Genomic DNA, 72,089 nt, shown 5'->3' with positions numbered 1-72,089 from the left:
ACTTGTTAATGTACATGACTGGCCATCATAATACTTATATGGATATTTTCTTTTACGTTTCAGGGATGTTTTAGTACACACTTTAAAAAAAAACAACCCTACAAAGACTCATTTAACTAGCACAGAAAATTACTGAATCAAAGATAGTATTTTATAACCTATCTTACACTATGGTATCATGTGAAGCAGAAAAAATGCAGCACAAAGAGGGAGATAAAAGGAATGGTTTAGTGTTAGTACTGATGCATTTCAATTGCTGCTTTCTGAAAGTTAACCTTGAGATTTTCATTGGCCTTCTAGAATTCTGTTCCATTAATTTGTGAGTAAAAGCAGCAGACACTTGGAAACAACTGTTTGCCTCAGCCTCCTCTAAAAAATGGAGAAAGAAAAGAAAGGCAAATGATAGTTCACCATTTGGAAGTTACCTGTTCTCCAGTTGGTACTGGAAAAAAAGAAAATAGCAAAATATGTAAATAATTGTATATGGAACATGATATAGTATACATAGTGATGTATACATAGTGATTCTTTGTGTGCCTATTGGAATCAGAAGTCAAATACATATTCTGACCATCTTCTTTTATGAGTGGTTAGCAACGTGCTGGGAACTAAGTTACATAACAGTACATTAGAAAATAGCACAAAGTAAAAGCCCTTCTATTTCTTTACTTATAAGTCATTCTGTATTTAAAAAGCCTGATGGATTGTGACCATTAAAATTTTAGAGAGTAGGAATGATCTTTGTGTTCTGTACATGCAAGCTATGTAGAATAAATTGGGCTTAATCCTTGATTATAGCCTGTGCAGGCTACTGAAATTAAAATAAGTGTGTTGTACAAACATGTTTTTTCTGTCAGTATTTTCCTTCATTACTCCTGTTTTCAGTCTGCAGCAGAACATATTTAGTTCAAGTCCTCAGTCATTCCATTTTTAGAAAGTGGTTTAGATAGTTTCTGTACTAGCTTAATTTACCTCCACCACAGCTATGACAAAAGTATCACCAGAAGACTTAAAAAAATTAATTGTTAGTACTCAATCTGGAGATGTTACCTAAACAAAGATAGTTGGTGCTATCTAAGATCCATGAAATCATCATAAAACCCCCATACAACTGGAGCTGGAAGTTTCAACACAACTAACAGACTTCTTTAGGAGGTAACTAAATTCAAACTTTGAACCTTCAATGACCTCACTGGGCAGTGAATCCACAGTTACTTAGTTACTTATTTTTTATCCTTCCTTAAGGAAGGATTGTTAAGATTTTGGTCCATCACACCAGATTCTCACTGCCTCCTCCTGGTAAAACAGCCATGCCTCAGAATTAAAAGTACTGAACAAAAAGACATCACAAGGCTGAGTATGTTTAGACAACTGAAGTCCACTTGCATTGCCTCCCTAGTGTTTTCTACCTTCTACATAGGCTGCAAGGCTTCAGTCCCCCCTTTCAAGCGTGATGTAGATACTTCTGCATTCTTGAAATTCAGGTTCACTTTCTGGATAAGGTTAACTATACAGTGTGTCATGTTTCTTTCTGTATTCAAAGTTTACCAGGTACTTTGAACACTTCAGCATCTCAGCTCCTGCCTGCTGACGTTGCACCTGTCACATTGAAAGAAAGTTCGTATTTCAGTGGGTCAATACAAAATTCTTGTTCTGAATCTAAATTTGTAGTTAAACTAGAGCATAATTTTCAGATCTGTTTCTATAAATGTATATGCCCTGTGATAGTCCCTGGCAAATTACTTTGATGTTTAATTGTTAAAAATTTGGGCTCTGTGTTCATTAGCTGTTACAGTGCCTTATCTCCTAGTCTGCTGCTTCATTACTTTTGAAATTTACATTCTTGTGGCAGTAGAGAGACTAAATCACTCTTTGTTCTTTTGTTTAACAAGTTAAATTTAATTCATACCTCTAGAAGAGATGCCTCACATGGCTTTGATCATTCTTGTGAATCATTCCCAAATCTTCTCTGCTTATGTCTAGTGTGAACTCTAGGCATAAGGACTAGATACATTATGTTAACTGAAAACAGTTTTTTCCAGTGGCATTTTTTCCCAGGGAAAATATATCTTATAGGGATATATTTACAGGTATATTTGATCACTGGAGTGATAAATAACACTACAAGTGGTTATCTTGTCCTTGGATACATTTCATGCATGAGGACACTATATACTATAATTGTGTCACTCTTAAAGGCTGGTTGTAAAAAATTTCCTTTAACAGATTGCACAGCCTTCCTAAGCAACCTGTTCTTGTACTTCACTGTCCTCACTCTTCAAGATATTTTCATGATTTCTAATTTAAATTTCCTTTTCTGGAATTTCAGCTCATTGCTTTTTATTTTGTCTTCAGACTATACAAAGATGGATGAATTTTCTTCTTTAACATCTCCTCTTACATTCTCAAAAGATTATCATGTATGTTGTAGTGTTGTAGGTCAAGATATGTATACCAATTTTCATTTCTTTTTGCTTCTTTTGGACTGTCTCAAATTATTCCATATCCTTCCTAAGCTCTATTCCTTAAAAAAAAAAAAAAAAAAAAGCAGCAGATACTTTAAGAGTACTGAGATGACTAAAATACATATTCTGGATGTCTTTAATGCACCACTCTTGCATATAAATCCCAGAATTACATATTTTTTTCACAACAAAATGATATTTTTAACTTCTGTTCAGAGGCTGTGATCCAGTGTAATATTAAATCATTTTCTGCCATATTGATGGCTATCTAGTCTAGTCTTGCATTTTTCCTTACCAAACAGTAAAAGTTGCTTTTCTTTTTGTTGTCTGACATGAAACCATAATTACTGCCAGTTTGATGGTGATCAGACTGGAAAATATTTTGTTCACCAGCAGGCTAATAGTAGTCAGATTTTCTTTTAGGTCCTTATGTGTTTACTTTTAAGGTGAAAACTATAGGTTCAAAATATCTATTGTTTCTAGAGCACTCAACTTTAATCCTTTCATGTGAAAGGCAAAAATGAGGCATTTGTCACTCTTGTTCTGCATCAGGACTAGGCTTTACACAATTTCTGTATATAATGCTGAGGACTATGACATCCTTAGAAATTTATTTAATACTTTAGTAAGGAAGGAGAAATAATTCCCTTTCCTCATTTGCCATAAGCAGGGTTGTATTTATTGAATTTTACTTTTTATTGCTCCGAATTTAATAATCTTCATTCAGCCAGTAGTCCCACAGAGGCTTCTTGTTCTTGGAGGACTAGTATGTGGTATGTACAATCACATAGAGGAATATTCAAAAGTATCAGGAAAGAATTGGAAGAGAAATACAATAAATTAAATTTCCAGTCACTAAGAAGTTAGTAGAAAAGTCCAAAATTAGACTGTTCAAGTAATCTGTTTTCTATGCTGAGAAATACTGTCTCCCAAAGCAAGGAAATTCAACTCTCTTGGTCTTTTTCTATGTGTTTATTATGGTTTATTTTACCCAGCAGGACAATAAATCACTTTTGCTATATAGGAAATCTACTTCATACAACTTCCAAAAACCAGAGGAGATATATCATGTTGCTCTTTTCTGTCATGATAATAAATGAATGCACAATAAATTAATGTTTTGTTGTTCTTATTTTTAAAACAGCATGCCAATTAGGCCTACAACATACAACTAACTGGATGTTTCATACAACATCCTTAGCACTGTAGAATCTGCAAATCTTTTGCACAAATATTTAAGAAAGAGGAGTGGTTTGTATGTGCTTGTATTGCTTTTGTGTATCTCTTCCCATCCCTAATAGTCAACAAATAGTTTTTGTCTTATAAATTACAGATTTGTTTTAGATATACAGACCTTGAAGTAATATAGGCTAAAGCTTTAAGGTGGATCTGCCTATTTTTCCTGAGTATATTTACATAAAGAAGGAAGGGAGGGTTCCATAGCTGAATAATGTGTTGTTAAACTAGAGAAAGATAACCTGAAAAAAATGTGCTTCACTGTTAGACTTTAAAATGTGAGTTTACAAATAAATCTTTGCATGCCACATACTGCTTTGCAGGAAAGTACTTTTCTTTCAGGTTGAGACTGGTAAAGTGGCTTTTATCCATTTTGTGTGTTTCACCACACTCTTGACAGTCCACTTTCAAACTATTGGATAAACTTCTAATGTGACTTGGCAATGACTGCTTCCTACCAGCATTAATCGTGTCAATTTTTTTTTCACTTGACCTGTTCCAGGTTGTTTATGTTTTGAATATCTGCATTCTTGAATATTTTTGGATATCTCCATTCCTTTTCTTTGAATTCCAGATGGTGCTCACAAATGGTCATAATCACACTGAGCACAACAAACCTCTTTAACAGCAACTTTTAAAGTTAAGTAAAATATATACAGTACAATGAAAATTGCAAATAAATAAATAAACTACGCATCATTATTTGGGAAGCTCTCACATCTCTTTTATTTGTTGCCATCTAGGCAGAATTTTAGGAAGTATTCATTGTGCCTAGGTTTCTTTCATCTTCAGAACAGGAGATGAGGTTGGAGTCTGACAGGTGAGAGAAAACTTGGACAACTGTAAGGATGGGTGGATGTGGATGGCAATTTGCAAAGCCTTGACAGAAGCAGACTGGAGCAGAGAACTTGGAGGAGGGTAAAGAAGTGGGTTCTGTGAATTCTCAGCTGAGATACCACTGTTCTGAGGCAGAAGGATGCTGTTTATTGGGTAAATGAGCTCCAAGTCTGGTAAAGACTGCAGCTGTGTGATAATACTGCTTAGATGTGGCTACACAAAAGGGCTTCTTGAAAGCATGTGACACACAAGGCCAGCTAAAAAAAAATCAAACAAAACATGGAAATAATTTCTTTAGGAGGATCAGTGTTTGAGAAGCAGCATGAAAATAATGAAGACTAAAATTAATGGGAAACTTAGAAATATATTCAGGGATGAGAGTCTCTTAGTTAGGATTTCTGGTGCAAGATAACACAGAAAAAGGAAAAGAATATTATAGCAGGAAAAGAGGACAATGGGAACTGTACTTTTCTCTCCTCATTATCTTCAGTGAAACACATCTTTAATTAATAAATAGTTATAACAGTCTTCAAATACTTTTTGTATTTACTTTATTACAACTGGCTCTCCTAATGAATAGCAACCGAACCCATTATAAATTTCTCCAAATATATGTAAACCCATGATAGGGCAGAAAACTGGATAATAAAGGGACTAATGAAGTAATTATAGTAGTATAATAATAAAGGGAATAAATAGATCACATAAGTGAGGAATATGCATGTTTTCTCAGTGTAGTATTTAGATTTCTCTAACATGGTATTTTCTCCTTCAGCTTGAAAGGTGAAAAATACAGGATCATGTCTCTAATTTCATGCAAGATAAATCTGAATACCTCTGTTGAAATTGTAACTGTAGTTTGCTAAGAAAAGTATCATTCAAATCTACAATTACTGTTATTTTATACAGTATTTCATAAGACTTCAGTAAAATCAAATACTTTAAGAAAGCCATAGTCTCCTGAGGAGCTTCAATACCCAACAGCAAAAAATCTATTTTATAGCACAGTTTCATAATGATTTTCTAAGCCATTGACTTAAGAAAGACCTTGTAGTTTCCTTTAGTCTCACATAATGGGTTGTGATATAAAGTAGACCCAAGTAAGGTATTCTATAACTTGATTTTTTTTCCTTTTGAATCAAACAATGATTATGGTATAAAATAATAAGTTGATTCTACCTGCTGTAGAACCTGTTGTTCTACCTGTTTAGGATGCTATGCTGTTTATCACTATAACAACTATCCTCCAGTGTTTTGTTAAACTTGGGGACAGCATTTGTGCTACTTGATTCCCTTTTTTTTTCATACAGTGAAAAATTGTATGTCAGGTTTTGCCCTGTTATTGCTACAGTTTAGTGCACATGTTGTTTTGCACTAATTTAGTAGAAAATATCTTCAGAAGAAAGTGCTTGTATTGTTGCCAAGTTTTGCAATTATTTTAACTGCTGGGGAAAATTATATTTTGCGCATCTGAGTTGTGAACTTTGTGAATAACACATATGACCTCCATCTGGAGAAACAGCAAACTGTTGATATACATCTTCTCTCCAGAACTTCAGAAGAGTTTGAGGAGATGTCATCTCCTCAAGGATCCTGAAATAGTTTGATATTCTTCACTTGTTTTGGTGCTAGGGTGGACAAAAGTCTTTTGCAGCCCATATTGTATTTTTTCCAGTGACCAGTTAAGTGCACGAATTGATCAAACCTATCCTGAGTCCCCTAAAATATCCTGCTTGCTTTCCGCAGTCAGCTGTGTACCAGAGACTGTGCTCACAGCTTTTTCACAGTGGATTTGTCAATTTACCTTTTGAATTATTTTCTATCTTTCTTTTCTACCATTGGCTTATGCAAGTTTGTATGGCAATGTGGTTCTACACTTCAACTGCGTGTTGAACATGTTAGGTGAAATTCTTTAATTTTACATTAAAAAACGTCCAACTTGTTGCCTGGTAATTTACAGATTTTTTTTTTTTTTTTTTTTGATCATGCCCTGTGAGAAAATGGAAAGTAGGTATTCCAGTTTTATATGAATCATGATTTTATAATTTATCATATCTCACACCAGGAGTCTCCCCTCCAGCAGGGGAGTTGTTATCAATTCGATTCTTCTTGTAAAAAAGCTCTTTTGTTTCTGTGTTCCTCCCTGCCACTTATGTAATTTTAATGTTTTTACTATAACTTTACTGAGATGTGGAGATCAGGACCACACAGTATTTGTCACCGGTACTAATTCTGAGTTTACGTCATGGCATGATACTGATTTTGTGTTTTGTTCTTTTTTTCTTTCTAATGTGCTATTTGACTTGCTGATCTCTCTTAAGCAACAAGTTAGATTTTTTGTAAGACTATCTCTGTAGCCTCTTTCCTTAGCAATAAATAACTAGTTGATTTTGGTATTTTGCTTTTTTTTTCATTACTTTTTCAGTTTGTTTTGTTATGAATTTTTTGACATAGACTTTCATCTGATACATTAATTCCCAGTCAGCTATTATCATAGGCAATTCTTTTCATCAGCTTTTCTTTTAATAATCTATCCTCTTTTAATAATCTACCCATTTACTCTTTAATGACTTTATTCATATCTTGATACTAATTTACTACCAGCTTCCAAATGAGTGCATTTGAACAGTCTCTATACCAACCACATTTTTATTTTAACCGATTGTTTAAAATATTAAAAAAAAATTGTTATAATTCTTTTTCAAAAGTTAAAATATTACTGTAGTGCATTTCTTTAGCTTATAAATTTTCTAGATGATATGGAATTTGAGTCTTCAAGTGTCACATTCTGTGCCAAATCTTATGCCAAACTGAAGACAAATCTCTCTTCTGGTGTGTTCCCTCATTAATCACTTCAAGAAGTCATCAATAGGAGACATAAATGTCACCTCCAATGGATGTAACTGTTATGGAGTGTACATATGCCAGCCAAATCTTTCATTAATATTTTCTCTGACTTCTTGGCAAATTGTTCTTAATGTTACTATCCTGGGTGTTTAGGCAAAATGTTTTCCTTTAAATTGCTACGGGTTTCAGCGTGCTTAGTTTCTATGTTCCTTGTTGATAGGGATGATGTCTAGTTAACATGATTTAATGTATAGCTCCTTTCCTCTCCTGGTTTAACCTGTATTCTGCCTCTTTATAAATACCCTGTCATCCCATTTGTTATCACCTTCTAGTAAATTTTTGAGATGCATAATAAATATGAATTAAAAATAATGTTATATAATACCTTAAAATGTCTGCATGATAAAATGAATTCGTAACATATGTGGGCTTCTATCTGAATAAATTGACTTCTAAGCTCTTTGAAAACTGGATTTGATTGCTGCAGCCTGGACTTTTTCATTCATTGCACATTTTAACGGAGGAATGGTTTAGACTATGTAAAACTGAGAGACAAAAATAATTTCAGTGGCTGGTTAAAATAGCTAAATTTAACACATCTACTGACATTATCTTATAGAACTAAAGTTAGTCCCTCAAAGTGAAAATCACTCAGGCAACCATAGAAGCTGATGCTTGTTTTGAAATATTTCTTCGGGGGGTTATCTGTTAGAAGTATTTGTCCCTTGTGTCTTACAACGCTCTGTGGTACAGCTATCATCTATAACAGTAACATTTGCCATTTACAGAGCCTCTCACATCCTCAGAACATTACACAAATACTAATAATATTTAATAAGTCCATCTGAGGTACAGGTATGTATTATTAAAGAGTTTTTCATTACATGATTAGAAGATGTTCTGACAATGCAAAGCAGTACTGACAATTGTATAAACCTTTTTCTTGTGCACTTGGAGATTGTTTCAGATATTGTTTAATATTTTAACTATTAAATGACTAAGTGACTTCTTGGCTACTTTCAAAAGCAAACGGAAAAACATTCAACAGGCTTTCCCAAAAATTTAGGAATATGCTTTATAAAGAAAAAAATTGTTTTACTGAATCTATCCAAGAGAAAAGGACATCTTATCAGGTCAAATAGATTTTAATTTTTTTAAAAAAGGCTTCCTGAAATCTCTGTTATCACGGGTACTTGTTGATAAATCTATGTATTTAAGTAAGTGCTGAATCCTTCTGTCCTTCATGAAAAACTACAATTCTTCTGAAGACTGAGATAAGTCAGGAAATTCATACTATCTACAGCTGATGAAAGTAGTGCATATTAAAAAAAGTAAAAATCCAAATGGAATGATACAGAAGAGATTAGCATGGCTCCCAATCAAAGACTTCCTGCAAGTTCATGGACAGAAATTAGACTGTCTTCCTTGAGAACAAATGATGCTACTCACCTGAAAGAACCTTCTGAAAGGCAAGTTGGCCAAAGAGAAATGAGAGAAATGGGGATGTTGGAGAGAAGGGATGTTGAACAGGGAGTGAACACAGACAGGTCTCAGAGGCTTGGGAGGGAAATCTGAAGGTGGGGAAAGCAGATGGATAGATAGTGTTTAATACAAGATTAAAAGCCACTGAAAGTTCCTAGGATAAGGACTGACTCTGCAAACTTTCAAACAGGCCTGGAAAAATTTGTTTTCAAATATCTTGTTGATCTGTCTCAACTAGAAGAGTCATTCTTTGTCCCCTTAAAAGATAACTTACTCTAGTTTGTATTCTAATAATATGTGGGCATTAAGGATTCATAGGGCCTTTCAGAAGAAGTTGCAGGTAACTCAACCTATACATTTGATGTATACATAAAACAAAATCCTTTAGGGTGGAAGCTACAGCTTCTCTGTGCGATGATGTTTATTAATCTTCCCTTACAGTAAGAGTAAATTGAAACATTAGGCATTTCACTGTGTAAAACATCATTTCTGTCCCTGGCTCAGGTAATGGAGTTTCTTGATTGCCTTAACGTTCTTAAGTGCTGTACACTGTCACTAAGCAGATAAGTATCTAAAGTAACAACCTGGAATAAAACCAGCACTTTTATCATCCAGATGAATTTATTTAAATAATGAGACTTTGACTGTGAGAAAGAAGATTGAGTTGAGAAAACAGTAAGATGGATACTTTTGTTTCTTGTCCATTAAGTCAAAGCTTTTGTGTGCAAGGCCATTAGTCTTATTTCTATGTTTCACTCTGTTCTTACAGATTTAACATAAATTATATTCTTTCACTGTTTAAAGACTAGACTTGAATTATCAGTGTAGGTATCAACATCAGCAAACTCATTTTTTTCTATTTAGAACCTCTCATTATTTTTATTTCCCTACCCCCCGAAATCTTATTATATTTCTGTATATGCATAAATTATTTTATTATTGCCGTGATTAGTATTTAGAAATTGGTGCCTGCAAGATGACCAATATCATCAGAAGAACTAAGGCCTCTTACTACACTTTTTGTAGCAAAATACAGGTCTTTTGTGTTCCTTTTGTGTGTTTTTCAAGCACTAAAAATCATCACATGGGTTTTCGAACAAATTATAAATGAAATGATCCACACATCCTTGGAAAATGATTGCTGTCATGCTTTGCAGTAGACACGCACTTCAAATTATGCTTCATTAACAAATATGGAAGAGTACATGTTAAAAGCAATGGTATTCCTTAAAGCTTTTAAAGGGTGACATGTCAGTTGCTAATGCACTTGCTATAATTAAAATATTTAGAGAGGACAAAGCAGCAACCTTAATGCATATTACTATTTCAAGTGAGAACAATGAAATGTACACAGATGCATTGAAAGGGATTTGATTACAAAAAATAATTTAAAGATTTCATTTGGGTAGTTAAACTCTGTTGTTCATATGATTTCTGTGTTTAATTGAACTCATGATTCCAGTAAACATTAAACTGAATCATTCTACTCAACAATATATAAAAACAGATGTTTCACTATACTTGTTGAAAATTTGGAGAGATGTAAGTTTAGTGAAAAACTTCTAGAGATGATGATGTGCTATTGAATGCAATTGATACATGTTAAAGGATTAATTGGTTTCAGTTGATCCAAATTTGAAATACTGTGGTTTAACATTTTAAAGAAATATGGGAAAAAAACCCCTATGGTTTTTCTGTTTAGGATCATATGGTTGAAATGAAGTCTTCATGTTTGGATAGGTAAACCTTGCCTCCTAGATTTGCATTTTGCTGGTTGAGTGACACATATGATATTTGTTGGAGACTGATATTCTGTTCCTGCAAACCACAGTAAAAGTTGAAAGTGGTTTCTTTCCTACTAAATTCTGGTCACTTTTAGAAGAAAAGAAGGTTTTCTTAGAAGAAAACCAAGCTTTAAACAAATGGGTGTAAAGATTTTGGATTTCAATCTGGTGCAACAGAAGCTATATGTAAAAAGCTATTGCAGTTATTGCCCATAGGGGAATTCTGAGTCATGAGGCATTAAGGTCACAAGTATGAGTGCAGACTGGATTAGCAGTGAAGCTAGAAAGGGAATCAAAAGTCTTGTATTCCTTAATAAGTGTCCTGTTCATTGGACCACAGCCTTTTATCCTTGCTCTTTCCACATGGGAATATATTTAGATGCATTAGGGGTTTCCTGTATTTTGCTCTTCATGTTAGTCCTTGAGCCTTTGTGACAGGGGGAATTTGATGTCACTTTCCACTGTCCATCTATTTTGTGTGATGTCATTACAGTGAAAGCAGAAAAACATTGATTTATTTCTTCCCTTGACCAACAAAAGAGAAAGAAGTATGCTATATAATTTTAATGGAGCACTGACAGGAGTCATTGCCAACATCACAACCTCTTCACCTTTTTTACCTGCCAGAAAAGACAGAATTCAGGAAACCCCACTTGCATTAATGGGTTGTGTGCTTAAACAGTAACTAGAATGCTTGAGTGTTGATGTATATTCAGACTTTTTGAAGGTATTGTCCGGGAAAGGGTTCTTCTCCCACGAGCAGGGGTGAGTGGTAGGTGCCACTGCATCTGTGGTTTCATTTCATTGGAAAGGTGGGAAATAACAGCACTTATCCCCTAAAATCTTGTGCTTGCCTGCTCTCGGGAGAAGCAGAAATGAGAGCCAGGTCTGCAGCAGGGGTGGCAATATCAGCTGGTAAGGAATGTTGTTTCACCTCACCTTAGTCTGACCATAGCTAACAGAAGTTATCCTCCATTCTCCTGGTTTTAGGAAACAGCAGTACCCAGCTTCAATGTAGCTTTTTTTAAAACTTGTTTTTCAAAAATATTCAGCTCGTGTATCAGTTTGGCATGGTGGCCTGAGATGCAGGATTCCACAGAGTACTCAGACCTATCCAACAGTGTGCAAGTACAAACCCAGAGTCAAAACAACTTTGAATGTGTGATATAGGTGTGATATAATATGCTAGACATTTGTTTATCATTTAGATGTGATTGGCTGTCAATAAGACAGCTTAGATGCAGTAAAGGGAGAGGGCAGGGCAGTCTGGAGATTGAAACTTGATGGGGGAGAGCAGGAGAGTGGGAGAGGAAATAATTCAGATTTCCTTAGATGCATAAAATGACCCTACATTTCTTATTCAGAGTGGAGTATTCCTGCTTGTCCCAGCACTCAGTGCTTTACAATACAGAAATGTGAATCCGGGGGATGAAATAGACTGAGAAATTCTTGGTGATAGGATAGGGAGGAAAAACAAGTTCAGTGCTATGAATGTGATAACTATATTTTTTCCTGAAGTAATTTGTAATGTAAAGATCTTGGTTTTGAATTCTGTATTGTTTATGAATAAAGATTCATTCTAATGCTAGCAGAAAATGCTACTTTTAGGCAACAGGGTGTTTTTTCCACATTCTCTGAAATCTTAAGAAATAATTGTCACTACTGTTGAAATCATGTCTGCAATATTTTGAGTGAACACAGCATGAACATCTGACAGCATATATTTTCCTAAGAACTGAGGAAGGGATATACACATCCAAACTCTCAGTGGAATTTTTTTGGACTCTCTCTGCTTATTCTGCCTGCCTCTGTATCTCCTGCCTTAGCAGTCTCCAATCTGTGCACATATCCCAAAAAATCCCCAAACAGACCCTAAACCAAACCAAAAAATCCTGCCCTCCCCCAACACTCTCCCAAAAAAGAATTCAGCAAAAGCTCTGGAGAGAACAGTGTTTACAATGCTAAGGAAAAAAAACGCCAAAAAAGTCTGAAAGAACAGGAGTAATTTCTGAAATTAAATTTTTAAAAAGTACATGCACATTCTTTCAAAATAAAAGGAGGTGATTATAAGACAAGGAAAAGATTCTTATCTGCTGTTTAGGAAGGGGTAGGATTTAGCACCACTTATTTTTATCTCAAGAAAATTTCTTCAATGCTTTAAATTTTCTCATTAAAATTCACAAACTTTATTAAAAATACATCATGTCTTTCTCCATGGGAGCTTCTCAAAACCTGTAAGGGTCATACGAAATTTCTTTCTCTCCCTTCATTTTACAGTCACAGTGAATTCTCCAAAGAAATAGGAACGAAAGCTTTTTTATAAAGCTGGGCAGCAGATGAGGTTTATTTTAGAGACCTGTCTTCTTTTTTTGCTTTAACCATTGACATTTTAAATTTTATGATCTCTCCTTAATAAATACTCTGATTCTGTCCACATAATTTCAGATTTTATGAACTTCTATTTTTTTTATAAATATATGCACACCTGCATTCTGTGTACACCTTCATTTGCCTTCAAAGGTGCTTGAAATTTAATGGAATTCTTCATACTAGTGTGTTGAGCTTGGATGGGATACCCTTCCTTCTTGGACTAGGGTAAGAGAGCAGAGGAGGCTGCTGTTCTGCTAAGTTCTTTATTTCATAGTCTCATAGCTTTCTTGAAGGCAGAGTTCGAAGGGGATTACACGATAAAGCCAAGCAGCAACAGCAAACAGCAGGCAAAAACAGCTCCTTCTTCTAATTCTAGATGCTCAATATCTTTTCTTACAGAAGTGTGGATTATATTTGTTAACTGACCAATAAGGCTAACACACGATTCCAGTTTTCCTTTTCTTAACCTATCCTGGTCTAATTCTAACAGTTGTAGGTCTTACACAAGTGTTACATAGGTATTACACAGATTTGTGTATACAGTTTCTATCTGCTCTTACTGTTTATGTGAACACTCTATCTAAAAAATGTGAGCAGTATAATTCTATCTATATTTTGTCTAAAGTAAAGAATTCTGTGAAAAGGTAACACTGCTGCAGTAAGAACTGTGTTTAAGGTCTCTGCTGCAGCTTTTTAATGTTTAAGGCACTTAGCATATATTTCTACTAAAAGTTAAACATCTGTATTTCTATTTCACTTTGGTGTGACTTCATGTATCTCAGCTTGTCCAAAGGTTTTAATTCAACCCCTGTGCTTTGGCTTCCCTCTGGGCCTGAGTCCAGAGAAGCTTTCACTCCAACACTAGTGGGTAAAAATAATTGGATAGAATTAGCTAAAGTGCATTTTAATTTCCATCAAGATAGAAAATTACAGGGCTTCAGTTACAACTAGCAGGTAGTGACTGTGGAAGAACAGCTGCTTACTGTTTGCTTTAATTAAAAAAGTTGGAACAGCTAATGGATAATTTAAGAATAATTAGTTTTGAAAATGATTGAATCACTATTTTGATTATCAATAATTGAACACAGAGATCCCAAAAGGGAAACTGGAAATTATGTTTCCATTCAATACTTTTTATTTTCGTTCCTGAACTAGGAAAACTATTGAATTATGCACAAAATACTGCTTGTGATTATGTTCTATGGTATCCTTACTTTCTATACACCAAAGTTTAAACCACTGCACTTAAGAGCTTCTTTCCAATTCTTCTAATTTTTTTCTTTAAAAATATTATTCATTCAAACAAACCTGTAAAAAAGTAGCTGCATAATAATCAATCATTTTACAAATTAAAAAAAAAAATTAAAGGAAAATATAACTTGGTTATAACCAAACTATCCTGCAAAGGCACAGGTAGAGTATACATCAAAGGGTAAAAGTCAAAGCCAAATTCAAGACTAGGACATTTCATATTTCTTACATATTATCCATTTCACTGTAAGATAAATTTCTATAAATAAGATAATTGATCTGTAATAATTTTTTTTTGAGCATTTCTGTGCTGTGGGCTGCTTTCTCTTGTTATTTTCAGAACTACATGGGAGGGGAGACCCATAGGGGATTTGTGGGAGGAGCAAGGCCTTTCACGTCCCTCAAGACATCTCAGAGATGTCTTCAACATCTGTGAGTCTTCATGATGTCCATATGTTTTGGAGGCAAAATACTTTTCAGATGAGATAGGGCAAATCTAGTCTCAGACAGAATGGTTCTGGGGGCACTGCACATTGAAATTATTCAGCCAGGTGTATGATTTGCCTCAGAGGCCTGGCTGGGTCCCAAATTACACAAAACATAGCTTTAGTTCACCATGCTATCTTGTTTATGCAGTTAGCATCAAGGGTTTTAAAGAAATGCAAAACAGTATTCTCATCAACAGTATTTTAGATCCTTTTTCCCCCCTAAATATAATTGATGAAGGAAACAGTGAAGCATATGAATGACAGTATTATAATACATTAAGTTTTACTGTTTCATTCCTTTTTAGTAGGGAAAGTCAAGCCTGACTGGTCAGCCTCCGGTCTTCTGACTTTAACCAAATTCCATTAGAATCACTAAAGTTATTGGGTAATAGCCAGTTTATCATGGAGAACAATTAGCCTGACTTGCCTTTTTTTGGTTTCTAATGGTGGAAAATATCATTAGCTTTAAGCTATGTTTCCTGTTAAAAGAAAGACTTTCTAACCATGACCTGATTTTTTTTTTCTAATTATATGTATATAATCACACCACCTTTATAGATCGTTCAATTTTGTATTACCAGAAAGTAATTCAGTGATATAATACTTTGAAGCTGCTATTCCTGATATTCTATAAATGTGGTATCAGAACACATATATGGACCATATTTCTTGTCACTGAAACTGCCTGAAGGTCTTGGAAAATGAGAAGAGGAGAGATATGAGATTATTCTTGCAGATTTGAAAAAGCTTTTTTTTTTAGTACACGTTAAATGTGATTTAATTAGTGTTACTGCTATATGCATGCTTGTCTCTTCGAATATTATTTTTTTCTTTCTGCATTCTGCCTCTTGGAAATTATATGTGGCATACCAGGAGGTTGAGGTTTTTGTCATAATTCTCTCATGTTCATAATCAGTTTGTGTTCTTTGTAGATTAAATCATATAGTATAGAGTACAAGTTCTTTATTTCAAATTAGAACCTTTGTCCAAGGTTTAAATGTCTAGAGTGTTGCTCTACAAATATATGAAGACTAGTAACTAGAAATGGGAAAAATAGCACTTTATAAACTACGGTACGTATGTGGCAGCTGCCATAAATGTGAGTTACTGCTGTATCACAGACGTTTGGTTTGCTTTGGAAATAACTTGTGTGCTTTCTGTGCTGTGCAAGTTGAAGTATTGAATTTAGTTTTAAACTTAACTTCTCCTCTGGGAATAATGGGTATTCAGTGGTGCAGAAGATATTGTATTGGCTGACTTTAGTTGTGACACCTAAGACTGGTGATACTTCTCATAGAATCATTGAATCATTAAGGTTCAAAAAGACCTCCAAGATCATCAAGTCCAACACCACCATGTCAACTAAACCATAAGCACAGAGTACCACATCCAGTCATTTCTTGAACACTCCTAGGGAACACACAACCACTTCCCTGGGCAGCCCATTCCAATGGCTGACAACCATTTCAGTGAAGAAATTCTTCCTGATGTCCAACCTGAACCTCTCCTAGCAAAACCTGAGGCCATTTCCTCTTGCTCCCTGAGAGAAGGCCGATTCCCACCTGGCTACAACCTCCTTTCAGGTAGTTGTAGAAAGCAATACGGTCACCCTGAGCCTTCTCTTTGTAGACTGAACAACCCCAGGTCACCAAGCTGCTCCTCCTTCTTGGCCACTTGGGCACAGATGTCTCCTGTCCAGACTGCTGTCGACCAGCACCCCCAGGTCCTTTTCTACCAGGCCACTTTCCAGCCACTCTTCCCCCAGCCTGTGGCATTGTGTGGGATTGTTATGATCCAAGTGCAGGACATAACGCTTTGCCTTACTGAACTTCATACTGTTGGCTTCTGACCATTGATCCAAAATTGTTGAATACATGTGGAATAATATTTTAGTGGATGACAATAACAGTCTTTGTTAACCTGGCTGGAAGTCATGATGTTAGCTTCTTCCTATATTTGAACTTTGTAGGGAAGTTTTAAATATATTGAGTCAAAACAAACTCAAGGTTTCCTTGGTTGTGGAGTGTTTACTTACATTCAATAAGGAGGCAAGACTGTTGCAGCATTCATATCTAACTGTGAATTACTCAGCTGTTCTACTCTGCTCTTCTTTTCTTGATAGAAGAGCTGTCTTTTGTTATAATAAGAGCATATAATATAAGAGAATTATCCATAGGTTAAGCGAGTAGTCCATATTTGTTATCCCAGGATACTTGCTTTGTCATTCTTGTTTTCTCTCCTGTCTTTCTTGCTATATGCTTTTAGCACATTCTCTTTACATTCCCCAAATTTACATAATTTGACTCCCCCTATTGTCCCATAGAGTTCTATGGTTGCCCCAACTAAAGTCCCCAAAGCCTATTGTCAAGCAGTAAAGATAATCTTCCTGATCCCCCTGTTTCTCTATCCCACGTTTAGTTATCTTCACATTTAACACCTTAAACTCTAAAGTTTGCATATGTACTTCCACCTTCATAAATAGAGAACAATCATCAATTTGCCTAAAAAAACCCCCTGTAGGTATTTAGTTTTGTTCATTGTCGTCAATTTAGAGACCTTATCATTTAAGAAATTCTTCTTTTGTGAAAGAATATCTGATGCCTAAAATTCTATAATTTAACTTTTCTGTTTTCACAGTCCAGACACTCCTTGAAGTAAAACCCATCTTCTAAAATTATTAAACATATTCTTGGTTACCATTTTCATTCTTCCAGTGGTGTGTTTCTTCTGTCTGTATCTGCCCTTTTGCATCTTTAGCTAGTTTATTTATTTAAAAGGTCTAAAGCTAGAAGTAATTGACCTTTAAAAAAAATTGCCTTTCAAGAAATAAAAAAAAAAATAAATAGCCTCATATTTGCTGAGCTATCATTACCAACAAGGAAGCATATGGATGGGTGGGTTATAATGAATCATTAAACAGGAGTAAATTATAAAATATTATAAAATTAAATAAGAGAAAACAATCCTACTCTCCTGGGATGCAGTTTAAATGTTTGGTTAGCTGGAAAATTCTAGGTTTCTTTGCCACCTGTTAAAAAACCATATTTTGCACAATGCATAACTTGTGTAGGCTAGACCCCAGGCTGCCTAAACACATCAGTGCCTCCTGTCATGTTCTGCTGCCTTATTAAGATTTATATTATGTAAGGGCTATTGTGCCTGGTCTTGCTGCTAAAACTCAGGGTCAAGTTTCAGTAATAACACTATTATTCTTCAAGTATCAAAATTTATTTCTAGATCCCAAATGTTCTGTTGAAACTCCATGTAATTTTTTTTTTTTTAATCTAGTTAATCTGAGTATTCATGTCTCAGAACAGGAGTGTTGGTAACTAAATCAGTTTTTGGTTGCCGGCTTTAGAAAACAAAATATTTTCCAGAAGAAGATCTAGGACTGGAGTATTTAAATAATTCAGACTAAAGAAATTGTTCAATGAAATAAGACATAATGAATTCTGATAGATGTTCTGCATTTGTTACTGGATAATGTCACTGATTGGAAACGTGTTTGTGTTCCCCTGTGGCTGTTACTTATGCTGGGGTTAGCAAATTTATTAGCTTCAACCCTGTCATAAGGCAAAGGGGAAAGGTAACTTAGGCTTGTGATATGAAAGTAGAAGCTACTATCCAAGGACCCTAGGAAAACCTGGGAAGAGACATTTCCAGATAGATGTCACTTGATACCAGTTGTGTTAACTTTTGCCAGTGTCACAAAACAAGAACATGGAAGCAGTTATGAAAGAAGGCAGAATTAAGGAAAGTGAAAGAACCCACTTGTTCATAGACTTGGTGTCTTCTTTGTTTATCCATTACTCTAGAATCAATGGAGTACCTATAATAAATTTTAAATTAATGTCTAAAATTATGCCTCAAAATCACAGCTTTATCCATCTCTGTAGCTATCTGAAAAATATAAGCACCTAAATTCTGATTGAAGCTCTAGCTTAATTTGCACTTTTTGTTCCTGTCTGGAGTTCTCTAGTTCAAAATATTCTCACTGGTATCTTTTTAATCTCTTGCATGAATTCTACTAATAAAGTAAACCGTGAACCATAGAAATGACAGGTTAGGTTTATAAAGCAGTTTTTTACAGATTCAATTCCTTTTTAGCAGAGGTGGAGATGGTATCCAACCTGACTGATTTGCCCATAAACCAGCCTGTCAGAGTACAATCGGCCATTTTTTCCAGGGGTTGCCTAAGTACTAAAAGGATGTAATAATTTTGTAGTACTGTACATGTTTGGTCGAATCTATAGAACAATTTCTAGGACGAGATACATTCTTCACATTCTTACATGTCAGTGCCATACAGCTGTCATTTGTCTCTTCTTTTTCAGAAAGTATGTACACTTTTTTTTCCAATTCCATTAATGATTCTGCCAGCAAGACAGTAATGATTTCAGTAGGAAGGTATGATTCAGTATGGATGTTTATTTATGATGCATATTATTTTCTTTTCATTGGATGATGAAGGGAATGCTTAAACATTGGATTTGTTTAAATATAAAGACCCCTAAACTGCTCAGTAATACTCTGGATTTTGTGCTCTTGTGGAATTTCAGCTATGTGAATTTGATCAAAGTTATCTACCTTGGTGTTGTGTGCTCCTCCCACAGCAGCAGTCTTAGGGGAAAAAAAAAAAAAAAGACTGTCCATCACAATCCCCATCTTCCCCTGTGGACCAAGGACTTTTTTAAACTTCTCTGTGTCTTTCAAGATAATGAAAGAGCCCTACAGAGCTTAACATTCAAAGACTACTGCAAATTATATGTACTGTTGAGTTTCATAATGTTAAAAATGTTTAAAAGTCTCCCATAAATTCCTGTTACACTGTATAGACTTTTCTACTATAAGAGGTGATAAGCCAAGCTTTCAGGCTCTTGTAGCCCCATGCTCAGTTGAGTAGCTGTGTTAAAATGTCTTGATATATGCCATAGAATTCAAAATACCAAGCTGCAAGATTCAACATTTATATGTAATTTGAAACTGAGAATTACTCAGAATGATAGAATTCTCTCATTAGAAATTACATCAATAATTAAGGTAATAATCCATGTCCAAAAATGCTTACAGAAAGAATTAACTTGATTATATCACAAATTTTAATAACAAGTGTTAGACAATAACTTTAACTTCCTGCACTAAGAAACTGATACTTGCTTTTTTTGTTAGGGCACTAGGACATAAAGAGTTTGGGTGTTCTCAACTTCATGCAGGAGATGTGACTGTTTATAAATAATAAAAAATTACTCAGTTGAATAACTTGTCTCAACATAGAACAGAGGTAACAACCTGGGAGCACATCAAAATGACACATGGTAAGAAACAGCGTATTTTTTCTTTTAAGTGGCTGAAGTGAAACAGGGAACATTTTACTCTGTTTTACCCTGGCTTTACATTCCCTAACTTTCTTCTTAAGTGATTTTGGAGATCCTAAGTATCCCACATGTTCCAGGAGAAGATACACTGAGGAGGAGATGGCATTTTCACAGGATGAAATGGGAATAAACTTTATTCAATCAAATGGATAATCTAAACATAGAAGTTTTATTTCTGCCACAGCTCTTCAGCCTAGTGCTAAGCTGGGCTTGTCTTGGGAACTGTTATAAGGTGTGTAAAGACCTTTTGATCTTCATTATCAGAGCAAGTAAAGTCATGATCAAGCCTTTCCTTTTTGTTTTACTGTTATTGATAGGTGCTGTCTGCTGCTTGTAGGAACCATAATATAGACACATTCAAAAAAAGTATCCTAAAAGGGTAATTCAAGGGCTTAAGCACATGCATCAATAATTTGAAACTTTCGTCAGTGGAGAAGAAAAGTGTCTGCATTTACACTGCATCTAGAGTAGGCATCCTAAATTTCCCAGCAATGTGAACTTATGGTATTATAAAAATGAAAATGACATTTTAGAAATAGCTGTTGTAATTTTTGATATATTTTGCTCCATCTAACAATATTACATATCTGCAGCTTTCTTAGCTGTGAGATACTACATTGTAAAGATCCAAACCTCATTTTGCCTAATGTAGGTGACCAAAACTGGATTGCAAATTCCAAGATATCTTAATGTGTTCTGACTTGCTTTGTCACTCTTCTATCTAGGTGAGAATTACTCTACTTTTTCTAATTATTTGGTTTATAGGACTTCAGAAAAGAAGAACTAAAAATTTATATCAGACTGTGATCAATTAAAGAGCATCAAAATGAAAAGAAAGTAGGGCAGAGGGGAAGACAATATACTGTGTTACTTATAGCAAGAAAAAAAGACCTTATCTGTCTGCCCTTGTAGTCCCTTTCCTGAATAATTTAAAGCAATAAAGTATAACAGCCAAAATGTTATATTGACTCTCTAAGTTAAAGTGGCTAAAAAGAAAATCTTAGCATAATCAATATAAGTGAACTATTAAGCTGAGAAGGGTCTTTCAAAGTCACTGTTTATTAAACTAAAGTACTGCTATATGTCAGCTCTCTTTTTGGTATTAATGAAGTTTATTTCATATAGCATCAAGGATCAGATATCAGATATAGCTTAAACTCATAATTCTATCATTTTTTATAGTTTAAAAAGTTAGATTTAGAACCTCTGACATGATTTGAGAACCTGCTGATTTTAACTGGTATTATTTTGCTTCACTCCAATGATCCTTCCAAGACTTATCTTCTACTTTTCCTAGATGAGTATGAAATAAGCCTTAAATCATGTATAGATACACTGCAGAAATGCTTCTTATTTCTTAGTAGTAACACAGCAGTAAAAATTTTATAATTGTATTCCTCTGGAATAGGTTACGTCATGTGTTAAATTAAGCATGATAAAAATGTTTTAGGTCTATAATTAGAATATAATTGCTTCAGTGCACACCTGTCTAAAAATGTATTTGCCTTAGTGATGTGCATAGATGTACCTAGTCTAATAATCTGATTTTTCCTTACAATTAGATCTTATGCAGCTTAAACTACAGCACATTTTATATTAACCTTTCCTAAGCTAGAAGATAATATGGACACACATGATGGAAGCCTATTTCCACTGGTTTAGATGAGGTCTGTTGCTTTTTCTGAACACTGAAAATAACCGCTACTTTGCTTTGATATTAAAATTGAGAAGTGCATATGGAACACAGGATGACAACCTTCTTGGGTAGGAGGGTGCAAATGTGTTCTGAAAGACATGAGAAGAACACTTTTGTGTTAAAGAGCAAATAAACAAAACATTTTGAAGTGATGCAGTTCAGAGCAGTTCAGACAGACCAAATATCAAACAAAACAGTAAAGGACTGAGTGTTGCTGTAAAGCACAACAGCAAAACAGGTGAGGTAGCATTTAATACTTACAATTAAAATTGGAAGTGCATATCTCTCCAATTAAGTCAGTAGTAAGGGTTTGGGACCGTACAGCATTTGTCACCATTGATTCCAATTAAACTCAGGGCTTCTCATTGTAAAGAATGGTGAGCAATCAATGAGCAATTAAGAGAAGAAGACCTTGAAAGTAACTTACTGTAGTAAATCTGGTGTGGAAATGTCCAGGCACATTGCCATTAAACCACTTACAGCAGTGATAACATGCTGCAGGTGACATCATTTGTTGCTCTTTTAGCCTAGACTGGAGTGCAAATAGCTTTAGGTTTAACTTCTCAAATTCCTGGGACAGCAAACAACATGTCTCTGTAAATCCTGGTGTGGAGCTTGCTGGTTTGTAACCAGCCACTGTGACTCCCATCTTTATTATTAGTAGCTTAGAAAAGATAAATCAGGTCCTTGAAGGATCACGTAAGGTTAAAGTTATTAAAGGCAGAAAAGATGTCAATACAGGGAGTGTCAAAAGTGAATTTCAAGGAAACTGTAGCAGAAGGTTCAAATACCTTAATTTGCCCTTATGTGCTGTAATTACTTTTTATTCCAGGACTGAGGAAAGGATATAAAGTCAAATGAACTTCTGGCAAGCATCATGTATGCAAACATGATTTGCACAATAATTTCAGTATTTTTTTGTCAAACACAATATCTCTTTAAAAGGCATCTTGTCACTTCAAAGAGTCTTTGTCATACTGCCTGTCTGCAATCTTGTTCAATTAATATATTCCTTTTTTTTTTTTTAATTGCTTCACTAACACCTAATTAAACTTGTTCCTGATTTTGTTTGTTGGAATTTGTACCACGAGGTCAGCAGCTGTTTCCTCTTGAGTGTGTAAATGTTTTCCCAGGCAAAATACACACATGTATGGAAAATATAAATATATGTACTTATCCACATAATTTGGATTTATCATCTAGTCTCTTTAACTATCCAAGTTAATTTAGGAAGTTATTCTGTAGAGTATCATTGCATGACTAGTGACTAATTAATGACTGGGAAACTGCTATGCTGTCTGTATATCTGGACATTTGTATTTTCTCTAATTTCTGATCTGTATATTGTTTTTCATGTTACCGCGTTATGTAGCCTTTAAATTACATTCCTGTGTATAACCTACCTGCCATAGCTGTTAAACTCAAGATCTCACTATGGACAAAAAGGAGAACATACATTAAATGTTAAACAAGGAAATTTATTGTTTGTTGCTGTGGCAGTGCAGGTGGCTCCAACAACTCTGTCTCCTGAGGAGAACTCACACAACCAGCTGTGGTGGTCAGTCATGGTGAGAACCCATGATACCCCTGTTCTGCCTTTTCATGTTTCTTTTTACTAAGATGAAGCAAATATGTTATGATAGTCCAGTTGAAATTATACTAATAGTTACTGTCCAAATTAATATCAAATAGATCCCATTATTAATAAGTTTAAAAGGATTATATCAAGATTTGTGGTCATCCTTTTGTTGCATCTCTGATCCTGAATGAGTCAGGGTGGGGCTGCAGTGAGTTGTCAGGATCCTGAATTCCAGAAAGGGAGGAATTTGAAGCTGGTGAAAAAGTTTTTTCCTCCTTTTTGAAGGAGTATATTTTTTTTTTCTTGTCATTCCAATGTTTGCTTGAGGTAGTTTAATGTTTTCTAACATGATTTGCATCTTCCTTTTTTCTCATTGGTCTGTATATGATGCATCTTAATTTACAATACATACTATATTTCATGTAGGTGAGATACTTGTTCTTTGTTTTGGGGCTTTGCTCGTTACTTCAACAGCAGTTTTTGCTCACCTCTGAAGTCTGCATTTCATTGATGACCCATGAGTTGCTTAGAGTCTTGGGAAATCCAGTGTTACTCTTTGACATTGTTTTTAAGATCATTTTTTTACACGTAACAGAATATACTACTTTTTCTTGGTATTCTCAGACCATCAAGCTACAATGACAATATTTTTTTTCTTATGGAAAGTTCTGATTATATATACCAGTGGATTTTACCACTCCCAGTTTATATGCCTACCCAGCTGAAGGAAAAATAAACCAAAATTAGTATTTTTTTAATGATAAGCACAAAGACTGTTTCATTTTTTTTTTTTTCCCCTTCAGAAATAATTTGTATTCTCTTTGGGAAAGATTAGGGTTTTTTGTCACACACTGTATACAGGATTTTTTTTTTTTTTAGTTGGTAGATTCCTTATTGGACTGATGATAAAATTATTACTAAAAATGAAGAAAGATTTTTCTTCCATAATCACGTAAAAAAGTCACCCAAATTTGAAAAAAAAAAAAGAGATGAGATATTTTTTAATATCCTCTTACCAAATGTCAATATGTTTAGACGGAAGTATTTTTACAAGTCTGGCAATGAAATTGCATACAGAAAATAGATTTGAAATAGTTCATGGGCAAATCAAGTCCTCCCTGTTTCAAATACATTGTTGTTTTCTCTGGCAGATTAATTGCCTTTATATACCCCTAAACAGGGTCGTAATGCTGGAGGAAAGAAGGATGTGTGGTTTCTGTATAAGGTATTCTTTAATCAGAAAATGAGAATTATGTGTGTTGACAGATTTATACGCATTTTGTCTTGTAGCATATGGTGGTGCTGATAAGAACTTGTAATAGTCTGTCTAAAGACCTCACATCTTTGCAATGCACAGTGCTATGTGCCTGACATCCCATGCTCATTTTGAACTTCAGTAGGAAGAAAAGTGAAATAAAATACTGGAGATTGAATGATGGAATGCATGACACTCAATGTCTTTTCCTGGACAAAACTGATAGGGTGAAAAAAACCCCACCACAACAAATTGCTTCAGTTAATTTTGCAAAGCGTCTTCTGTTGTGCCAAAATAAAACATCTTGATTTAAGTAGAGAGAATTGATTTGCACATGAAATAAAATTATTTATGATAATGTTTTTTAGATATCTTTTATTTAAGTAGTACAATTTTCCTGTATCTCTGGTGCTCTCAGAATATATTTACACTAATAGTACAGCTTTTTCTTGCATAGCAATTTGTGTGCATGTGCCAGTGTAGCTTAGCTGTTCCTCCTCTAAGGAGCACTTTCAGAGGCAACTCAATTTAAAATGTAGCCATGAAATTTCAGGCTTAATTCAGAAATGCACGGACTCATCAAAAGTGCTAAACTTGAAACGTTAATCTCTTATGCTGTGTTACTGCGGTCATGCCAAATGTTGTAGGTAAGGGATTGTAAGCAGTTTCAGTCTAAATGTTGATTTTTTGATGTTATGATTTATCCCCTGTAGGGGTGGAACAAATGGTGCATGTTGAATATCTGCAACTTTGGAAGCTCTAGGTCTCTAAGAGATGTGAGTGTTCAGAAGATTTGTAAACAATTCATGCAGCTTTGATAGTTTTGGAACCATAAGCAGGAGTACTGAGGGTCAAATGGATGCCAATAGTATTGTCCTTGATGCTGTAAAATATTGAGCCCTTACCTGAGAAGTCTCTAGAACCTATAGAAACAGATTTATTTGTTTTTCTGAATATACCAAATTTTTGTAATTTCTTGGATTGTCAGTCAAGTTCAGATCTTGTAATAAAAGTATTGAGTAAAGGCAACCAGTGTTGTCAGAGATGTTTATACTTCAGAAAATGCTCTCATTCTCTACAGCATAGGAAAAAATTTTGGCATGCCCCTGTGAGATAGGGAATAGTCTCCAAAGAACACAAAGAATAGCTGTGATTGTTGGTTTTTTTTAACATAAAAATGGGTAGAGCATATGAGAAAGGAAAACTTTAATAGTATATAAAGACAGTAACTTGGATGACATATAGTTCATCAGGTCATTGTTTTAAGTGTAGAAAACTCAGCTTGAAGGAAATAATTTCCAATATCTACATTGATTGGTAGTCTAGACATGAAGATACTAGTTAATATTGAAGCTCTCAGGATGTCTTTTGTAAGAATGCAATTTTAGTTTAATAAAGTAAAGCAATGCTACTTTTAGGGTTCATTTTGGCTTGTTTTACTGGTAGTAAATAAGGAGAAACACAATTAAGCCTTGTGCTTTATATATACAGCCATGCTATCTATTACCACTTTATATTACTTGTCTATATCCTTTTCCGCTTTTAATTTATGTGACACAATTATTTAGGAATTACATTATGCACAATAGTTTTTCATATTTTTAGAAGGAGTAAACCCATACATGTTATGAAAAACCTAATTACTTTTGTATATTTGTTACAGGGTACTGATATGCTGAGGACTGCACATTAAGATAGCCAAATTGTAGGAAATAGAATTTTTGTAAGATGATAATCAAAGAGTAACACCTTCAACAGAGACAAATTCCAATATTCCTAGGTATGGTCATTCATAAAGTGAATAGAGAGCTTTGAAATTCTATATAGAGTGCCCTTCTCAGACAGTTACCCTTTGCTGGGGTTACTTTAGTCAGTTCCATCTCACTAACGTTGCTTAAAACAGGGTCACTGACAGCACATAGTATTTTACAGATGGTATATTCATACCAGATGCAGGGATAAAACAATTTTGTATAAAGTGCACACCTCATTTTCATTAGTTATATTTCCATTTTAAGATCCAGATAGGTAGCCTGAAACCACCCTTAAGCCCAGATTCTTTGCTGTTGGTACTTTGATACAGGCTCATACCCAGATGTGGACAGGCAAGTTAATGTACAGGTTTGGGACAATTTTCTTGCATTGGCTACATCTGCCATCATGTGTGCCACAACAGATCAGTCAGCCGAGACCTTCTTAGACAGTTCACAGCATTATGTGTTGAAATGTCAAACTGATACTGCAGTGGGTTCACCAAAGGGGACAAAGTTCTGGCTTTCTCTCTATAACAGTGTGGACAGTCCAAGCCTGGGTAGTCAGTCTGGCCGGGGAGCATACCAAAGGGTAGCGAGCTTGCTCACAGGCTTCACTGCTTCAAAGGACAGCTGTTGAGAGAGCATCTGTCTTGGAGTGCCACAGTAAGCTTCATTTTTCAAGCAGGAGGAGCACCTTTCACATTTACTTGATACCAAAAAGTCTGATAGATTTCATCATCTTCAGGCCTGCGTGTTTCTAATTCTTCTTGTGTGTATGTGTAATTTTGTTTTCATGGACTGTTCCAGGCAATAAGAGCTGCCAATGCTCAATACATCTTTCTAGATATGACAGAAGGGCAGAAGCAGTGACAAATAGAGCCAGCACAGAGAAGCAGAGTTATTAATTCATCTTCCTTTCTTCTGATACAGAAATTTGTTGTCCCACAAGCCTAGAGCAGAGCAGCAACCTGTGCCAATTCCAACTGTGGGAAATATATTTTTGCAGTAGAGCAGGTGCTTTTCTAAGGACATTGATTCAAGAAGACTGAAATGGAAAGTAAGGAAAAACAGGCTATGAAGTGATTTATCAGGAGGTGATTTTACAGGAGGTCTGATATACTAGAGAAAGCAGCTGTGTCTTTAATAAACAGGGACTGTAATATCCTTGAATGTTAGGGAATTCAGCAAGTGAGGAATTACGGTAACATTCAATTGTTACTTATCCTCATGTCCTTTAGTCTTTACTATTGCAGTTATGATAGGCATGATAATGAAGAATACTGAACTGAAATTTGGTGGAAACCCCCACCCCCAAATAATAAAATACTTCTGTCTTAAGGATGTGTCTTTTGTTTTGCACAAGAGTAAATTGAATAGGCTGTTGCTGGAGTTTTAATAAGACCATAAACTTTCTGCTCTGTATGTAAAATGAAGCAGTTGATTTAGTTTATAATGATACAAACAAGAAAAGCTACTGTAAAATATATGTGACTCTCTGAAGCCTGAACTTGATTACAAAGAATAATTCTGGAAAAAATAACACAGCATCCGATGCAGCTACACAAAAGAGGCAGGAGAATAATTAAAAAATGGCACACTGATTTATTTAAAACTCGAGGGTCTGCTTTCCAGCATAAACCAATACATTCTGCAAAAGACAATTTTGGAAGGTAACTGAAGTTACCAACTCGTACAAGCTTCAGCCAAGGCAAAATATGCATGCCTCTTGCAATCTCCCTGCCTGCAGGAATATGCTTTGTGCCAGTCATAGTTAATTTTGCACCAGAAATCCACGTGAGACTGCCAGCTGAAAGCAAGGGGGAATGAAAACTATGCATGTAAGTGCTTCAAACTGCTGGAAATACGATGCTTAGCATTTAGATGTCAAAAAAATTGCTACTTGTTTATTGTCAAATTAAATGCCCTCAGACTAAGAGCTCATCTATAATTGAAATTTATTTTTAAAGCAAACTTCAGCAACATCTCTTTTGGCCCTTGCCACCCAGTTTTATTGCTGCTGAGATGGAAATCTCACTGAAGAGATTTCAAGCTTATGTGTTTTCAAGGAACCATAGAGTATGCTTAGACACTTCATCTCATGGGATGAGGTTGAGATCAGCAAGCTTAGTAGTTTTCTATTTTCACTAAAAAAAAAACGGGGGAAAAAAGACTTTTCTAGAATTGTGGAGTAATTCAGGTTGGAGAGGACCTCTGAAGGCCATGTGGTCCAAGCTGTGCTGAGAGCAAAGATTTATATTGTTAGTTGAAATTATGTAAACAAAATGAGCTCAACATGGCTGAAGGACAGGAGATTTTTTTCAGGTTTTTCCCCCTCGTCTATCTCGAGTGGGTCTGAAGGCTTACTGGTTAGTTTTGAAACAGACAGAGACATCTAGATTCGGAGACTGAAGCTGGTGATGCTTATCTAAACCAGTGTTTTTTCAAGAAAATAAAATTTTTATTTCTTATCTACTGTCCCTGCGAAATTCATGTCTCTTTTTTCCTGTACTTCTCTAATAGTGCACAGAGCACAAATTCATGAAGGTTTCTGGTGAGTGGAAGTCTATCAGGCTCTTGTTTCCACTTTACAGGTGGTCATGGATCACAGTAGAATCCCAACAGAATAGCATCAGGTAGCTCACTTAACTAGATCATCAGATTAAGAAAGAGGCATGTGATCTAGTTGATCGTTCAGTGAGAGCTTGTATCTGTTGAATGGACTAGCTCTGTCCTTCATGAGGAATTCTTTTGACCTTAGGGATTATCTTGACAGAATCTGGCCCTTCTTGTAGCTTTTATTTCATGGTGTGATGGTCCATTTCAGCTCTTAGCTCATAATCATTTTAACATTCAGATTCAAGGGCTAGGACTCTCAGTAACTCCCAAGCCTTCTGTAGAAATTTCAACTATAACTCTATGAAATTAAGTTTTAAAACTTCTCAGGCTTTAAAGGCTGCCTCCCAGACACCTTTGGCTCTTTGGCTCCTTCTTGTAGCAAAACACCGACTTTATGTGCACAGCAGCATGGCACAAGCCCAGCTTTTTGGGACCAGACATCTCCACCAGCTTTTGGCTGATAGAAAGAGATGGGAAAGGAGAAATGTAATACAAAATAAAGAGGAAAGAGGAAACAATCCAACTAGTTTCTAAAACAAAGAATGGTAACTATTAAATAAGCTATAGTTATTTTGATTTCAATTAGACAATCATATAAGGATAAAACATATGTTACTTTAAATCAAGGTGTTTTAAAAAGGCTGAAGTAACAGATTTAACAGCTACTTAGTTTTCTTTAAAGAAAACCAAACAAAAAAATTACAAATTTCTGCTATGACTTCCGAACTGTAACACTGACTGCAGTAAATGAATTAATTTTTTCACTACTTGCAATTTTATGGTGCTATAAGGCAAAGGCAGCCTGCCTGGTCTAGGCTATTATATTGAACGTAAGCAAAAAAAGAAACCCTGGAAACTTCAGGTAAAGCAAAGACAATGAATGAGAAAGCTGAAAAATAATTCTATAAAAGCATGATTTATTAATAATGGGGGTGGGAGAGCGGGTAAAATAGACAAGGTGTGGGTAAAAGGAAGCAGATGAAGCAGTTGGAACTAGTCAAGAAACAACAGAAATTAAGAAGCAGGGAGAGACAGAGAGTCAAATGATTTCTGAAAGTATTTTTTTCTCAGGGAACATAGTATTTTCTTGCAATCATGCTAGGGATTAGGTTTGATAATGTTACCAGGTCATTACAAAAAATATTTGACTTCACCAGGATGCTTGATTTTAAATTAAAGACCTTCATTCTGTCACACAGATCTTCTGAAGGTCCTTCATAGTTTGAATATCATCAAGGATTTTTTTATATTAAGGATTTTGGAAACAATATGAATCATTTCAAGGATAATTACAAATTTGTTTTCAGTGCACCTGGAGACAGCTCTATTGTGTGAAGTATCTCCCCAAAGAAAATGAGTATTCACTCACTGAGAGCATTCTTAGGAAAAAAAAGAAAAAATCCAAAATCCTACCAGAACAGTTTCCAGAATATATTTCTAAAATCTCTCTCATGAGTACCTGGATAAATTACATGGAGTAAATAAAAATTTTTGTAAATTACTGAGTATGTAAAAAAATTTTTATAAATTTTGTATCTAGTCCACTTTCATGGTAACTTGCTGAAACATTTTACTTTCCACTGCAATAGATCAGAGATTTGCATTAGCTGGTTTTTTTTTAAAAGCTCTGCTAATGAGACAGCATCTGCTAAGCCCTGTTACATGGCAATTTTTAATCATGTGATTAACCATCATAATTTTGTTTTGCTTTATGATGATGACAGTTTGACATAATTCAACATCCTCACCTTCTCAAAAGAAGGATTTCCTGAGAATGCAGAAGAGTGTTCACCTGTTTCTTTCCAGAAAAGAAAACCTTTACATGAACACCAAGGTTTGGCTGAGGAGCAAAAAGCAGTAGAAAACTGTAATCAGGCTTAGTTTTTGTTTCTATGGTCTGAAAGTGAAAGCCAGCCTTTTCCAACCCAGAAGTGAGAGGTCATGGTCTTGTTTTTTTGTTTGTTTGTTTGCTTGTTTTTTGGTTTTTTGGTGGGTTTTTTTTTTGTTTTTTTTTGTTTTTTTTTTTTTTTTTTTGTTTGGGGAATACCTGGATCCAGAAATCTGGTATTTAACTTTAAACCCATTATTAACAGAGTAGGATGAAGTTTCCTTCTTTCTCCATCTTTCCTACCAGACACAGATCTCATAGAGCACCTTCCTTTTTGTCAGTATTTAATTTCACGTCCAGTGTAAAGTTACAACTTACTAAATATTATGTACTTAGCATTCATCACATCAAAGATCAAAGAAATCATTAAAGAAATGTCTTTCTTTGCACTACTAATAAAATGAAAAAGCACAACTCCAAAATGTAGATGAATTGGAATAGACCTTATTTGTAACAAATGAAGTGACATGTGTTCCATAAAAAATGCACAAAATGCTAGATATTTTGTTACTGGTTTTTTGCTGATCTATAATGAATTCTATGAATTTACTCAATTCAAAATAGGTTGATTTCATTCACTCAATTAAAATTTTCCTTGTTGCAACTTCTCTGTCACTTGTTTCCTATTATCTTTTTATATGTCTTTCTGTGTCCTACTAATGAAGAATTATTACCCCTTGGGGTCTGTTCTTGTGTGGTTGGTTTTTTTTCCCTGAGTCACCTCCTTTGATTTCTTTTACAGTTCTATTGAGCTGGTAATGTCAATATAAGAATTTTATTTAAAATAATTTCCTATATATTTTAGGGTTTTTGATCCACTTGCTAAGGCTTGTCTAAATCTGTCACAAGATCACTTAATGCTTCTTTTGCATTCTTCTTGATTATCATTCAATTCCTGTTCCAAATTCCTAGCTAGAAGATACTCAGTTATTTTGTTATTGTGGAATATTTTGATTGTTTTCATTTATAGTAAGTTTTTTTTAATGCCCTCACTGAGGGGTGTAGTTATTCTGTCCCCTAAGCCTGAGTACTAAAGTGATGACAATGATTTAAGAAGTTAGTAATTTGCTTGCTTCAGTAGGTATGCCTGACTGACTTTTCTTACTTTTTTTCTATTTTCTAGGAAGTTCATTCTGGGAAAGAGGAGACCTGACTTTCTATGTGTGCTACTTTGTAATAATACTCAAAAGTTACTAGAGCTGTCTACTGCTATAGATTTCTTTCTCATTACCGGTAAGATATTTTTGGTGTGTGTACAGTGCAAACTTCAATATAGGAGGCCCTAGCTAGCTTGGCTAGTGGAACAGAAAGCAATTTAAATGATTTATCATGATGAAGCTGTATGGTGCCATGTATTTTATTGTGCATATGTGTACATCACTGTGGGCCAGAACCCCTGACAGGCCAATGAGTGAAATTTATGCATCACTTGAGATCCTCAGATCTCTCACTTGCTGCCTAACTTAATAAAATATCTAAATTGCCTCAGAGTACTGGCACAGGTACTGCCTAACTGTGGAAATGCTAATCCAGTCTGTCAAATTGTTGAAAGCATATCCATATGCCAATGTGTTAGCTGAACTCTGAGTAGTTTCTTTGCTCTGTTTATGAGATCTCAGGCCATGCCCTCAAAAGAGGACCAGGACTAGAAGGGAGTTTATAGATCTCTCTGAATGATGACTGCAATAGCAGAGGGCTGGAATATATTTTCATAAGTATATAAAACCCCATCTCAAAAGTACTTTTATGCTCTTCCCTTGCCATTGCTTTCTGCCCCATCTCCCATAGAAAAACTGCTGGAGGGCTTCTCCTGACTTGTCCTTGAAAGTTTATTCATAGCTGTGTTTGTACTAACAATGTTCCTCCCTTGAAAACACTATTCTTTCTCTTTAGTGTATATCTCCTGAAGTATTTTATAAAGAAGAGTTAAATTGTCCCTCAGCCTTCATTTTGGCCTGTGAAAAAATCTAGAGGTGTTTTAGTCTTCTTTCCTATGACAGACTTTCTTTGTCCTTACCAACTTAATAGCTCTTACCTAATTCTCTTCTTTTTTATTTAATGTCCTAAGATTGACAGTCACCATATTCTGAATGATGATGTGCCAGTATTGCATTTGCCTTTTAGGTATCTGTATCACATTCATATTCCAGTATCCTGTTAACCTATGATCAACAAATACAATTGGATCCTTCTGCTTTCATATGGCAGAAATAAATTTGAAATTAAAAATAAGTTTGAATCTTTTCAGTTATTATTGTACAGATGTGTATTTAGTATTGCTGAATATCCCCTAACATGGTCCTTCAGGTCATTTATCCCTGTGTTTTGCTAACATTGTCTCCTATCTTTGTGATGAGAACTCTTTTTCTAGCAGTGGAAATTTGTAAAGAGATCAGGCCAAAAGCTAATTTTTTCCTTCCCTAATCAATCTCACACAGGCGTTTCCTGTTTAATTCTCTTTGGTGTTGTCTCCTGTTAGAACAATTCCTTATTCAGGTTAGATTTCTATTAATCTTTATCTGCTTAGCTAGATGACTAGATTTCAGGGTGTCAGAGTGTTAGGGCCCAGATGGATGAGCTTGTAATTCATTACCCTACTGTGGAAAATAATTTCACTTTTTAAAAGCTCATGTTACAGTTTTACATTTTTTAATGAACAAAATTGAGTCTATAGATAGATGGAAAATGTGCCCAATTTCAGTAATATGAAAAGCTCTATATTTATCTGGTTATTCTTTTCTCCTGAATACAAGTATTTTTCTGTTTTTCAGGTTTTTTCTCTTCTTATGGAAGTGATCTTAAAATACATGCTGTCTGACCTGCAACTTCATTTTTCAGTTCTTCCACCATTCTGGGCTGGAGTTCAGCTTGTGATTATGAGTAATTCATATATGTTTAGTTCCTTGAGATCTGTTTTCACTTCTGTTACAGTATTTTTAGGTTTTTGTTAATATACACTTTTATTTTTCTTGCTGTTATCTGCAAGGCCAATGTCATACTCTATTAAAAATGGAAGAAAACTGTTTAATTATTATTCATTATTATTATTCATTCTATTTAGTCTCCACCTCTTTATGGTGTCTTCTTCTAGCTCTCAAAAAAACAAGGTTATGTATCTTCACTACCCAAGGTTGTTTATGGCTGCCTAGCTGAGAATGAGTCACTGCCTCTCAGTGTTGCTCACAGAACCAAGGTTAGGTTGAGGTTGGAAGGGACCTATGGACATCATCTGGTCTGACCTCTCTGCTCAAGCAGAGACACCGAGTCAGCTGCTCAGGGCCATGTCCAGATGGCTTTTGAGCATCTCCAAGAATGGTGACTCTACCACCTCTCTGGCCAACCTGCACAGGTGCTTGGTTACCCTCACAGTGAAAAAGCGTTTCTGGATGTTCAGAGGGACCATCTGGATATTCAGTTTGTGCCTGTTGCCTCTGGTTCTGTCACCGGGCACCACTGAAAAGAGCCTAGCTCTGTCATCTTTGCACCCTCCCTTCTGATGCTTGTATACACTAATGAGATCCCCCTGTGTCTTCCCTTTTACCTTTCAGCCTTAGAATTCCCCATGTGTTTTGTGTGATCCCTGGCCTCCCAACTCATGGCTCTAACTCAGGTGGAGAGAAGGGCACCTAAAAGTTCCATTTGGCAATAGCTTTAATAGCTCGGTCCCAGTAAGATTTTAGTCTCAGATTTGAATGTGTCACTTGATCATAAATGCAATTTATGCATTTTATTTTATATTTAGCTATACAGCTGGAGCCTAAAAAAATTGCAATGCATATTTACTCACATAGCTGGCCAAACCAAAATTAGGTCTAAATTAAGGTATTGCTCCAGTGAATTTTTACTTATCTTTTTTCCCCCCATACTTTTGGTAAACTTGCAAGTTCAAGTTCCTCTTATTTCCAGATATCCGAAACCAAAAGGGTTAGTGCTGAGAACACCAAAATGTTTGCAGAAAGTAGCTATTTGTAGAAGCAAGAAAGAACAAGCAACAACATAGATTTGACCTCATGAGAAATGTCACCTAATCGTCTCCTTGACAGAGCTTAAGAGAAAATTGTTATATTATTAATTGACATTTTGATTAGAAGTTTCTATTTAATTTGGGGGGTAGGGTGGGGTGGGGAGAAGAAGAGAAAAGGCTGTTTCGGGTAATTTTTCCGCTCTATTACTTTTCTCATTCATATGCTTGGGTCACTTCTGCTTTTAGCAATGGACATTTTGCCCTCTAGTGGTTTCTTTCGGTTACAAAATATCCAGGGAAAACCTGTGTGCACTCAAATTCATCCACTTAGATCCTGCTGTGGACCTTCAAAGCAAAAACTTTTAAGATTATTTCTAAAATGATGGTGTTCTTTTTTCTTTTGTCTGTATCCATCAATACACCTTTATGAATTTACCTTTAATTACACTGTCCTCAGAATATATTTTATTCACATGGATTGTTAAGGGGAAGCTAAAAGCCACTGCATTTTACTTTGAAAGTAGTGGTGAGGAAATTAACTGGCAAAGATTTGGAATTTGCTTCAAAGCAGTGACACTGTATTGAAATTACGGATAACATCATTTGCTGCTTTATTTAACAAAACAAAGGACTGAAAGCTATGTAATAACTGAAGCTGTAATATACTTGCTTAGAGCAGCATGTATGTGCTGCAAAGTTTTTCTTTAATTCCATAACTGATCCATCTGTGCTTATTTGGGACATGACTTGTGGATAGACAGAATGTATTTAGCTTTATTCTAGAGCCTTAGTCACTGTTTTGGTGCTCTGGGAGTATGAAAATGAAGTGGTACCATTTATATTTTAATTCTTGTTGACTCCAGCATACTGGTTTTCTGTTGCAGTATTTTATGCGTATTTTGTTACATGAAGTTTCACTGAAGTGAATGGCATGTTGGCACCCTCAATGTATTTGGAGCCATGCCAAGGAGAAGTAATAACTGCATAAAATATGTAATATTCTTATGAAAGATAGGAAAAATCCTAATTAACATGCTTGATGCAGCACCAGTTGAGATTAAATATGCATGCTACTCAGGGTCGTTCTCTTCAAGGCAACCTAAAAATAAATATTTAGGGGATATCTCAAAATGCCAACTTCAATAAAAAGTTTCATTGCATCTATGAATTCAAGTGCTTCCTAATTGGAATAAGAAAGGTTAATAGATTAATGCTCTTCAGTTCTCTGCATCATGGTTCCCAAAATATTCAGTTTAACTAGTCCCTGAAAAGAACCACTGATGGATTGATGATACTCAATGGTTTGAGAATGACCGCATTACAATAAACCTGAGTTAGATGAGGCTATAAACCAACAACTGTAACAAAACTGCAACCACACTCTTCCTTACATCATAATCAAAAAAATGTCCATAGATGAAAATATCCCGAAGAAAAAATGTATTTAAGTTGTTCTTTAAGACTTTGCAATAAATGAAAATGCCATGCTATCCCTTCCATGGCTCTATTTTTACTTGCAAAATGTTTGTTTATAAATACATTTTTAAACCCTTTCCCTCCACTTTAAAATTTGTAAGACTATCATACAAAACACTCCTACTTTATGAAATAAGAGTATTTTTTCATAGAAATTACCAATTTTATGAGAATAATGACATTTTTAGAAAAAAGTAATTAAAGGTCTTCAATGAACAGTGTAGTTTTGAGGTCTACAAAGATAGGACAAAAGGGCCACCAAGTAAAGAAAATTGTTCTTGAGGCTTTTAGGTGCTTCAACCCTTAAGAATAAGACTGTGGATCTGCTAAAGTGGCATAAACAGCTATGGCATCGGGAGAAAGGTGGATTAAGAATTTATATGGTTCAAGGGTAATCAGCTTAGGAAGCTAAGAGAAATGTATTAAGATCAGAGAAAATATCTCTATATCTTATTTTGAAAAGCAAATTTTTCAGTACCAAAATGTTCTAAAAAGGAGCAGAATTTTAAAATAATAACAAGGAGAAGAATAGGGATAGAAGGGATGTGTTTCAGGATCAAAGAAAAAATAATGTAGTATTCTCCTAACTAGTTGTAAATGTTCATAGAACCATAGAACACGCTGAGTTGGAAAAGACCCATCAAGATCACTGAGTCCAACTCCTGGCCCTGCACAGGACACCCCAAGAGTCACATCATGTGCCTGAGCATGTTGTCCAAACACTTCTTGAACTATGTCAGGTTTGGTACCTTCCCTGCAGAGCCTTTCCCAGTGCCCAGCCACCCTCTGCGTGAAAAGCCTTTTCCTGATACCCAGTCTAAACCTCCCCTGACTCAGCTTCATGCTGCTTCCTCAAGTCCTGTCACTGGTCAAGAGAGTGAGGAAATCAGCAGGGATATTTTTTGTCTGTAGCTGCTACTCTGGTTTCCTGCTGCTGTTTTCTTTTCTTGTTTTGTTAATTTGGGGGGTAGGGGAGGCCAAGGGGCTGCCTTTTATATGTATTCAAGGCCACCTCATTCCCCATGGATCTTACAATCTTAACTATCATTGCTGCTGATATTTCAGGTCACCTGTGGTGGACATTTCTGGTAGTCAGGTGGACTCTGCAGTTCAAAACCATCCCATACGTGACCAAGGCCTCTGCCTAGAGCTGCAAGCAGACTTGGCTGCTCCAATGCAGCCATTACTGCCCAGAACTACGTGTTCTGTCTTCCTGTGGAAGGCATCTGCCCCTGTAGCTGGAATGAATGAAAGAGTTCTGTGCCCAGCACTTCAGGGCACTGATTTGTGGATTCCTTCTTAAGAATTGCCACCGAAAACACATGCTAATAGGAGAGGCTGTTTAATCATAGTGGCTGTGAGATGAATAGTACTCTCACAACTTCAGAAGCATGGACCAAGAGCAGAGGATGTTTTTAGGTATTTATCACTTCAGTACCACTGTTTGGTCTCCCTGGAGTCAGAACTTCAAATCTCCAAAGCTGGACCTGGAGAAAATCCAATGAACCAGATCAGAACAAATGCAAGGTCCCTGTGGATGCTGCATTGAAGTCAAGGTTAGTATAAAATAAGGTTTTTTTGGAGAGGCTGCCATAATTCTTATGTGAATAAAAGCAATTTTTCTGAACATTACGTGAGATGAACTATGGCGAGGATTTTTGTTTTGATTTTGTTTTTCCACTATAATTGCTACCCTTATCCCGAATTCCTACTTGTAATTTTAACATCACAATTTCCTGCTTTCTTTGGGAATATTTTATCAGCACAAAATATTGTCATTTTTCTTCCTTAACACATAGTACAAAAATACACACTGAATCAAAAATGAAAATTGTATGTCAGTTTTGTTCTTCTCTCTTCATGAGAGCACCGTAGATCTTAGGAATTGTTGTCTTATGCTTTAATATGCTCAGCAGTTGGTGGTTATTAAGTAGATTAATCAGATGATGTTAATGTTCAAAAATCCTCTTGCAAATAGTATAAATCACATATTGAATATTGAAAATTATGTAATTATGGCCATTTAAGCTGCAATTAAAAATAATTAAATTATCCCATGCAAAGTAGTCTTAGTAAATAGAAGAACACATTAAAGTTGATTTTATTTTAGTTTTTCGTTCTTTAATAAATTATGCTAGAGCATTAAAATGTCCCCTGGGGAACAAGTACTGTAGGTTATTAAAGAGTAAAATTATATTTCAAAGTTTTATATCCATGTCATATGAATATCTAGATGGAAGATAAACAGCTTTTGAAAAATTGCCTGAAAACAGCAATCCATCATGTTAGGGAGAGTTTTCTTCCAGTTTGCTACACTAGCATTTTTGCTATGGTGTCAGTGGTCTTAGGAAAAATGGGATTGCCTAGAGATATTCGTTCATCATAGTAGAAATTTCAGCCAATCTAAGTGCTTTTAGAATAAAGAGTGGAGTGCAGTTAATTCTGAAGAAAACCTTTTATCTTCATTGCACCTGCATCTATTATGGTGCTCTCTGGTTGCAGTTCTGATATCCTTCTCACCTCTACCTAAGGCTGACTGAAAAAAAGGGGCCTTCAAATGTTTTAATTCATTAAATTAGCTAAATTACATAAGAGTTTCTTTCCTGTTTTGTGAGTCTTTAGTCCTTTCAAAACTATGCAATGCTTTTGTACTTTCGTGCTGCACCCATCACCTTCCTGCTCCTCAGAGGTTTAATGAGTGTTCAAGATACCAGGACACCATAGTTCTTGCTTTAATCAGCCTCAGGGACTTTAGATTCAATAACGATTACTGCTAATGATACTCAACAAAGCTTAGTGCACATTGTCTGATCTCCAGAGAGAGCTTGAGTCGTAGCTCCTCACAGCGAGGTGTGCTTGTGAAGAAGGAGAATGCCGAGCTGACTATTTCTGATTTCCTTGCCTGCTCTGGAGGTTACATACCTAAGACAAGCCTGCACATCTCCTACCCAAGCCACAGCCCCAAAGCTGGGGCCTTGGGAAATAGTGGACTGTTGTGGGTTGCTTCCCTCATTAATTATTAGAGGAGAATTAAAAGATTTTCCCAGGGAGTTGAAAATCCCATTCAATGTGCTTCTCAGCCACAAAGGATTCAGACCTTGCTGCCCATCATTTTAAGCATTAACTTTAAAATATGTTTAAAGGATTTGAGATGAAAAGTTGTACAACAGAGTGTGAGGTGATGCACTTTAGAATTAATAACAACATTTCTGCAGTAAGTCACTCAAAGCAAAATAAGAGTGTCAAGAGGAGATCAAACTCACAGATTTGATACTGAGAGTATCTGCAGTGATTCAACCATGAAAATAGCCAACTAAGATCTAAATTGTGTCAGAAGAGGTATTTAAAGAAGGAAAAAGTTACTGTAATGATATGATATCGTCTAGTCAGTTATGTTCAAGAAAGACAAATTCAACATCTGAGTTCAAGACAGGATTGACAAATCTCCCATTAGAGTAGACAACCTAGAAGAGGGAGCAGAAATTATTTTCCTTTTTTTTTTTAGATCAGCACAATGCATGCTGAGGTAGGATATATTTGTTGCCTGCAAATATCTTGGAACAGTATGACAAAAGGATAGAGGATTTGTTGAAGAAAGGACAATATTTTCATGAAAACAGACATGTACATATTTTATTTGAATTAAGCTTGAATCTGTGGTTCCTTGAAAGCAGGAGATTAGCTCAGGTTATAGAAGAGATTGTATACTGGATGACCTGTCAAGCTCTGGCTTCAACCTCTCACTAGTCATCCACAGGGGAAAAAAATGTGAAGCTTCTAAATTTTAAGAACTCACGTCTTCTGATGACTCTTACTGAGAAAGTGATCTACAGAATTAACCATCTCACTCTCTCTACTATGTGTTTCCAAAAGGTTTTGCTCAGTTACAGGATGTGCATCTTGTTCTTGCCCAAATCATTATGGCCTGAGAAACAACATTTCAAGTTAGATGCTTCAAGCTCTAAGCTCAGATCACTAAGGAGGTTTCTGGGACTATTTACTAAGGGATGTCAACTTGGCAACTTCAAGCCCAGGTTTTCCTGATGCCTGTCTACCCAACCCAGGAGCTTAGACTTCTGGGGGCTCAGTCCGAGGCGGAACTGCTTTGAGTCCAAGCTATGCTGGGACAATTTACAGGATGGTGTTTTGTTTAGATAACTCAATCTCACCCTTATCACCTCTGTTCCCATTCATACCTAGGATATAACAATGTGAAGTTTAATATTGCTGATTATGTCAGGGAAAGGATATTTTGGTAATGTCCAGGTAAATCAGAGTGGTCTAGCCAGTGGTCCACATGCCAGACCTCATATATGGGCAGGGTTCCAGGACTGTATATATAGTTTCTATAGCATCTGGGCAAGCTGAAGCATTTCTCTGCATGAGATGTCACTAGCAGCATTACTACATGTTGTGTTCATTTTCATATGTGATGTAAAACAGAAAAGTGGTTGTGTTGCTCTAGGACAGGGGTTGGGAAATGTGGATTTGTCTGAGAGAGACAATACTTTCTTGTTTACCACCCTCAGACTCATTTAATCAGTGCCTCTGTCACTATCCCCAGAAACCCTGTAAAAAATCATACCAGTGAGAATGCTCAAGGGTTAAACATCATATGTGAAAACTTACTTTTATAGTTACATAAGCTTTTATTTACATAAATCCTGTTGCTTCGAGATTTATGGTAGGATGGGTGAGACATATATAAATTTGTATTTCTGTCCTTTTTCATATTGTCATTGCTGATGCAATTCCTAATCTGTGTTTTTCTAAGCAGTACAGTTGCATTGACTACAGCAGCGACACCAGCTGGTGTGCCAGGGTGAAAAATGTGTTTTCCTTTTTTGGCTTTGTCAGAGTAAGGCTATATAAGCAATTGTATTCTTGAAGCAGATTTCATAACAGCTGCTTCCAACTCTAATTCTTTCTTTTTCCATCTGTCTTCTCCTAATTCTGCTATTAGAATGGCTAACAGAACCCCAAGGGTGCTGTGAGTTCCTGAAAAAAGTGGGCAATCTCTAGCAGCATCTGAACAATGAAAGCACAAAGTTACATTTGAATTTAACTCTACTTTCCTGCTCTAAATAATGACCTGAGGGAAATGAGAGCTGCACAGATGCTTTGTGTGAAAAACACAGATTCAAAAGAAGTCTAAAGTTGGATTAAAAAGCGAAATGAAAGTTTATGTAACACTTTTAAATGAAATTAACATCACTAGGCACCTGAATCTGACTAATTTAAAAAAAAAAATTCTTCTTCTAAATTCTGTCTTCAAAAGTCCTGTTTCAACTAAATTAAAAAAAAAAAAAAGTAAAAGAAATCTTATACATATTTAAATCAGGTCACCACATCATCTCTACTGTAGCACTTCTTAGTGCTACAATAAGGAAAAAGTGCTATATCTTCAGAAAATGCTCAACATACCCTACAGCCATTTTAAAGATGGAGGTTCTTGTAAATTAACCTTTCATGTAATGTGCTACGGAATCCACAGATTTACAGATTTAGAACCTATTTTCAGCTTTTAATAGAGTAATATTTCTTTGTGATTTCATAGTGATCAATGTTTTTTACTGAGGCTGGCAGTCTGTCACAAGTGAGATGTGTCCCCCAAGATTGATACCTAGCTCCACACTGTTCAGCACCTTCATAAATGATCTGGAGGATGGGAATGAAGCACAGCAAGTTTGCTGACGATACTAAACTAAGCAGTGAGGTGGACAAGCCAGAAGGGAGATCCATCTTAAAGAGAGACCTGGACTTGTTGGAATGGCTACAGTAATGGTACAAAATTTAACAAAAACAAGTGTAGTCACACACCTGGGATGACATAACCAAACAGCTCGCTACAGGCCAGCATCTGTGTGACTGCAGAGGAGTCTCACTGAAGGTGACCTGGAAGACAAATATGCCAGCTGTGAGTTGCTACATCTGTAATGGCATATCAGAAACTGGGCTTTATCCACAGGGGCATTCCTGGCAGAGGTAGAGACAAGAGCATCCCACTGTACTCAGCACTTGTCAGGCTGCACCTGGAGCGCTGTGCCTGGTTATGATCCCCACAATTCAAGAAAGACACCGACTGGAGAGGGTTCAAAGGAGGCCCATGAAGATGATCAAAAGGTTGGAGAACCTGCCCTATAAGAAGAGACTGAAGAAACTAGGGGTTTTATTCCCCTGGAGAAGAGAAGGCCTAGAAGAGGCCTTCATTCATGGTTTTTCAGTCCTTAAAGGGCAGCTGCAAAGAGGACAGGGGCTCTCTTTTCACAAGGAGACACTTGGAGAAGATACAGGGAAATGGATGCAAATTGTACTGGGAGAGGTTGTATCATGATATAAGGAGGAATTTTTTACAGCAAAACCAATCATACAATGGAACAACGTCCCCAGCGATGTGGTAGAGACTCCAGCACTGGAGGCTTTCAAGGTGCAATAGGACAGGGTGCTAGATAATCTCATTTAGTTTCCCTTTCCCCCAGAAGCTGGACCAGATGGTCTTTTGAGGTCCCCCTTTCAGCTAGGGGTGCTGTATAGTGCAGTGATCTGTTTACCCATTGCTTTTCGTATTCCATATTGTTCCCGCCCCTGCTTTCCCTTTCTCCTAGCCCTGGCCACTCCCTCGGGTCCTCCCTATTGGTTCCTGCACCCCAACTCCGCCCATGTACCGCCCCCGCGATCTGACAAAATACCCCTGCGCCTGGATCACAGGGTCTCTCTGCCTCTGGGGGTTGCTGGGATGAGATGTAAGATTAAAGATTTTCTGAAACCCTCATGGGGAGACCCTTCTCACCTCCTTTGCCATCACTATGTTGTAGAGCTGATAGCTACCGGAGCAAAACCACGGAGCTGTCCCAAATGGACTACGGGAGGGCGACAATGGTCACACTGCCCTAAGCAGCTCTGCTGAGCTCTCAGGGAAAGCTGCAGCCTGCTAAACCAAACCTAGCACTACACCAGTATAGTTCTGTCACAGCTATCAAATGGAAGGGCACGGAAAAAGTAGTTTTTTAGGAGGCAGCCTCAGTGCTTATTTCAGTAGTACTAATTGTTTAATAACTGTTTTTAGTGAATTATCTGACTAACTACCCAATATCATCTTTCTTCAGGGTAAGCAGCAAGGTACTGACAAAAGGCAACTATACACTAGCACTACTACTGACTTGCTCTTCCAGCAGAAGCTACTTTAATTTTTTCTTCACTAATACCTGAAAGGGAGTGAACATCTTTCAAAAGGAAGTACCCCATACATGTGTATTTTGTTCTCTTTCTGCCTCCTGACAGATTGTTACTATTTTTTGCTGATTAAAAGAAGTACCAACTGGAAAAGTTTGCAGTCTGAATTTAACATAAAAATAGCTTTTTTTTCAGCCACATAAAATATGAGATTGACAGAGTGATCTGCTCAGATCTGTTGCCTATTTACAGTGCTTGCATCTTATCTATTTGCAGCAAAGTCACAGAAGTATGAGAGCAGTGATGTCTCAACATCTTCAATTATTTTGTGTTAGTCTTGTCTCCTTTTTAAGTTGTATGTCCAAGTTACCCAAGCTTCATTCACCATATCCTTGGCTCTTCATAAAAAAATCCCATTGTATGCATTTTTACAGCTTGCTATAACCACAAATAATTTTTTCTTTTCAATTATTTTTTCCAAATGTCAGCCAACACATATATACACACTTTGCTGCAAATATGATAACTAAGACCTTATTATACTATTTCATATTAATTCTCCTCTAGACATTAAGAACATTCGATGCTGTATAATATGAAATCTTAAACATTTGGTCCCATTCTTTTCTGGAAAAGACTGCTTCTTTTTTTGTAAGTCCAACAGTATAATTATGGGGACTATTTTTGGCAAAAACTGGGAAGGAAATATTTTTTTCATATGATATTAAACACAAGGAATATAAATCACCTTGTAGTAGTGAGAATAAGGAAGATCAGTCATGCTTCCCGAGGGGAAAGGAAACAAGGGAGCTGCATTTTAGTCTATTCTCAATGGAATATTCAATATCAGACTTCAATACTTCTTAGAACTGAAATTCATTGCATCATTTTAATTGTCTCCTGACGGTGTTGGGCAAAAACTGATTAATTAATTAGATAGTACTTAATTTTCTCACAATGAAAATTCATTCTTGTATATAAAGTGTTGACATAAATTACATTGGGGTATTTTTTATGGAGTAATTATTCTGTTGGCTTTTAGTAAACTGACATCAGATTTAATCTTTTAGGGTGACATTCATCTTGTCTAATTTTATTAATCTAAAAACTAGATAAATTGTCTAAAGAAACAGTCTAGGATTCTTGAACAGCCAGCTGACAAAGAGACATGTAGTCTCCAAAGCAGATTTACACCTGTACTTTAAGTTTATTTAAACTCTAATTTGGAAAAATACCTTTCTATTAAGGTAGCTATTTTTAACACTGGAAAAGCCTAAATTAAATCTATGATCTAGTCAAAGTTTGTTGATGGCTGAGGTTGCATACAATTCCATCTTTTATCTTCAGACAAGTAATCATTTGATCAGCAAGAAGAAAAAGACTGCATTTAGTTTATGTGACTTTCCAGATATTCCCAGCACAATGAGATAATTTTACAGGCATTACATTTTCTGTAATTTTTAAGGCAGAACCCAATATCACTTGAAAACAAATCTTAGCATGTCTGTGACTGATCCGATGTTAGATGGCTGTGTGAGGAACTTGTTAGCACAGGAATATCTTTAAATGTTTTTCTGTTAATTGGAGCCAAGGTGATGGGTTGATTTACAAGAACTATTGTCACATATTTTCAATGATTTAAAAATGTCTAAAGAGGGTTTATTTACACTTGCAATACATGCTATTCTAATATGACAACAATAGAGGCCACTATGGTTCCAGAATTCAAAATCTAAAGAAGTCTGTAAGTTACTGTTTTCTAGAGAATAAAAACAATAGTGATTTGCAGGTAATGTTTGCCTTTTAAATTCTAGTAAAACATTAAATAAATATGTCCTGATGATTGTAAATACTACATGCTTGAAAGTAGATTAAATTCAGTGGGAATAAGATTTTATTTGAACAGGATTAGAAGTTTAGGAAATATTATCTAGGAGGATTAGGAGACTAGTATAAGAATAAATCTTTGCATTTGGAGGTGCTGGGGTGTCTCTACAAAGGTTGAGAAGTTAGCATCCTTGCCTCTACCTCTGTGATGTATTGAAGAATGTATTTTGACATTATTCTTGTTAATACTGGTTCAGAGCCCGCAGTAGATATATGGTAGTGGAGCAGTTACTTTATTTTGTTTTGCATTCTAACATTCTTATTAGGTCTTGCAAAGTAGGAAGGGGTCATTATCACAGATTAAGCTACTAAATGCATAGGTAGATACATGTTCATGTTTACACTGAGATTTTTTTTGTCACTTACATGAAAACTCTGAAGTGTTAGCTGTGAGTTATTCTAAGCACTAAACACTCGTAAAATTAAAGACCTCTCAGGGATTTTGTTAGGCTTTGCTTATTTTCTGTTGGTTACTGTGGTTCAGAATTACAACTCCCAGTTTCTGAGCACAGCCATGGGAAACAAGTAAAGGAATGGAAAGTTGTTCAATATATGGCAGACTACCCAGTAACTAAATACGCTTCTTTTAAAATGCATCATCATCACTTGAACAGTTGTTTTGGAATTTTTCTGGAAACCAGGTGTGTTAGACTTGACCTAAAATACAAACTGATGCTTGCCCACTTAACATACTCCTTGTGGGAAAGGCTTAAATTTTCTCAGAGCTCCAATAAAGGCGGTGATGCTTGATACGTCCACAAGCACAGAGAGTAATGGGGACATAGTTGAATTGCTATAACTTTGATACCTATCAATTTCACCAGGCAAAAGGCCAATTACTGGAGGAGCTGTCTAAGGGAATACAAGATTTAATGGTGATACTATCAGTAAAAGTGTCACTCATTGAGTTGGGGAAGATGTATATTTTTATTTGGGTATTGTCCAACACTGAATTAAAGTAATTTCACTCCATGCATTGGACAGACATCAGATGGCTGTTGGCTGCTTTCGTGATGAGCTGGATTTAAAGATGGGAGATTTAAGTCCTTGAAAACTAATTCTGTGTGGTAGCTAGTGAATACCTTTAATTTTAGAAATAACTTCAGTGAAATTCTCTCTCTGCATTGAAGTCATCATGTTATTTCACAGTTACTATAGCAGAATCTAGAAAGAAAGTAATAGCAAACTTGCTTTCTTTCATTGTACAATTACAGGTGCTATGGATGATATCAGAGATCATGGAATTAAATATGGGACAAGTCTTAGAGTAGCTGGAAGGCTCCTCTTAATCTTTTATGTTTTCCTTCCAGTCTACATCTCAGATTTTTCTCACTATATTCTATGTCCGCACATACTGACAGAACTCTCTTTCTGAGATACTTCATATATGTCAAAAGGAGAGCTTTGTCAAAAAAGCCACATTACCTTTGTTAGGTCACAGGCTAAGTTGAGAAAAACCTCTTGTTTGATATATCCATTCTAGAGATTTTGCCAACTTGTACCTGTCAAACAATGTGATTTTATGTCCACAGACTTTTTTTCCAACATGACTACATTGGCAGAACATGGTAGTTTCACCTACAGAGTGCATCTGTTCTGCTCTGTTGCAGCTGATTCAGACAGCTCGTGCTCATACCTCATGAGTTTATTCAAATAATCAAGGTTTTGAGGATTTTGCATATTTTCTCTCATTTATTCTTTCAAATCTCTTGGATAACCTTTGGAACACAAAGTTACCTAATCCTTACTCAACAGTCATTATGGTAATGAAAGAAAAAAAACCCCAAGAAACAACCCAGCAGAATCTGAACCTTTAACCTCTACACAGGTCAAATAGAGTTGGAAGTTCCCTTTGGGGACAAGGGTTGTATTTCTATAGAACAATATATTTATTTTCCCTTAGGATGTCTCAGTCTAATCTAATCTTCATCCTGGCATGTGTCAGACTAAATTCTCTACTACTGTGGATTATTTTGGTTTGTTGAAAACCTGCCACAGTGTAGCAACAGCATTGTCCCAAAGCAGAGCAGTTGCAATTTCAGGATGCTAACATTAAGACAATTAATCTTCCAGCCCCGTGGACTGATTCTTCACCTGCCCAGGCTAAAGCATGATGCTAAAGCATCACCTATAGGGCCAGGTTTGACCAAAATCACATCAGTCAGTGAGTACTCTTCTAATGATTGTCAGCAAGGGGAAAAATGACAGAGAAAAGGCAATTACAGTAAGAAAAGTGTTGTTTTTCTATAGTATGTTTCTGTGAATGTGAAAAGTACAGTCTGTAATCTGTTAGGTTCAAGAATGGCCAGAAGTGGAAAGATGTTTCTCAAAGTCAGCACAAACTCAATAAGGAGGCAGATATGAATATGCTATGCTTTCTCTTAGAGACAGAAATGAGGGGTAAAGAGGAAAAAGGGTTAAACAAAATTAGATCTAGTCACAGGTGGGTAAAAAATAGATACCCAAAGTATTTTTCTAGTCCTGCCATGTGTCAGTTGCTAATGTTAAGTAAGGCACATGCTTATGAAAGCAATGACTAGAGTGGGATGGCTGTGCTATGTGACATTACATTACAAAACAACAGACCAGCCAGTTTCTCTACCAGCAGGGATGTAACTCTTCAGTAGCTCAAATTAATGAGGAAAACTTCAAAATTCCAAAAAACCAAGAAGAGAGGCTTTTCTGGTGGCACTGCAGCAGGAGGAGGCCTTACTTTTTCTTGGTTATTTATTTTGAATGTGGTTCTGCCATATTTGTACTTATTTCAGCCCATATCACTGCAGGGATACCACTAATTACTTGAAGTAGAACTCCTACCAGGGAGAACAACTGGCTTGTAAATCTAGGACTTTATTACAAGGCTCTTTCATCCCTGAATGATATTAACAGAGCTGACCAGAGTGCCACTCAAGAAGAGTTATAAACGCTCTCCTGGACCCTTATTGCTAAAAGCATGGTTTGCAGGAAGCAAAGGAACTCAGAAAAGAAGGAATAAGAAACTAAGAATGAATTAAAAAATATCTGGTCCAAAAATAAGGTTATTTGTGCCAGATATCCTGGTTTTGTTAGGCAGGTTAGGCTGTGTTAGCAATTCTACTGCAGTCTTTAGAGTGCCCTGAATATAGGAGCAGAGTTAAACCTTGTCACCTTTGAATGACATAATTCAGTTGAATGCTTGTAAGGTGAACAGTTCATTGTGGCTCTAATGCAACATTCTGATGCTCTTGAGGCAAAGATCAATAATTAATGTTCCACTAGAGATCTTGATGGCACAATTACCATCACACATTGCTGTGTTTTATAATGAAATCTCTCATAACACTAATTACTTATAAAAGCATAATATTGATAATACTTGAAGGAAGCAAGTTAACAAAAAAACTCCTTGGTATCCTCCCTGCTGTCTCCTTCTTCCCAACAGTGGATGCTTGTATTTGTGATGGGGATCCTAAGGCAAAGTAAGCATCAGATAGTTCTTGTTACAGAACACTAGGTAAAATAGCGCCTTGAGTAAGAAAAAAACCAAGTGTACATCATGCCATGTAAAGACAATGCAATCTCACATAGACAACATGCACAGTGTGCTGTCAGGTATGTTTGCATCATGAAGACCTAACAGACTTAGATGGATATGTCCTCAAATCATAGACAGGATCTCGAAAGCTCAGTCATTGAGCACACAGAAAGGAGTAAACCAGCCAACTCCTTTCTGGCACTCTTTATTTTTTAGGAAGAATTGCATTCTTGTTGTTTCCTTGACAACAAATTTCCATTGTATCAAATGTAGGACAGTATGGACCACTCAGCTTTAAAATTTTACCTTTACACTGAAACTCCAGTCAAATACCAGTAAGAGCGTGATAGTGCTTGGTATTCACAAATGGTCAGTTTAGCCCAGGGAATCAAGTAGCTTTAGGCTTCCTCTGCAGTTGGTGATGAGGGAGACCACGATGCAAGGAGCAGTTTCAAGTGCGTAGATATAGGGATACTACTCTGAATCCTTTCAAAACAGGTCCTCTAGCACTGATTCAAAGTAGGAATCTAATTTTCACTTTTTCATCCATCTTACATTATTTTTTTCCATAAGGATGCAAAACAAATTTTTTAAGCCTCATCCTATCAGCATGTTCTGAGGAGATACAATTTCAGTGGAATTTTGAACCATCCCCAGGCATTCAGCAGAAATGTCTGAACCGGATGATCAGACATCAATTTCCTGCTCTGAGGCCTTGATATGCTCCATCCTTCCCTATGAACCCTTTTTCTTAAAGGAAGAATGTGTGTGTGTACAGGAGGGGATCTGCAGTGCACTGTGTGAGAGATTCTGCCGGGCATGAGGGGTAAGGACTGTGAAACATGAACACACACCTTTTTCCTAGTTTGGATACTGTCAGTACATTCAGTCCTTCTGCTTCCTCCCTTTTCTCTTGTGCATCCAGCCACCAATAGGAATGGTTTTGCCTGTGGTGAAACATGAAAAACATGTTTCTTGTGCCAGTGTACTTCTGCAAGAAATGATTTCATTTGTGTACAATTAAAGTAACCAATGAAACTATTCTTCGCTGGTGAATCCCATCAGACTTATTATACCATACTAACCATTTTTTATGATGGGTTATCATATTATTTCATCACACAATAAATGTAGTGAAAACAATTCCATGCTATTTATCCTCACTGTGTTTCTCAAAAGAGGAAAACTAATAAGGTAAATTTTAATTGAGCTATTAATGGTGAAGTTATACATGAAAGGGGTCACCCTAATATTGCAGTTCACAAATCAAAGGAAAAGCATGGATAGTAAGTTTTAATGCATGTTATTGTAATTCTTCACAAGTATGTTTCATTTTAAAACATTTTATTTTTCTTTCTTTTTGTACAAGTAGTACAGAGTTTAAAGTCCTGTCAAAATAATTTCAAGTCCTGTAAGCCTTGACTCCCACAGTTCTGAAATATTTGGATGATGAAACATGAAATTGCCCAGGCATTCAGCATTAAGATTTAAGCTGTCTTTTTCATAGCATATTGACTATGGACCAAAGAGAAATCCCTGCAAGTCTGGGATTTCATGTACTAAAAATATAAGTATATTGTTGCAGAACAATGTGATCAGTGTACCTTATGTTACAGCAGGTTTGTTGGCCCAAAGATAGTAAGAAGATCTGGATTTTTTTCGATCTTTACACAACTTCATGGCAGTATAAACAGTGCAGGCTTTTGTCTGAGACACACAGTGTACAGTTATTATTGAAGTTTCTCTGAAACTTGATACTATATTTGGAATCATCATTGTAGATTATGTTCTTGCCATTTTTAAATACATATAATTTTATTTATATACATCTAATTTTAATACATATATCAATATAAATTTTAAAAATTGCAATTTAAGGACTCATTTAGATAATGTGGTAGGCTGAATTGTAAAGGAGTGACAGGCAATGTTGGCTGTGTCAGCGACATACTGGTTCTGCACTTCACATACCCATTTTAAATAGCAGCCAATGGCTAATCAACCATTAAATCCAAAAACTGGTGTTAGTGACTACGGTGATTGGTATGGATTATAGTGGCAGATAAACTCCTTTTGGGACAAAAAATGGGGTTGCCAATAATAAATAATATCCCCATGCTGAGGAAGAATCCTCATAATACATATGATAGACTTGTCCCACAATTTGTAAAGAATCTGCTTGGTTCTACCTCTGTTTTGGTATGTTCTTACAGCAAAGCATCGTCTCTCTCTCTTATGCTCTGATTCAGGAGTAAGGCAGGTTTCCAGCCTCAGTACTTAGACTTCCTCTTCTATTTCAGTGCCAGCTCAGTATCCAGACTGAGCACAATTTCTGACATGCTTTGGTATCTTCTGTGTTTAGTAAGTAAAAGAGGACTAAGCAGTAACTGGCACATCTATGCTATTATGATGAAAGGAGTGGACAGAAGAAGTCAGAGGATATCTGGTATCTAATTTGGGGTATTTTCCTGTCATTGACTCTACAGGAGGAAAGAACTCAGAAATTCTGCATGAGTAAATTGAAGAAAACCTGCTATTTTCCAGTGTAATCAAAAGATCAGGAGCAGGTTTTCCTCTCTGTCACATTTTGGATTCCTCTAAGAAAAAAACCTAAGTCTAAGTAAGCTAGGGACCCTTAAATAGGTACTTGAAGTTCCTACATAGCTGGTCCAGACTTCAGAGGCCAGCAAAGGCCAACTGAATGGAAGGTACTTATACAGGGAACAAATAACTTAAGAAGGCATTTTTCAGCTGGCATCTAGAATATAAATGCTATTAAGAGGTATGAGACTAGATCCTTATTGACACTATCACCAGTGATAATGTGGGAAAAAAGCCCCAGCCTGATTTCCCCTGGATTTCTGTGTTTAACTGAGGGCTTATCACTGGTTTAATCTTATGCCTTTCCTCTTAAGGAAGCAGTGATGATATAAATAATATAAAATATAAATAACTATATATCAAAGCATTGAAATGAAATACAGAATGGTCAATTCAGAAAAGAAACGTTATAACAAGTGCTGAATAATCTTTCCTTGTATTATTCAGTTTTCTATTTCATTTTCTATAATAGGAACTGAAATATTACTTCCTTTAATATTAGTTGTTCTGAGACATCTCAAGAATGACATCTCAAGTCCTGTACCGCAGTCTGGGAAACCTATTCTTTTGTTTAGTCTTGGAAACAAGGTTTCCCTTTTTCCACTTGGTTTGATTTTTCTAATGGCTTCATTATTAACAGTGACAACACACTTTTATTCACCCATTTACAGTCTTTTTGTAAAAACTGAAGTATGAGGTGTTTAGGAGAAGATGGTTTTTTTATATTCTAGATTTCTTGATTGGAAAAGGGTTTGATATAAGACTAGACAATATCAATAACCTTCATGTCATGACAAAGTGGTGAATGTTTTTCAAAAGATCGTGTAGAAGACGGCTGACATTTGTCCACAGTTGCGGGTACTAACAGACAAGAAGAAAATAGTAAGAATATAGTGGAGATACAAAGTAGTACATATTATCTTGTCAGAAAAGAACTTATACTACAACTGCACTCAGATGAGCAAAGTGAAAAAATATGTCCTTATATGAAGAATATGAATGTCACTTCTCTCAACTGCTTTTGTTGAGGTGCAGTCCTGAATTGTGATGCAAAGTTCTTGATAAAGATGCTGAGTTTCCTGGAGGCCAGCTTGCATCTGCTTGGGGACTGAAACTGGGGATACAACATCTACAAATAGAAATACTGAAGTTTTTTAGGCTACTGGATCTTGAACATAGGGTCAAGTCTGTCCAAAATTTTGCAAGAATTAGATAATTCAGCAAAAGAAAGGAAGTTATGCTTTGGTCTTAATTCAGTAGGCTGAATGTAGGAAACCTGTACATTTGAGATGCATGAGGATCTCTCAATCAGATATAGGACTGAAATACAATAGTAGATGCATAGCAGATTGTTACTAATGGCCCATCCCTGGAAATGTTCAAGGCCAGGTTGTATGGGGTGTCATGATTTAATGGAAAACTGGGGAAGGAAAGGTAAAAACAAAAAACCCCAGCTCTACAAATTGACTGGACAAGATCTTGTTAGGAATTGCAGATAGAGATGAAAATACCCTAAAATACGTATTTGAAAGGGCCTGCTCTATATATTTAAGTGATTGGACACAGTATATCAGTTAGGTCCATGATGTTGATTTCATTTTGTCTCACATTTTTAATTATAGCTATAAAAGGTATAGGTTGCATTCCTGTACTTTTATCAAATCTGTGATGTCAGGAAGCAAGGATAATTGACGTAATTACATAATGGAGATATATTACATACTAGGATTAATCTTCTAACTGTGAGGGTAGAGAAGACTACTCAGGTGATATCCTGGTAAAACATCTTCATATTCACTATCAGCACATTCAGATTATGTCTATATTTATGTCAGAATCTAAACTGTTCTTAAAAATCTGTCTCTCTGTATAAAGGAAATACGGAAAAAATGGTATTTTCATGAAAGGAAATGAATAAAAAAAAAATCTCTCTGAAAGTTATTTTCAGCCATGTATTCATATGATAGGATTTTCTGCTTTTTATTTCTAGGATTGCCCTTAGAAAAGACCTTTGGGTCAGTATCTTTAAGGTAATAAATATTTCATTTAATTCTTTGGACAGACAACAAGTGGATTTTCTATGCCCTGTTTAACTCAATCTTGTTTACTTTTGACCCCATTTAATTAGCAAAACATTTCTTTCAAATCTAAGATATAGACTAAACTTGCTCTTAGATTTTAAAAATATTTTTACTGCTGCCAGATTTATGGTCCAGTGCCACCCTAGCTGACACAGAATAATTTAGTACACAGAAGATTTTGAATAGAAAACCAAAGAAAGAGCTTGTTTTCTTTAATTATTGAATTGATATAAATTATAATTAACACAGTGGTTGGAACCTAATTAGACTACCATACAATAATTTATCTTGTGTTTATGTACCATGTCCAATTTGCTTGTGTTAACCCCTAACCTGCACATTATGACTTGGAATTATGCATTTGTAATAACAGATGTTCATTTTATTTTTGTAATTACCTGAAGATGAGATTTAGGGTAATTATTTGTGCAACTTCATTAATAACACAGGGTTTCAAAAAATTGCTAAAGAAAAATATTTATCAATTTACAAACACTTCCTATACTAAATGTATCTGTTTTCAGATTTATTTTAATCAACTGTAACCTGCTGTTTGAAAACAACAATGGAAATATAATGAAATTAGAAATAACCAGGAATTCCAGCAGAGCTATTTCATGCAAAGAAAACTAGAAATATTAAATAATTTGCCAAGAGCACTGATGTGATCAGTATAAATGGATTCATGGAGGAGAAGGAGAAATTAAAGCTGCAGTGACAGTATGGAAGGAGGAGAAGGAAATAAATTTAGAGAGCTTGCATGCCTGGGTCAAGCAACCTGACTTAGCAATTACTTATTGATGTGTTTCCCTCACCAGGCCTATATGTAGATTCACAGTTTTACCATCAAAATCATTTGTTAACACAACGAAAGTTCAGACAGGGTCAAAACCAAGGTCCAAAAGTTCAATCTAGGGAAGAAGTCTTTCATGCTGGAGGAGATGGTGCAGTAGCTGTTGGGTGATTGGTGATTTGTTTACCATGGATGCTGACCTAGGATTCTCAGTGGCATGCTTGGAGATTTAGGAAAGGAAATATCTCAGTTACATAGTACAGCAAGGCTGCCATAGGTCATGGCTATTAGTGGCCTACTGTGCCTTTTATTTGACACAAACTCATAGAGGAAAATCTTTTTGCCTATGGCAGCAAAAAATAATGTTTTATCTACTGCATTTCTTTAATTTAGAGACCCTGCTTTTCAGAAGGAGTCAGCTAATAATTAAGAAAAATAAGAATGGTAATTTTGAAAACATTTGAGGCTTGGCTGGGATCTCATGATATCATCAAAATATATGCAGTAATTAAATATTGCTCTCAGAGGATGTTTTGTACACTAATTGGCAAATGCATCAACTAAGAAGCATTGGAATGTCTTATAGCATCTCCCTCATTTCTTCTACATAGAAGAGAAAGAGGCTGTAGGTTGGAGAAGGGATAGAAAAGCTGCAACACTGACTGCTTTTAAAACATTCCTGAAAAGTTATCAGAAGTTTGAAAAAAGTTGTGGAAAGAAGTATATTTTGAAATGTTATTTGCATTTTAAGGGATGGACATGAGAAATTAATACAATTGCTTACAGTGATAGACTCAGGTTTTAAAATGAAACAACTCAAAAGATCTGTGTGTGTGTACGTATATATATATATACACACACATATACATGCAAATACCTATAAAACAATAGCTGTTCTTTGAACACTTCAGGAGTTGGACTTATTTGAAATATTTCTTTAACCAAAAAAAATCTCATTGGCCAAATGGGAGATCATTTTGTTCTATGCTTTTCAGTCATGGAAACCAATTTGGTTTTTATTGTTGTTATTTTTTGCAGCCTTTTTGTTGTTATTTTTGCAGAAAATTTTATAAAAGTATCTCACTGAATTTTTAGTCAAAAATAACCTACTAGCATTATTCTGAGTTCCATGTACAGACCACAGTGAGCCACATCTCTATTCTTTCCATATTTGGCTAAAAAAACCAGCATTTTCCATTCATGTGAGAAAGATAACAAGAATAGACCCTCACAGGAAAAATTTTTATTTTATCACCATTATGCCAAACCTCTGCAGGGATTTTGGAATAAGGTCTGCATAAGCCGACAAGAGTTAGATGTGTGCTAGCATCTAGTTTAGCATTGCCTGGGTGAGGAAGGTGCTTACTCATTAGCTGTAACTGTCCTTAAATAAAAATAATATTTGTAAAAAAATAAATGTGTATATACTAAGGGTTTTTTTTGTTGTTGTTGTTGTTTATTTCTATTTTTGTTTTTTTGTTGGTTTGGTAAGTTTGGTTTTTGATTAATTTGGTGTTTTTAAAAAAATAATTTTAACAAAATGGGTCAAAGTTATGATACAGGCAGAAGTTTTTGGCAGATTCTCTTGTTTTGCAAATCTGGAATTAATCCTGGGGTCTTTTACTAAGTCTTACTATAACTTAATAACTCACAGCATGAAGGTGGTAATTTATTCAAAATAGATTAGGCCTTCACTGTGTAAGTTGTTTTGTCTCATAGGAAATATTCAGTGCTTTATAACTCACAGTAGATGATTGTAATACAAGTTGAATGACATTTATGGCTGTGTGACTTTTAAATTGTCTGAAAAGATGAGCTATTGATAGATAGCTATTAAAAGTCACTGTAAACAGCATAGATTGTCAAACTAGGGAACTGTTTATTGAAAAGAGTAGAGCAAAAATTCCCTAATGATTGTACTAAATCAAGAAAAACGATTTCAAACCAGTATAAGACTGCAGCAATGCTTTCCATCTTGGGATTTCATTTCAAGGCTCATATTTTTTAGTGCATTGTCACAAACCCTTCACTCACAGAATCAAGAGGTTGCATGAGAATCTGCCTGTCATATTGAGAGAAGAATGCTTGAAAATGCTAATTAAATGAACTATTAAAACTGAAGAACTAAAAGAAGATAGGTAAATGTAAAATTTTCTGTAAACTTTGTGATTTTTAAACCAGTATATGAGTTTTAAAACATGAGTCATACTTTTATGATTGCCTGTGGCTGCCAATAGACAGAATTGTGTTTCAGTCCACACAGGTTTGTCAGTGAAACCAAAATATAACCAGTGTTTCTGACAGAAGGCTTCCCATTATCCATCACTTCTTTTATCAGTTTGGTTTTAATTAAGAGGATCTTCCATATATTCAGAATTTTAGATTTGACTGCGACACAGTGTTGTCTGTCAATTTGCTTCCTGTTCTTTCATGATTAGCCAAGGCTCAATTTGAATAAGAGCACAGGCATAAAATAGTGTTGTAGGAATAGCGTTGTATGCTCAATTGGCCACTCAGTAGTTAGGAAATTCAGAAATACTTGTACCTCTGCATTTGTAAATTCTTTCTTTCATATCTATAATGCAGTCCTTAATTATGCTCTTGTACTGTGTTTTTTTTCCCCCATTAATATTTGCTTTGTTTATCACACTAGAGGGACCTCCTCTAACTGAGGCTTTACAGTTAAGAAAGCTATTGAAGTTTAGAAACATGAAGTGGATGTATCATAGGAGAGTACCATAGGATCAGGAATGTGATACCAGATGTGAAGGCTGGGGTCAAAACCGTCTGGAGGAAGATCCTAGTTTGTGAGCTTCTGCTCATATTGTGTATATGAAGCAGAACACAGCTTACACAAGGGGTTTCAAATGCCTTTCACACCATCTGCTTCTAAATAATCCAGGGTCTTTTAGGATTTTGTAAATTTGTTTTTAGCTTTGCCAAATTACCCATATTAAAAAAAAAATGCAACATATTTTTCTCAATTTGTGGGGGACTTGCTTCCAGAATAACAGAAGGCTCATCCACACCTATTCATCTCTCCTCAAGTTTGTAACTGCAGATTGTCTGCAACTGCAAATTTGCTCTGAAGTGTCAAGTCTATAGCATTTCAAAATACAGATTTGTTTGCTTGTAAGTGAGAATAAGCATTTTTTTCTTATTCCATCTCAGCATGCCCATGACTAATATTAGTAAATATTGGCCCAGGACAGTAAAAAAGAACTTTGACTTCCATGTTTCATATTAAATGCCGAGTGTGCTTGGAGACAGAAACAACATGAAACAGGTGGCAGAAAAGGGAGAATTGAAATGTGTGTAGAGATCACAAGGGATGTGGTACATTTTCCATCTAATCTATTTAGTTCTGCATATATCGCCCAGTTCCAGGATATCTAGCACAGCATGATCTATAGGTTTGCACATTGCTCAAGATGCATGATCAGATCTCAGAAAACAGGAAGTGCTATCAATAAAACATGAAGCAAAGTTAATTACAGGCTTCCATTCAGAGTCACCCTGCTGCTCATGGTCCATTATAATGATTCATTCCTAACATGTGGGAGAGATTGACAGACATTTTATAAACTTTTTATTCTCCAAGTTTTCCCAGTGTAATAAGTGCCTGCTGTACACTACGAAAGAGAGTAACTATAAATTTCAAGTAGAATAAGGAATAAATGTTTAAAAGACTAATGAGACACTATTTTTACTGCTTAGAGTACTGTGACTAACCAATGAGTCAGATGTATGCTTCTGCCATTTTAATTAGTCATTGGATTAACCTCTATTTTATTCTTTAACTCTAATTTTTTTTTAGCTTTTCAGCAGTGCACTTTTTGAGTGGTGAGACCAGCAACTTCTTTTTCAAAGGTCCTGCTGGAATAAACATGTATGACATGTTTGTCTGAAAGTAAAGTAATTTCATCTTGCCAATTCCTTTTAGGTCTGTGTTTGTATGTCACTGTCACATCTAGAATGCAAATTTTTACAAGTCAAAGTCATCTATTTCTGTTATTTAGTATCTTAAAGACCCAAATATCTGAAAAGGGTTTTTCCTACTGTAGTCAGTCTTTGGTCAAATGTGGAAAGTGCTGGTTATCTTTTCTTCCATTTCCATAACCCATTGATTCAATTAAAATGAATGCTAACTCATTTTTCAGCACACATTCTTGCAAATTGTCTTAATCTGGCATGTTAAATGCATGAGGGTATATGCACATTCATCTTCTGAAGATAACCTCATTTAATGAGTTTTCTAAAAATTCACTGCTATATTGAGACCAAAATGGTGAAAGTCTGTTCAAACTGTTGCTTTTTGCACAAAGTTCTACAGGTAAGTCATCATCTTGGGAAAATTATCCCTTGTTCCTTCGTTTTCTTTTTTTCCTATTATAATTATAATTTTTATTTCACTTTGCCAAAATGCATTAGCCCTTTATGAAACTAATGAAAACTGTGCTGTTTTATCTGTGTTAAACTATGTTAGTATAATACCAAATTGCAGAATCACAGAATATGCTGAATTGGAATTATCAATATATTAGTAATTAATATTAGTAATTATATTAGTAATTAATATTAAACTATACCAGTAAATCCATTGTTAAAATTTCAAGCACTTGAACAGTTGTGTCAAGTGGTTTTGGTTTGTTGTCTGTAATACTAGCACTCATATGTATTTTATTTAATATGCCTCAGTGGATTTAATATCTTGTATCTTTTGTATTTCTTACATGTACTTTTTTTTTAAATGAAATTGATGAATTTCAGAAAGGCAGTTGATATTGACGCCAAACTGATTGTAAGACTGTCAGTATAATTTACTGTGAACCTAGCAAGTGATGCAGCTTTGGCTTTTTCTGGACTGAAGTGGTGAATCTAGATTTAGAGGTGTAATTCAACCTCCTCCTAATGTGGGTATGCACAGAGAGAAATGAGGGGTCTTATCTGCACCTGTAAATTCTCCATTACCCACTGGCCACCTACCCATCAGTGTTGCTAAAGAAGGGGAAGTAGCCCACTGCCTATAAAATCATGTACCAGTAGGGGCTTTAGGGTCCTTTTTGTGTTTTATTGACACAGGTGGGAGTCTGATGCAGCTACTAGCTCAAACCCTCCTGTTCTAGCTAAAATGGTGTCTTTAGTTTTGGTATTCTGAATCTGCATTTTGAAAGGCTATGAATCATCATAATGGCAGGTAAGTTCTCCTCTGTGGTGCTCTTGAAGGTTTCATCTGTTTGTATGAATTCTCATTGTCCATTGCTTCGAACTATACCTCAGTGGCCCAAGTTCTTTCCTTTTTAAGTTAAAAGCAGAAGTGAGGATTTGAGAGTAACATAATGACAAAAGTTAGATTTCTCTAGGAGGTGTCTGTACCCCAGAAACTGACATAAAACAGTATAGACTTTTACAGTTTAGAGAAATGCATCTAATCAAATGACCGTCTTGAAATTCAGATGTGACATAAACACAATTTGGTGTCTCTAAAGAGAAAATAAAGTGTCATCTTTTCTTCTGGTTGAAGTCCATGTGTATGTGGACATATGTATTTTCAGACACACGGATTTCAAGTCCCCATATTCCAGACTCAAAGTTTATAATATCCGTCTTGTAGAAGTCCAGCCTCTCTATAATAAAATGATAATCTAAATAAATGCTTCCATTACTTTAATGTCGTATTTCTAAAGAGATAATAAGAGAAATTTTGACATTTGTAGTTTGTTAGTAGAAAGGCAATTGATATGTGTGGTGTTTGACAAACTGAGATTAATAGATATGCTTATTTCATAGTCACATTGGAGAAAAATAATTCTGTTTTTCTTTGCTGCATTACATTTCAGAAGCCAGTTTGATTCAGAAGGGTAGTTTTCTGCTGCCTTTAAAAATAACTGTTAAACTACAAAATAAGGTACATTAGACTGTGTAATTTAGATTTGTTTTAGAAGACTAGAAACTAGTTAGACCTCAAATAGTGTTTCTTGTCACAAATTCTAGTAGGCTGTATGTGAGACAATGTGGTATGCTTAAAGAAGTTAATACTTACTGGCCTGGAGGCCTTTATTTTTTATTACCAAGGATTGCAAATAAACCTGCTTGTTAGGGTGGAAATTTAAAGGTCAGTCCTCAGATGTCATAAATCATAAATCTAGGCAGAAATAGATTAAGGTAACTTAAAATACTTGGTCACCATCAACAACACAGCAGTGTTGCTTTAATTCTGCAACAAAGAACTGATTCCAGTTATTATTATGTTCCTTGGGGAGTAATTTATTTCTAGTTCAGGTCTTAAGAAAAACATTACATAAGTTATATTTTCTGAATTTTATCCAGATTTAGGTTTTACTCTCAAGGATCCATAATAATTTTAGACCTTCCCCTGGTTAACAGTGTTTCATTTCATTTTTGCCAAGAGATAAATTGATGTTTCTTAATTTATTTTTAAATCAGTACAAACTAGCTTTATTTAAATGCATGTATAATTAATAAGTGCATGTTTATTCAATTTTAATATTGTGGGCTCATAATACTACGTGAATTTTGAGAGATCATTTAGACTGTGATCACCAGGGATCCATATTTATGTCATTCCTAATATATATTTCCACGTTTCCAGTTCTGGAGATTGATGCTTTACAGAGCAATCTAATACAGTGCACCATTACCTTTGCAAAAGATACATTTTGTCTAACATCTAATCTGAATCTTCCTTGCTGCAATGCAAGAGTGTTATTCCTAGTTCTGTCTGCCACAAGCCTGAAGAAAAAATATATTTTGGAAAAAAATATGTGTTTATGCATTGGATATATCATGAATATCATCTTGTAGTTGTCTCTTTTGCTTGTAGCCTTCTCTACCTCAGGCTAAGTAACTGAGATCATTAAATTGTTCCTGAGAGGGGCTGCCAACAGACCTCTCATTGTTCTTTTTTTCCTCATGCTTTTTTTCAACTGATAGGGACTTGAAGTATGGTGTCCACAGTTTGAGACAAGGCTACAACTGTGTCCTGGCAAGGACTCGACAAAGAAGAATCTGTTTTATAGACTGTGAAGCAGACTAGGTAAGGTCAGTGCTGTTCTTTGGCTAATTCCATCTATCAGTGTTGTTTTATTCTCACTCCCTATAAAGGTTACCTCTATCATTCTAATTCTGTCAAAGAAGTGTACTTTGTATCTCTCTCTTCCAACTGAGAAAATTATTGTTATTTTCACTAATAGACTCTTGCCAGTGGTGTCTAGTCAATTAGAGACTAGAAAAACAGAGCACAAATTGAAACACAAAAAGTTCTGTCTGAATATGATACCTTTTTCCATTTTTTTTTTCCTGTGAGGGTGATTGAACTGGAACAAGTTTCCCTGGGAGGCTGTGGAGTCTCCATCCCTGCAGACATTTAAAACCCAACTAGTAGCCTCCAAGTAGCCTCTTCTAGCTGATCCAGCTTTGAGCAGGGCAGTTGGACTAGACAATCTCCAGTTTCAAGGTCCCTTGAAACTATTTTGTGTTTCTATGATACCTAAGTAAAGGTTATACATACAGGATTGTCCTTCTTAGCAGAATTAGAAGAAACAAAATTTTCTGTCATGAAGGTAGTGTAAATTCTGTTGCTTTCCTTTCTATTCTAAATCTGAAAAGATTTACATGTATAAAATCATAGAATCACAGAGGTTGGAATAGACCTTCAGGAACATCAAGTCCAACCTTTGACTGAACACCATCCTGTTAACTAAGTCATAGCACTAAATGCTGTGTCCAGGGCTTTCTTGAACATTTCAGATGGTAACTCTACCACTTCCCTGGGCAGTGCTTTCAATGCTTAACAACAATTCTTCCTGATATCAAACTGGAACCTCACCTGCTATGGCTTAAGGCCATTTCCTCTTTTCCTGTCACTATGATGATCTTTGTGGGGGCCTTCCAACTCAGAATATTCTGATTCCATGATTCTGTGATATTTGCCTGGGAGAAGACTCTAACTCCCACTTTGCTACAGTCTCTGTTCAGGCAGTTGTAGAGAGCAATAAGGTCCCCCCTAGCCTCCTCTTCTCCAGGCTAAACACCCCCAGCTCCCTCAGCCACTACTCCTACTATCTCTAGACACTTCAACAGCTCCATTGCCCTTCTCTGGACATGCTCCAGAACCTCAAAGTTTCTCTTGATGTGGGAGCCCAGAACTGCACACAGGAGTATCTAAGTCCCTAAAAGGTTAAAGTATCTAGAGGTTAAAGCAGGTCCTTATGAATTATTAGTGTGAGCCACTGTATAAAAATGATTAGCAGACTCAAATATATTTAATTAAATGCTATGCATTTTTCATATGAAGAAGGAAAGCTAATTTTGTATTAGGAAACATGCAGGCTTATCATTGCTGAAGGAGGAAGAAAGGCATGTTGATTCTCAGTGCTTTAACTAACAGTAGACAGTTGTTCATCTTGCCAAGCATAAACATTTTACTCACTTTTTAATAGGCAGTCAGAACATATTTTTGCATTTTTTGTATGATCCATATCTATTGTCCATCATAATAAATGACAAAAAATGCTCATTTCTGAAGAAAAATTAATCACTGACACACTAGCTTCTCCCTTGAATATGATTCTTTACATGAAATTATTCTTATTCTCATTTAATGAAAGATCATTATACACTTATGACAATACCCTGTTAATGTGCTCTGTTCAGGAAAAAGCCATGACTGTTGCATGTGTGGTCGTGTGTGACTGTGAGTTAGAGTGAAGCTTAGAGAAAGACTTTTTTTCCCTAATGTAGACCATTAAGCTTTCCAGTCTTCTGGACTGGGAACTAATCAGTGTACTTCCATCAACACTTTGATAATTTTGGATTTGCTATGGTTTAATTTCAAGAGCAGTTACCCCATTTGGGTTGAAAAACAAATCAAACAGAACAAGATTTTCCTGACCTCCAAAGGTTTTTTTGGACTGATTTCTAAGGTGGGATCTTATTTCCCAATGATAATATGTTACGGATGTGGTATGACTTGAACCTGATCCGAGAAAAGAATTTGGGAAGGCTCACTCTAGGAATACTACTGCAACTGTAAGTAGACAGGCTATTTACAGTAGTTTCACAGTAATATTTGCTGGAAATATCTTGAGTTGTTAAAATATAAAAAATAATTATAAAATTTTTTCTGATTTTATCCGTACTGGTATTTAGAATATGAGGTTATTTTAGCTTTTTCCTCTTTTTTTTCCTCCTTGAACGTATTTACTTAGTCACAGTCAAATATTTTCAAAATATCTCTTTAACTGGAAGCCTTTTACAAGTTGTGTCCCCCAGGGCTCTGTATTGTTTAATATCTTTATCAAGGATCTGGATGAGGGTATTGAGTGCACCCTCAGTCAGTTCACACATGACACCAATTTGAGCAGCAGTGTTCGTCTGCTAGAGGGTAGGAAGGCTCTGCAGAGGGGTCTGGATAGGCTGCCCAAGGGACTGGTTATGTCAGCATACCTGGAGGTATTTAATGGACAAGTAGATGTGTTGCTTAGGGATGTGGTTTGGTGGTGGACTTGGCAGTGCTGGGTAAACTCTTTGTCTTGATGATCTTAAAGGTGTTTTCCAATTTAAAGATTCAATTATTCTATGGATCTACCCCCTTGGTCAATCATTCTGTACATTCAGATCCTCTCTTGTGTCCTCATACTTTTGTCAGTTTTGATGTCTGTAAATTTGATGTCTGCTTTCACTTCTGTTCCAGCTTATTTTTCCTAATAAGGAATGATTTTATCCATAGTTGTTCACAGGCATATTGCATTTTTCTCATCTATATCTTCCACAAAAAGGATGCCTGCAGAAACATATAGGAATATATACCTAGGTGGGAAAAAACAATATTGGATTAGTCCTGTTGTATTATAGAATAGAAAGATTTGTCAAGGCATACATGTCACAAAGTGTAAGATCATGTAATCCATTTTTTATGTTCTGGAGTACTACACATTTGTTTGCTGTCATTATTAATGGTTTTATTAAGGCAAACGTTAAGAGTATTTTGGAATTTATTGTAGTTACCCATTGCTGTTAATGTTATATTTTTATTTCACTGATTTGCAGTTACATCTAAACTGGTCTAAGTGACTAGAATACAAATGTATTTTGCAAAATGAAAAATTGTTTAATTTCTATAAGTTTCAGTTAGTATTCCATGCTGTCTTCTAAGGCATTTCATTTGCTGATGGAAAATTGTATGTATTTTTGTTTTCCAGATGTATTTCAAGAAGTGCAAATCCTTCTGATTTTTCTGAAACAGATGTTTCAACATATAATTGAATTTCTCATCAAGATAATTCAGATCAAATTCTAAGACAAAGAATGCTTAGTTAAAGTAGTTTTTCTGCTGATTGCATAAAAGTTATATGATTAAAAGAATTATTTTTAAAAGTACTACATTTATATTTTGTCTCTTTCTGCCTTTGGCATTGGTTGCAATTTAACATATGATACTAGAGTGTTTTTGTCTTGTTTTAGATGAATGAATACTTTATGTCATAGAATGTTAAACTGGATTAAATTTTCATTTGCAGAACTATCCATAATGGCATCAAATGAAAATTTAATTATGGAAATTGGAAATTTCCCATGCTTAGGGATAATATTTTAAAAGGAATAACTTTTGAGAAACTTAATTTTCTGTTGATGGCCTCCTACTGCAGGTGGTTTTGGTTTTGTTTTCAAGAGCAATAGAGCATGAATAAATTAATCTTAGATTTAATATCTCTTTTGCAACAGCTTTTGAGCTGGACAGTTGAAACAATTTTTTCGTATTACAGCTCAAATTGTTTTTATACAATTTGCTGGTTTTTGGTAGGCAGAGACACTTCTTCCAACAAAGGTGGGATTGGTAAATCAATGTGTACTAGTACTAACCAAAGCTGACAGTGACTAGGATGACCGTGTATGACATCTCTTTTTATTCTATTCACGTTTCATTGCATAGAATTTCCAGAGCCAACTTACCTTGTCAGTTTTCCTCCAGTTCTTGTTTCATGGAAACATGGAACTCAGCTTGTAACCCCTGGATCATTTTCTTATAACTGATCTCTATCTTCCACCATTTGCTCCAAAGCAGAAAGTGCCTCTAGTGCCTCTTTTGGCTGTATTCATGGTAGAGTCTTGTAAAAATAGCTGTCTTCTTCATAGGAAATCATTCTTGCTTCTTTCAGCTTTTGCTCTTCACTGCTTTCAGTCATCATCAAACCTTCTTTTCATTTCAAGAGATGTAAAAACAATTATCAATTAGATATTCTGGTTCAGTTTTTTTCATCTTTCCTTGTATTATACATAAACTTCTAATATATGCACTTTTTTTTACTTACTACTAGATTCCTAGTTTATTAATTAATTTCCGTTCTGCCTCCTATTTAATCATGTTTTAATAAAACAAAATTGTTTTAAACAATTATATAGCTGCCATACTTCACAGTTACTTATGTTTGCCTACCATTTTCTTCCACATGTGAGCATTTTATTTTACTCTACTGTTGGAGAAGTCTGTTTTTCATAACACCAATGTTTTTCAATCTCAACAAATGATTGATGGTGTCTTCTTATTGGCTGGCACAATTAATTTGGGTGAACTCCCTGCAATTAATATATCCTTCTTTGTATTGCAAGCATGCAGATTGTTCTTCTCTGGCTATTGATATTCTCCTGCTCCCAGGGGTTACAGCACTCAGTGTTTTCAGATTATTTTCCAATAATAAAGATGAAGTACAGTGCATTGTATGACTTTAGCTAGTGTAGGAACATTCCCAGACATATAAAATGTCATACAGAAAATCATGGATGAGTGTGATTCATTGTTACCCTGTTTCACAGTACTAACTTAAGAGATTTTATTTACCTATTTTAATGCTAAATGGATGCATTTGGTAAAACAGCTGAGGTAAATAGAAGTCATATACGCTGGAGTTTTTCTACATTACATACATGAAATTATCCACTTCCATATCTCACAACACGACAGATAGCACATTTGTGATATCCCTAGAACAAGCTAGGCAATTTAATTTCTTCACTGAGTTCCTTAAGAAAGATTTGGTTTTCCTTAAAACATAAAAACACCCCAATGCAGATTAAGAATTATTTTAGACTGAACAGATTAGGTAGGGTTAAGCCACATGAAAAATAAAATGCTGTATGTGTAAAGAAGCAAATACCTTCTGTTTGATATCATACAAGAGATAGTGAAGTACTTATTCTTGGTATGAGAGAAATAATTTCAAATCACTTCAGGACTCTGTCCTCTGCTAAAAGGTACTCTGGAGTGAACTTTTGTTAACCTTACTTTATAGATTATTGAAATATTTATTCATGGAGTGGTATAGTACAGATTCTTCAGGATCAAGAATAGGCCAACCTTCCAGACTCAGGAGGTTGTTCCCATCAGCCACTTCCCAAAGGTTTGTGGGAAAAACCACATGCTCATCTTTATTAATGATCACAGAGAACATATTATGAAATATGTGTTCTTGTGTGTGTATCTGTGTGTTTGTGTAATACATATTGAAGAGAATAAAACTAGAAGATATCATATGTATGTAGTTGCAGACTTAGAAAAAAAGAATATACAATGTTGTGAAATCTCATAATATGCAAATTCTTTAACCTCACACCCATAAAAAACTGATCAAAGCCTTGCACTTCTAAAGGAGAGAAGAGGGGATAACAACATTAAACGCCTCCCTTCAGATCTTCTGCCAGAAATCCTTGTGTTTTTCATCTTACTGAACCCAGTTACTTTTTATAGTAATCTAATTATTATCATGCTTCCCTGCCATGAGCCCCTATGCTTGATGCCATATGTTATAAGCCAAGACTTACAAAACTAGCTGAAATTCACTACCTACTTACTTAATTTCGATGTCTTTGTTGTAGTAGTTCTCATCAGCCCCTGTGTAGCTTTGCTGCCTTGATGATTCATTTTGCTGCAGCTTTGAGAACAGCTGCCATAAGAAAAAACTAAAGCAGGGTACTAGGAATATTTGTTGATTCCAGTTTATGAAAATTGCAGCTGGCACTATAATTTTTTTCAAACGAGAGAATTAGACACCTAAAATATTTCTAGAAGAATCAATACTAAAGTAGGTACAGCTTGTGAAGTTACTGAAGCAATTTTCAGAATTTACATTTTAGATGTAAAAAGTGGGAGAGGAAATAAAAATTTATCCTTTCCAAGTGAAATGGTAAGTTGGTTATTGCTATTAGATCACTAGAATTCCATACAAGTCTCTTTATAAATGTGTAGCTCACAGACTCATCATATTCTGCTAATTCTGAGAAAGGTTTTCAGGTAAAAACAATTTTCATCACAATCAAGGTTTCTTTACACTTACTTTTCTGTCTTGCAAAGGCATTCAAAGGAGTAGCTGAAAAAACATATGCCTTTAAAAGAGTAAAAGTTCCTTTTGGTGTAGAGAAAAGGGATCTGAATAGTTTTTAACTGTTCCTCCTGACATTACTTTTCACAGTACATTAGATACCATCTCTTTCCTGTTATAATACCTCTTTATACCCAGCCTATAAAATAGATTAAATTTGTTGCAGTGTGATGCTTTTCATTTCTTTGCTGCCAGACATCATGTGAAAATTCTTCGTCTACTTCCTCTAGTGCCTATGACTACAGCAGAGATAAAACACTAGTGTAAAGATGAAAAAATCCACAAAATAACAAAAAAAAATCTTAAGAAACTCAGAATGAAAAAAAAAAAGCACTAAACGTATTGGAGAATAACAAAATGCTTGTTCTGCCTTCTGGCATGCCCAAGTGTGGTTTTTGTGGTACGGAGTGACTTTAGAATTGCCTAAAAATGTAGGTAGGAAAATATATTGATGTCTTCTGCAATAGGTATTATTGGCCTCTAAAGAGTCAAGAACAGAAATTCTGGTTCTGTTCTTTGTTTGATATTTCCTTTCGAATAAAGTACTGTCTAGTACTTGTCGAGTTGTTCTTCCATCTGGTGCCACAGATGCTGTAACCTGTCTCCTTCCTTGATTTACTGCTATTTCATCAAGCATCCAGCAGTTTTCCACTGTCTGCTTCATGCCTGTCCTCCTTAGTCCCCCAGAAAGCAGCTATCTTCCAGTTATTTTCATGGTCTGCAAGATTTTCAGTACCTTTCAAAACTTCTTCTGTGGTCTTTTGTGATACTTCTCTATCAAAACTGAGACTATCAAGAGTATGTGGTCTTCCAGCCCAAAGTTATACCTCAACTAAGCAAAAGCAAACTGAGATAGCTACAGAAGGTTCATTATTACTTATAAACAAACTGTTTTACTTTAGCTATACTAATAATAGTCTTTTAAATGATTTTGCAGGGACAGAAAACATATATTGTATCTAGATGAAGTATGTATAGAAGCTATTTAGGAACAGTCAGCTACATTTTTTTGGCAGGGAGAACAGGAAGAATCCCAAGAGCATGGGGATGAAGCAACCTCAGAAGGGATGTAAGTCTATAGTATGAATATGCTTACATTCACTAGAAAAGTCAGTCCATCCTATGTACCTGACCTGTATCACAGCCCCAGATTGGACCCTATGGACCAAAACATTTGCATAATATAGAAATAAATATTTGTAACTATTTGTAACTATAATTAACAATTATAAGAGTTATTGTTTCTATTTTTTAAAAAAAGCTTATACTTTTTAATAAAAGGATCATTTGTCCTGAATCTGCAGAGAAGCTTACCAACATCCTCACGAAGATTATTCATTTTAGAGTTAAGTAAAATTTAAAATACTCTGGGCTTGAATCAGAGTCATCAGCTCCTTCAGTTCTCCTTTGGTGGAAGTTCATATAGTTGTCCAGGTAACTGCACTGTGCAAGTCTACATCAGCTGATGATCTGGCCTAATGTTCTCTACTTTGGATTAAAACCATAATGATTCTGGCACCATCTAGAATTCTTTATTATTCTAATTACATAATTTGCTTTCAATTAACCAGAGCAACTTATCTTGGAGCAACAGAATTGAACCTTAAACTCAGGGAAAATGTGTGATTTAGTCTCCAGTTCCCCTTTCTGGGATGGCACTGTGGTCTGGAGGCTGTGTTGACAGGGCATGCCTGTCTCTTTCTGTCTGTCTTTATTATGGTCTCAGCAGCACCGCTGTTCACTGCTGCTCACTCAATTACTTGTACAGACAAAACTAAGTAACAAAGAGGCCTGCTGCCACAGTGTAATTAATCCTCTGGAGTCCCATAGACAGCAAGCAACTGCACAAACAGCTGACTAATCTGCCAAAGTACACAGGTATCTTGATTTGCAGCACGATCACTTGTCTGCTGGTATTTCTATACTTAAATGTAATTTGTCATATAGCAGAAGTGAACTCTTCTTAGCTTTCAAGTACTTGGAAGCCACTGTTTGCTGCCTTCATATTTTTACAGCCAATTGTCTATTTCTAGCCTTTTTGACATACCTCCTCTTCCCTTTAAACATTACAGGGCAATACCCTCATGTCATGTAAGCATGGAGAGAGCACCTTTTTTATCAACTATCCTCTAGAGTTTGGTGTTCATTATCCTTTGTATATTACCTTCAGCAAACTTTTAAAAGTAAATTCTCTAACATGAATAATTACATTGTAAAAGTCCACATTGAACACTTTGGATTGAAACAAGTCAAGTGCTAAAAAATATGATGCACAGAAAATGAATTTTCCATTTTCCTGATATAGATCTGACCTTTGGTGTATAATAACCACATATGATGACAGATGACCCAAGCTGTAAACCTCTACATGTAATAATGATAGATGTGCTTAGATTTTTTCTGATATTAGGCAAACTATGTAATGATAAACATATTGTTAATACAGAGGGCACATTTTTACATTTTCTTGAGAAAGAATAATTTTTTTTTCTCCTTTCATTTTCCTAACAAAAACAAATGGTTGTTTTGTGCCTATAGTCATGATTCATAAATGGGTAGTACTCATTCAAAATACACTACTATTTTTCTCAATTAAAATGCAATAATGTTTGTTGAATTTTGTAGAATTTAGTGTGAAAAGAAAAATATATACTTCAGGTCATAAGAGAATTCATCCTCCAGAAAAATATAAGAGCACAAATATGTTTTATTCTTAATTGGCATAACAATATTGTAAGAATTTAAATTACAATTTTCAATTACAATTACAGCTCCTGAGCCCACTGAAGTCAGTCAATCAATACTGCGTATTTAAGGAGGAAAAACAATTTTTGGAATATAAGTTTGGAATATAAGTTTGGAATATATGTTTGGAAAGACCAAATCAGCAAGACCTTTTCTTTGGAACAGAAAGAAGGGAGATAAAATCTGAACTCTAAACCGAATTGCATTTTCTTAAGGGTATGAAAATGAACGGCACGAAAGAAAAGGAAAAGAAAAATATAGCTGGAGTATTGATGGCAATGGTAGAAAGAGATCATAGAATCATTTAGGCTGAAAAATGTCTTTTAGATTGTAGTCCAACCTTTAAACCCAGTACTGCCAAGTCCACTGCTAAACCACGTCCCCAGGTGCCACATCTACACGTCTTTTAAACACCTCCAGGGATGGTGACTCAACCACTTCCCTGGGCAACCTGTTCCAATGCTTGACAAACCTTTTGGTGAAGAATTTTTTCCTTATATCCAAACTAAACCTCCACTGAAGCCACTCACGTATGGATTATCAATGTTAGGTTGTCATGTCAAACTAACCCATAGAAAATTTAGTAAAACTGATTATCCATTCAGATCACTAATAGAACTTGGAGGATTTAACTAGTCTTTCTGGCATCAGTAAAGCTTTGAAACAGGACAGCTGGAAGCATCTCCAAGGTGAGTGTCTTTCAGCTCTTTCATATTAAGTATTTCCTTTTGAGACAAAATATTGTGCTGATTAAATACACAAAAATTGGAAGCTATTATCAAAGCAGAAGATTGCAGACTTCATAAAATAAATTAAAAAACTAAATGAACAAACAAAAAAATAACCCAAACCCAAATAAATTTGAAAAGTGAAGTAATAAAAAAGGAATTGAACTAAAAAGAATAAAATGCCAGGTCTGGCCCTTGATGATCCATAGTAGAATGTTTTGTTCTAACCTCAGTGAGCATCACCCACATATGGGTTGTGTTCAGGTGTTCTACTTGATTGGCAGGCCGAGTTAGAGCTGACCAGGGCACTCACTTCTAAAAATGCAAAATTTGATTATGAATTGAATCAAAAAACTAGAAAAAAAAGGGAAGTGGTAGCGCTGCTGCTATGTAGGACCCCTCCTGTACAAAATCCTGGTCAGACATATTCCAGAAAGCTAAACTGGGACTGGAACAGAGCAGGAGAAGGACTGCAAAGATGCTTAAGAGACCCTACCTTTTAATAGAAGAGATTAGCTTGATTAGCCAAGCAAAGATGAGACATAATGGCTTTGTTTACAAATATCTGAAGAATGAAGAAATGTCCTTTAAACTAAAAAAACACTTTGGCGCAAAAGCAGATTTGTCTGAACTAGATATGAATAAATCCAGGCTGAAAATTAGATTAATGTTGCTGACCAGTGGAGCACTCAGGTTTTGGATCTATTTTCTGAGAGTACTAGGATGAAAAAATTTAGCTGTTTCTAAACTGGAGATTATAAAATGTGGTATCTGTGATAGCAGGGCATGATGCTTGCTATCAACTAA

This window comes from Corvus hawaiiensis, chromosome 3 (assembly GCF_020740725.1).
Source record: "Corvus hawaiiensis isolate bCorHaw1 chromosome 3, bCorHaw1.pri.cur, whole genome shotgun sequence".
Classification (NCBI taxonomy): Eukaryota; Metazoa; Chordata; class Aves; order Passeriformes; family Corvidae; genus Corvus; species Corvus hawaiiensis.
Note: the sequence above shows the minus strand (reverse complement) of the source record.